General features: G+C 42.1%; 1 protein-coding gene across 1 annotated transcript; it reads right to left on the reverse strand.

Moving 5' to 3' along the window:
- Positions 1-1783: 1783 nt before the first annotated feature.
- On the reverse strand, positions 1784-33391 carry LOC149324162 (alpha-N-acetylneuraminate alpha-2,8-sialyltransferase ST8SIA3). The gene is made up of 4 exons (XM_089497255.1): positions 32749-33391; positions 22105-22227; positions 11584-12141; positions 1784-8322 (listed from the first exon to the last, which is right to left on the reverse strand). The coding sequence occupies exons 1-4, from the start codon at positions 32925-32927 to the stop codon at positions 8040-8042; spliced, it is 1143 nt and encodes a 380-aa protein (XP_089353381.1). The 5' UTR covers positions 32928-33391; the 3' UTR covers positions 1784-8039.
- Between the last annotated feature and the right edge of the window lie 38698 nt (positions 33392-72089).

The following is a 72089-nucleotide window of genomic DNA, read 5'->3' on the forward strand; positions in this document are numbered from 1 at the left end:
TTTCAGATTAGGTTGTTAGATTTCAGGCAAGGTTGCTAGATAAACATTTTTCTTGTTGGGTGTAGTTCATATATTTTTAGACACCTGCCCCTGAATCTTATTAATCAACTATTTGTATAATGCTGTTATGTTTTTGGAGCTTCTTTGCATTCTGTTTGGTTTTATTTTCCTTTTCTTATTTTAATAGCTTGAGTCCTAAACATATCTACTGAAAACAATGTGCCTTTGAACAATTATTATTCAGTCCTTACTGAATGTTTTTCTTTCCCCCCTTTTATTGAAATTTTCTGAATAATAATAATAATAATTTATAACCCGCCTCTCCCTGTATTGGATCAAGCCGGGTAACAGCATATAAAAGAGAAAACATAGTAATATCTATTTATTTATGTTTTCATCCGTCCTGCCTCCCACAAATGACTAAGAGAAGTTTATCATCTCATTTACTCAGTAAATCAACAATCATTTTCAGAGATATGGAATATATCATTAGTCACATTTTCCATATCTTCACACCCTGTTTTTCCATTTATGTTCTCAATCACAATTCTCCATTTATTTCTCCATGATCCTTTATTACTTTTTTCCCTATGCTTTAACCTTCTTTCCCGAAGGAAATAAAATAATATATATTCTTTTTATACTTTGACAAATAAATTTTGTTCCATTTTGATTTCTTTTCCCACCCTAAAGCAATAACTGCATGGGTAGCTTTTAAAATTGGTCTTATCACATATCTTTCATTCCTATTCAAGTCCATTCCCCCTAAAATAAGTTATACGGTTTTATTTAGTTAATTGTACCTCTATTACTGTTTATCTGAGTCTTAATTTCTGATCAAAACTCCTGAACAAATAGGCATTCCCATCACGTGTATATAAATACCATTCATTCCACACCCACAGCTTTTAGATTAACGTTTGCCATTTATAATTGCCATTTGATGACGTGTTCTATATCATCTATCAATCATTTCTTGTTCTTTTAAATTTATATTTTTATATTTAACAATTTTTTGCAGCCACATTTTAAATCCCCCCACCTATCTGTAAACCTTTTCCCCAATTTATTGTCAGTCCATCTGTCATTCTATATTGTCCTAACTTGTCCTTATAATTTTTCCCTATTCCTGTTCTCTGCAAAACAGCTGATTGGCATAATTGCAGTGGTCTAAATCCAATTTAACACAAGTGGGGAAAAAAATCTTTGCTAGTGGTTGTGCAAAGCAGTTGAACAATACCATGCACAACTGACTGCAAGAATGAGACACACAAGACATTATACAAGAAATCAAAACCTATTGGCTCTTGTTCTTATGTTAGTTATGGAAATGCATAACTGCTAGTGCAACACAATGGCTTAATAAGACACAGGCTAATTTCTTTTTCTGTTGGCCCTCCATAGCCACAGATTCTGTATCCTTAGATTCAACCATTCATGGTTTGAATTTTTTAAAAAAAAAAATCCAAAAAGCAAAATTTAATTTTGCCATTTTATATAAGAGACATAATTTTACTATGCTATTGTATATAATGGATACTTGAGCATCCACAGATTTTGTTATCCATGGGAGGTCCTGGAACTAAATACCAGAGAAAATATTATAGACTACAACTCTCAGTCATTCGCTGTGCTGGTTAGAGGATTACAGGAGGTATCACCCAAAAAGTAGCTTTTCCAAGCACTGATAAATAAAAAACTGGTTTTTGGTTTTTTTTTTTTTTTTTTAGGGAATGGCACATGAACACCTCCAGCTATTGCAATGCCAACTGCTGGACTGGAATCTTTGTTCTGATTTTGTTGAAATAAAGAAGTGCAAAAGAAGAGGAAAAGGAAGAGAAAGAGGAATAAAGGCAAATAAAAGGCCCTGGGAGAAGACAGGTTTCCAGTGCACAATAAAATATTTTATTTAAAAACAATGCATTCAATATCATGTTTTGGCACATGAGTCAATGTGGCAGGCACATCCACACCCAGCAATAACATTGTTTAAAGATTCAAAAGGAATCATTGTAAATTCCCCTCCCTGCCCCCCACCCTTACAAGATTCAAACACTACAATAACTATGCCAAATTCCTCTACAAGAAAGAAATAAAGTAGAGAAAGGAAAAAAGAAAACAACTTGGCGTACAATCCAGCCAAACCGAAAACCCCTTAACTTGCCTTGATTTCAGTAGATGAAAAGAAAGCAGGTTTCAAACTGAAAGCTCTGGGAGTACTAACAGTATTTAATTTTGGCTGGATTGCATCCTGTGATTAACAAATCAGACAAAATATTTACATGTACATTGTCTAGATCACATTCCAGTCTCAGAGCTGTGACCCTGTTTCCTACATCTTTAAATTCAGAATATCCTGGGGCTGAACCAAGGTTTAAAAAAGCTAGGGGCAAGATCCATTAGGAATTTCTCCTCTCTAAGTTCCGCCAAAAGGGAAGGAACTCTGTTCATGGTGATGGAGCTTGCTAGTTGATTGGTCCCACTGTCTGAAATCACTATTGACTTCACTAGGATGGCCTCCAGCTTTCCATGCCACAGCTTTGGAAACGTTGTGCAGCTTTCCATACCATTCACCTGAGATTATATCCTGACTCTTAAATGTACATTTGCTATTTGAAAAATAAATACTTTCTAATATGGCTATTTAGGAATTAATGGTTGATATGGATAATGGTTTATCTTTTTTCTCTCTCCAAAAGTTGGTATCTGTATGAAAACAATACTGTCTTGGCATTGAGCAGCCAGATCCTTAGTTCCATCACTTCAGAGTTACATAAAGGATGCTGTTCTCTGTTTGCAACCTCCATTCACATCACCTTTTCCTTCTCTTATTGTTTTTTAGATGGTGCATGTGCATAGGAAAGTGAGAGCAAGTGTTTTAAGCATGTTCTGTTAAGTCTGCACAACAGTAATGTGTTGGGACCTTGAAGGAACCTGACCACCCACCTGATGATGTAGTCCCAATTGGAGCAGGCATCTCAAATTTTCCAACCTCTCCTGCAAGGTTGGCATATCTGTGGCATTATAGGTGCTGTTGACTCTGATTCCCATCACTCCCAGCCATTGTCCCTTCTGGCTGAGCTGACAAAACCTGGGCTTCAGCCATATCTCGAGAACCACTGGCCCTCCACCTTTCATCTAAAGCAGTGGTTCTCTGCCTTTGGCCTTCTAGATGTTTTGGTAGTCTGCTCCCAGAATTCCAGACTTCAGACAGTGTGTTGCTTGTGTTGCTTCAGAGATTTGAAGTGGAAAATGTCTGGAAAGCCAAAGGGTGAGAGCCATTGATCTGGTGGGCCATGGTGCATGGCTGTCAGGTGAGAGTTGAATTTACTTTAGTTTGTCAAAAGTTGTGCAAGTCTGCTTTACCAGAAGTCTGCTTCAAATGAAGGAATACCAAGTAGAGCAAACCAACATAAAGCCCAGCTAAATCATATTAATTTTGTTAGGAATTTCTTTTTAAAAAATCCTCTGTTCTCTAATGGGATAGAAGCAGGGGTAACTGGTGGCTTCCATGTCAGAGGTGTGGTGAATCAACTCTAGGGTTTATTCTAGACTTTAAAGGCATTAATCAAGGTCCTGCACTCACCTTGGGTTCTACACTGGGAGAAAGATAGCATATAAATGCAAACAAACAAACAAATCCTCCCTTCCTGAAATAGGCTCAGTACCTTGGATAGCACCTACACCCACAGTAGATTTGCCAAACTTCTGACTTGAAAGGCACTAGGCATTCTTGGGGTTGCAGATATTTTGCTTTGTTTGGTTTTATGTATTTTATCATGCGAATGGCCTTTGGCTTAAGCATTAATAAAGACTGATTGATTGATTGATTGATTGATTGATATTTTGCTTTGTTTGATTAGGATCCTGAAGGTCACCAACTGCAACCCAAGGGAGGAGGACAGACATGCACTTAGGTCTACATGGAGTTGTTAATCCCAACTGGAGCTGACAGATATAATCAATTGTAGAATGATAAGTCAACACTTATGTAAGTCCCATTGATTCAACAGAGTAATATTAACTATCAACTATTAATATCAACTAGAATTTTTTTTTGTCGTGTGCCTTCAAGTCATTTCCAACCTATGGTGACCCTAAGGCATACATATCATAGGGTTTTTTTTTGGCAAGATTTGTTCAGAGGAGATTTTCCATTGTCTTCCCCTGAGGCTGAGTGTGTGTGACTTTGCCGGAAGGTCTTGGAATTAATAGAGTGCTCCTGAATACCTATTAAATCCCAGAAATTTGTTTTCACTACCGAAACAAAGATTGCAGGCTCTTTACACATTTTCTCCTGGTTCCTCCCTAAACTTATCATTTCATTAATTGGGGGCGGAAGCTTGTTCTTATTGTTAATTGGGGGTGTCTGCCTTGAAAACCACCCAGAGATATACCAGAAGATCACCACCAACCTTCTATCTGACTTTGTCTGCTTTATACTTATGGACTAAGACCTAAATCCAATTCTGACTTCCATCTACAGCATAGTTACTGAATCAATGGAACCTACATAAAAGTTGGCTTATCAGGTTCCCACTGATTTGACAGGTATACTGCTTTTGGGACTATCTGTTGGATTTAAAGATTCTTGACAAATTATACCAACCAGAGCAAATAGAAATGGAGTTGTCTTCTTTCAGGTAACAGTGCTAAATCAGATTAACATTCAAATGTGGAAATACTGTGGGTCTGAGGTACCAGTCCAACAACCAGACCCTCTTCCTCACGTGCAGTTTTGATAGTTTCTGTTGTGGCATGTTTCCTGGTGCCTAGTCAAATCAAAAGGACAGCACATGCTGGAGAGGACAACATAGATCACTGCCGTTCTTATTTTGGGGATCTGCCATTCTGTGCCATGCATATTTTTATGATGCTTCTGTGAGTCTTTTGGGTGAAGATGGAGGCATATTACAGATATGGAAGATGGGATATGCACATTGGTTATATAAATTTGGCTGCATACTTCCTTTCACCACCAGCAGTTCAAAGTTTTATCAATTAAGTTCAGTGAATGCAAGATAGATCTTCATGCATGATGCTGCGAAGAATAGCAAAGATGTCAAGACCCCAGGCTAAAGATCTATTATATACTAAGCTGCACACAGAGTAATTTTTTCTTCACATAGAAAATGTCCTTCCCTTTTAATTTCAATGAAGGAATCCCAAATGGATAAGTGGAGACTGGTTCCTTTCACTGAAGTGAATGGGGCATGGCAAATTCTCCCAATGGGAAAGCACTGCACACACATAAGAGCACTTGTGCCAAGAACAGGTAGCTAGTTTGGAGCAATGGCATCCAGAGGTCCCTGGGTGAGCAGATCAATCCTCATGCACTAGGATGGGACATTTTAGCCCCCCCCCCAAAGTCACGTCTTGTTGCAGAATGCACACAAAAATAAACCAATGGTGTAGAAATTCTGCAGCATTGTCACCTGCACTGTTGTAAACAATATCCCCAAATTTCATCCATGTGCCCCATGCAGTTCTTTTTGAAAAAGCCAAGAAATGAAGCCAGGGGAAAAATTCCCAACAATCTATTCCGTTTTGCCACTTTTTGTCCCAGGCAATTCTTTTTTTTTGGGGGGGGGGTAGGGGGTGTCATTTTCTTTGCAAACCATGATGCAGTAAAATAGAACTGATATGTTCCAGTTGTCAGTAGGTTGACTGGATTCAAGGGAAAACATTTTTTTTTACAATGAAGAGGCAACATTGGAATTCTCATTGGGAATATTAAACCCTAATCCCAACCAAGGCCCTTGCCCTCATGCTAACCCTCAATGCATTGGAATTTTGAAGACCACAAAATATCCCACAACTTAGTTTCTGTTTTTTAAAAAACACCCTGATAGATAACGGTTAACGTTATTTTGATGACCAGCTCATTGAAGCCTTGTGGCATACGATATTCCTACTGTTATTTATCTCTTGAATCTGTTCATTTGTTCCAAGCTATTCAAAAAGCTTTGTCTATCCTAGCCCTGTTTATTCATTTGAAAACTAATGTTGCTTGGGTGTTTTGTACCATTCTAGGGTCTATGATACTCAAGCATTTAAGCTATTGTTAACAGCCTCTCTTGGGCTCTACAGTAGAGTTGCTTTGGACAAACACAATGGCAGTCCTAAAACTGATTTTGGGGAGGAAAACAGAAGCTAAGAGGTTTTGCACTCTTTTCTGTTTTGCCTAACAATTGCTCAAACCCAGTTCTTCAGCTAAAAGCAGGCCTTTAAACAGCACGTTGCAACATAAGAGCTTTGCTCTTGGGTATGTGACATCTGTATCAAAACTAAGAGTACTGATACTTTTTTAAAAAGATGGTGATTTACATTGGCTGATATTAGATCACTTTCTGTGTCTATAGAGAGCAGTGGTGCAATGGAGCCTAGGGTCACAGGGATGAAGTGGCAGTGATGCTTTGATTAGCAGAAACAATGATGCCACATAATTGGACTTCCCAGTTTTCTCTGAGCTCTGCGACAGTCCATGGTAAATTGATTTTCCCAGCAGAAATACATTCTTGCAAACTATCGCTGTTGTAAAGCACTGAATTTGGAGGTGATAGTCTTGAATGGGCAGTTACAGCCCACTAGTTGCACAGAGGACCTGCTCCTGGTGGAAGTGAAAAATCCTAGTCCTGGTTTGTCTAGGATCCTGGATAAGCTACCTGCATTTCTTTATTCCCTTTGTGGGAAACTCTTTTGATGAGTGCCTGCAATTTCAAAATTTATCACCACTCCAGTATTAGAGAGGAAGCCTTGATCAGGGAGGTGTAGACCAGTAACATCCATTTGTCTATTGGGCACACTTTCTGTCTAATCTACTGACAGCAAGGAAACAGACCCTTGGCTGTGGGATCCATGAGAATTGGGACCAATTCCCACAAGCATCAGACAGCATATCCAAGAGTGAAGGATGATGGGAGTTGTGGTGCATGTCTCACAACTCTAGCTTAGTAGCTTGGGCCCAATAGGGTAGCTACCTTCTCCTCTTTCTCCAGTGCACTCTGTTGGGATTATAACAGCCTAGGCCATCTAACAGTATCAAGCCTGGAGCAAGCAGGTACAACAGATGGAGGAAAGCGCCTGAATATTTCAATGCTAAGTCAACACTTAAGTTAACCTCACTGACTCAATGGGTCTACTTTTTGGGACTAACAGTAGGGTTCAAACCAATGGTTCTGAGGCTTAGTCTGGCCACCACTGGTCTGTGTACAGAACTGTTCACAAAAGAGTGGCAATCAGCAGAGCTTGGGCATGCTAGTTCAGGGATTCTGGGAGTTGTTGTCCAGACATTACTTTCCCATGCTCTCATTGACAGATAAATATTTCCAACCTTGGACAGGGTGAAGAGAGGAATGTATTGAGGAAGAAATAAAGGTGAGATGGGGGCAAATAAATGTTGTGGATATCTCATGTTCATTTTTTCCCATAGAAGCCTGCATACACAGAAAATATATTTCAGTCTCCATTGAGTTTGACTTGGGAAGGATCTGGCAGCCACTTATATAGAAAAATTTCCCTTGACCTTAGTAGGGCTAATACTAGTGACAAGCCATCTTTCTGTAGAACATCAGGAACAGTTTCCAAACTGACTGTGGAAGAACGACTCAATGGCAGCAGCACAAATTTGCCGAGAAAGCAAGCAAGTCTGAATAAGCAAGCACAGGAATTCTAACGGTGGGTATTTTGAGACATCCAGCAGAATGTGAAATTCCAGTTGACTATGAAAATACTTTCAAGAGAACATTCTTGGCAGCAGACCTAGAAAAGCTAAAAACCTCTGCCATAAACAGTTTTAACTTTCTTACTACATGAATAACAGAACTACTCCTGCACAGCTAAATATGCTGCAACCACCCTCCTATGCCTAGGAAAGCAAACAGTAAGAGTGGTTTCAACTCTGAGTTAAAAGAATCCCCTTTCTTAATACGTTTTCCTCTTAGAATTCTGTTCTGAAAAACAGTTCATTCATTTTGGGCACTTTTTTTAGAAAAGAAAAACAGCAACAACAATCATTTGGCACTTCAGGGATTCAACTCTTAGGCACAGTGGGACAGAGTCAGCTTTGCTAGACCTTCGCTATGCATTCGAAACAGCTGCTGGAATTCAGCAGGGAGCTGATGGGACTCTTGCCACTTGGTGGTAAACTTTGTTCCTTTCTTGTCAAAGTAATGGTACGGAAGGTCTTCTCTGTTGTTTGGATTAAACCCAAAGGGCCAAAAGCCATACAGGTGGATTTCGTCACATATTGCCGATGCTAGAGTATACATGAGGATACCTGTGCTGAGTCGTTTGGGGGCCAGGTGCTTGTTCTTCCAGTACCTGTGAAGTAATAAAAATGCAGGATGTGGGAAACAGGTCATATATTCATGGAAATATTTAGGCGATGAATAAATAATAATTATAATAATCCTGGGGCCCTTCCCATCTGAGTTAACTGAATGGCCATGCATAGTACAGCCTTTTTTGGACTGGCTTCAACTATATAGATGTATACCTTTCCCAGGGATGTAGATTTTTCTCTTGTTCTTCTATTTTTTTCTACTTTGTTTTAATTGGTTTTAAGTTATTGATTTAATTATTTTAAAGTGTTGAGTTGAGAGGTGATAAACAAAAGGCCTGAATAATGAGTAAGGAAGTAAATAAATAAATTCCTGGTCAAGGCAGTACTCTTTTGGTAGGGATCTTGGCTTCACTTGGTATTTGAATGTGATCTAAACTTAAAGTTTGGTTGCTATTAAGTAGCTTGTTGGACTATGGTATTTTTCATTTGCACATTTGTTTCTGTTTACATTATGAATTTGCTATTAATATCCAGAGCTTGCACACATTTCTTTCTTTCTTTCTTTCTTTCTTTCTTTCTTTCTTTCTTTCCTTTCCTTTCCTTTCCTTTCCTTTCCTTTCCTTTCCTTTTCTTTTCTTTTCTTTTTTTGTGGACAGGATTGCAAAGGAACACATCCAAGCTCTGACAATAATGTTAGTGACTGCTTTTTTTCCTTTTATACAAATGAAAAGGTATAATATAAAAGTTTAAACACGTAATTATCCCACCTTTTCTTTAGCAGACTGAAAGGCTAGTGATTTCCTATTCAGAAAGGGCTTTAATCCAATTTACGGGCTGATGAGGCATCTAAATATTTCTCCCTCTTATTTCTAATTAAGACTTCTGCATTCATTTTTGGCTCTCATTTTTTCTTCCGTAATGATTTAAAAATGCCAGCCAGCCAGTCTGTCTATCTATCTACCCACAACAGAAAGGGAGAATCGTTTTTCCCCCTGTTGAGGGATGCATTTCACCAGGGCTGCACATCTGAGGTAGGCAGGGCCAGAACCTTCTTTTTTCCTCCATCTTGCCTGGTGGGCTGCCAGAGGAGGGACAGAGAACTGAACTCATGACTTGCAGAGGTTTTCTTGAATGTAAGTTGTATTGCCCACCACAATGTACAAAGTACCTAATCTTGGATCTGACCTATAAGACCCATAATGCCATGGTGGGAAAATGTGTGGCTCTCAGAGAGACTGCAGTGAGAGAGACAGTTGTTAGACTGCAGTGTTCATGAGCTCTAGCTATCACAACTAGAAGATGATGAGAACTGCAATACATGTCTCTGATGTCTGGTTTAGTAATTTGGGCTCAAGGACTGATATCAGTGATTTTCAAGGCTTGTGCCACCTCTGGGAAAGGGACATAGCTCAGTAACACAACACATATTTTTGAACAGAGAAGCTACCAGTTTCAATATCTTACGTTGCCAGTGGGTAGCTGGTAATGTGAAAGATATTGGTCTGGTACCTGGAAAGACACCTCTAGATCATAGTGGGTCAGATAAAGAGTAGGCAACCGCAGTTCCAAATTTCACCTCCATGCCCCCATGGAAAACCCAATTTAGTGCACCAAAAATCCAACCAAGAAGTGACTGGATAACTCTATTTCCAGAATTTTCAGGTGAAGAGTGGTAGACTGAATAATTTAGGACTAGTAATAGGTCCTTTAGGGGTCATTTTTTGGGGGCAACCAATTGGATTTTCTTTTTTTGGGGGGGGGAGGAACTAGAGGGTTAGTCAGTGACAGTTTGGTAGGCTGCAAATGAAGTTTGGTAAAAAACCAAACACTTGTTCAGCTGAACATGGACCTCAATCCCTGAGCAAACCTACCTGCTCTCTCATGCATTGAACCATACCAAAGCAAAAGAAGAGTTGAAATGTAGTGCAGTATAAATGCTAGATTAGTACTTTGTACTGCACTGTGGTACTTGTGCCACACCTGCCATCAGGGTTGATTATTCTGAGCTACCAAACAATTAGTTTAGGTTAAGCACCAACTATAGGAGCAATTCAGTAGTGGAAGAAACTGTCTACGGGAATGGTAGAATCCCTTTCTTTGATGGTCTTCAGTATAAAGCTAGGCCACAGTAAAAATACAGAATATCCTGGTTCTCTGAGTACTTCTGATAGCCCTGGTGAGAAGAGCTTCTTACCCAAATCATATTCTACCTAGCCTTGTGGTCTGTGTTCCCTAGCTTTACTTCCAGTTGTGAAAGTTCTTTCCCCCACTTTTGTAGAACAGCAATATTTCAGTTGTAAGGGACATGCTGTTCATGGAGAGGGTCTCAAGTTCAAATTCTGGGATATCTAGGTCGGACCCAAACTCTACCAGACATTTTGGACTGTTGTTAGTAGTCAACAATACTCAGTTGGATAGACCAGTGCTCTGACTTGATAGAATGCTGATGTGTCCTTTTCACCCACTTTCCAATACTTCAGCTCCCAGACTTCTTTCTTTCAGCTTGATCTAGTTTCACTCTTGCTTCACCTGTTTTTTTGTCCAGTTATTCTTAGCACCATGATCTATTTTCATAGCACCTGGTTCTAGTTTTCCATTAATTATCCACCCTTCTCCTCTTTCTCCTTACACTAGTTCTCATCCTGCTTCCCTGAACTACTCACTTTATGGAATGTATGTGTGCCCAGGGGTCTATATTATGTCTTTTGTAAGGTTTAAACATAAAAATCCTATCTTAATATGAACTTTTCTATATAAAATTATTCATATGTTCATTGTTTTTGGTAAGCCAGTCTGAGTTAAGGAAGAAAAACACCTAAATATTGAATACTAAAAGTTCATTGGTAAATCCAACAACCTATCCTCTCTTAAAATTGTTATTATTTTTGGTTACTACTCACTCTTAGAACCCTTTCATGATGCACAATTATAGCTCTATGATCCCACTTTTACTACTATAGCTTACTTGCTAATTAGCTTACTTGCTGTTCACCGCTATGATCTTTGGAATAGCGGTATATAAATAAAACAAATTATTATTATTAAATTATTAATTATTATAGCAATATTTTATGGTTTCCTGGGGTTTGCACTTTAGGAATGGGTCCTTAGAATTCCCAGTCAGAGAACTCTAGTACCTCACCAAAGTACAAAGAATTCAGTATCTCATAGGATGCAGCTGTGATAGTTAAAGTGAAATTCTAGTGCTAGAATTGTGTAGTGTGAAAGGGCCTTTTAACAACAAATAACACACACAAGCAATACCATCAAGGTGAATTGAATGCAAGAACAAGATGCACCTGTTAACATGTTGCATGATATTTCCTGGCCAAGCCAACTGGACTTTTAACTGCCCTCGATGTTCAATAAAGAAGTCAACCAATGTTCTTGTAATGGTTGCTGACGTATGGAAGAAAAATGCTGGGATCCAGAGAATGGCTCCATCCAGTTTCTTTAAGCTTAGAAAAAAGTTATTACGATCTTGAATGGTCAAAAGGTTGTTGTAGTACTTCTCTAGAATGCTGGGATTGAAGGTGGTAATGTTGGTTTTCCTCCCAACGTCTTTGTGGAATGCTTCCGTTGGGGCAAAATTACAGCGGAAAACAAAATCATATTTATCTATTTCCTGGCCACATTGACTGCCCACCAGGATTCCGCTATTTCCAACAACAGCACAAATATTATAGTGCTTGTTCTGGATTGGTGAAACATCTGGGAGCAACAACCGGAAACTATTGCTAATGGAAAAAACATACTTGTGGCTGGAATAATCATAATGCATCAGCTGTCCAATCCGAACCATATTCTTTGTCAAAGAAAAGTTTTTGATCACATCAACATGCTGAAGTATTTCTCGCCTAAAAATAAAGCAAAGATGTTTCATTAAAATGGCTGCTCTGACTTCTTATACTGAATTGTTATCTTTGTTTTAGGAAGATCTGAAGCAGGGGACTAATTTCCTAAAAAGAAATGTAGACCTCAATCTTCCCAGTAATCCATCTCCCTTCATGTGTTGAAATAAGTGTGGAGTCATGGTTAAAATATTTAATTTTAGCTTGGGAGATCCATGTTCTAGACTCTACTGAGACATGAAAGATATTGGTCCAACCACACATTCTCTCTGTCTGACCTACACTGCAGTTGTTATGAGGGTAACATATGGAGGAGGGAATCCATGCATGCTGCTTTGTGCTCATAGGAGAAAAGGCAGTATATAAAAGGTACAAAAGCAATAAAACAAAACACCAAGAAATTAAGCAAGAGAGAACAAATCAAGATAGTACATATTTTCCATGTGTTTCCACTCCACTCCATTGTATTCCCTCCTTATGCATGGCAGAGCAGCAAGACTTTGCCTTTCCATCCAGACTTCCAGTCTGACTTGCTTCTATATTATTTGAATTGCTGGGCAGGCACTTAAATTCATGTGTGAAAAATTGCACTCAGTTCTCCCATGTTCCAAAACTGGGATCTGCCATATGCTTTAAGGCTATATTAGCTTTGTCTTTCTAATGAGTGTTTGATATAAAACAACAACAACAACAACAACAATAATAGAAAGGAGAGAGAGGGAGAAAGAGCTGGGACTGGATCTTTGTCCTTTCTTTTCCAAAGGAGAGTGCAGCTCTAAGTACATGCAATAAAGACCATGACATGGAAATGGGCCACTATTTGTTGAAAGATGCAGCAACTTCTGCACCTGTTCTTGCTATTCTCTTGTCCACTAGGGATAAAATGGCTTTGGCTGCATCAACACTGCTGAAATAATCCAGTTTGACACCAGTTTAACTGCCATGGCTCAATGCTATAGAATCCTGGGAACTGTAGTTTATTGTGGCACTAAAGCTCTCTAACAGTGATGGCTAAATGTCTCATAAAGCTACAGTTCCCAGAATTCCATAGCACTGAGTCATAGCAATTAAAGTGCTGTCAAACTGAATTATTTCTGCAGTGTGGACAGCCTCTTAGACACAGAAAGATTAGGAACTTGACCTTTATTTACCTGTTTGCTTGCTTCATCTGTCTGCTACCTCTCCCAAAGTATTATGGGCAGATTACATCATCTGGTTCAGCCAAGATTACTCTGATCACTGCCCTTTGTTATACAAAAAGAACTAACCTATGGCGGCCACTCTCTTTTTGTTTCTGGCCTCTGCCATGCACTCTCTTTCTTCATAGAGGAATACATAGTGGAGCATGTCTGCCTACTGTCTTTGTACTTTTAAAATAGTTCAGGCTGTTCTATCTAAAGAATGGATTTTTAAAAATAAATATTCTCCCTTTTGAGGATCCTAAAACCTATTTTCTGCCTCCGTTTGGTTCTTACAAACTCATCCTCCCAAGATGGGAATTTCCACTGATGCTGGAGAAGAGGCTCCAAGAGTTTCCAGTATGAATCTGTCTGCTCCCCACCAGTGGCATCATTAAGGTTGGTGTCATCCAGTACGGTAACTCATAGTGTTACCCCCCACCCATTGACCTCCTCTCGTACCCCACCATACAGAATCCTTCGTAATTTTTTTTGTACTAGTGTTACTCATAAATTGTAATTTCTGCATATCACTACATGTCATGGTAATAGTTGTGACATAAAATAACTAGCAAAATTAAAATTATGCCTTTAAATTACAATATCGTATGCACAGAATAAATGTGTTGACATATGCATATTTCATGTGGTTAAAGTGAAAATTTGGTAAAATGTGATGATTTTAAAGAAACTTAAAATTTAAAAAAAATAAATTTTGAAATTTTGAAATTTGATTGTTTTTAACAAAACCTGGGGCCTCTCCTTTCTCCTCCCACTGAGTCTTATCCCATTCACACCATCTCTTCAGCATTTTAAAGAGATACGGGTAAATGCCACAGCCTGTTTCTGCCAAAATGCAGGTGTTTGAGGAGCAGTGGTGTCACCCCCCCCTTAGGGTTTCACTTGGTGTGGTCCGCACCCCACACCACCCTAGTGATGCCACTACATCCAATCCATTGAACACTCCCTATGATAAAAATTGCCCACCTGAACATGCTGCTTGCCCTGAGAAGAAAATGTTTCTTTTTCCTTCTAGCATCCCAGATAGCGATTTGGTCATATGTGGAAATTTCATAATGGGCAGAAAAGTTAACATCCCCTCGCTGCTTTTAGCCTTGGGGAAAAAAACCCCTGTGGTTCTCTCATTGTCTCTCCTCCAGTGGCATCCTTATCTCTAATATATAACATGCTTAATCAACCAAGTGCATTAAGCTAAGCAGTATATAATATCCTTAACAATATGAGTGTGTCTTAGCTTATAAACCTATTAACCACAGTAAAGAATATAAACTATTGATTTTATATTACTTACCAGCCACATGATGTCCACTTAAAACATCAGACCACATCTACCATCCAGATGTAACCTAAAACATCTCTTGTCATCACTGAATAAGATGCAGTACTGGCTTATTTATCTATCAGCAGCATCCTGAAAAACCATACTCCTGCCAATATATGGCCCTCCATTATTGTAGATATGCATGATTTAGTGTGGAGTCTAATTTCTCTCTTTTCCTTTCTCTTGAATTATTTCAGTGACATTTCCCCTTTTATTTATCCAAACCTTTCCCCTCCCAAAGGCTCTAATTAGTGGATTAATTATTGTCTTGCACATGGCCATAGCAGAATTGGGACAGGATCCTTTTAGTGACATATGCATGCTACAGTCAGATATATATCTTTTTTTGAATGTGGTACAAGAAGTGATGTGGTGGCTTAGTGGTTAAGATGCCAGTTCTTACAATCAGAAGATCGGAAGGTTGGTAGTTCAAGGCCCAAGTGCTGCATGATGGGGTGAGCTCCCATCACTAGTCTCAGCTTCTGCCAAACTAGCAGTTCAAAAGCATGCAAATGTAAGTAGATAAATAGGTACCACTTAGGTGGGAAGGTAACAGTGTCCAGTGCAGTCATGCTGGCCACATGACCACCAAACTAGTCCTCAGACAGCGCTGGCTCTTAGGCTTGGTAATGGAGATGATATGAGCATCTATGGAACCACACTTGCACAACCATGAAGTAAGTATGTCCATTGCATGGTATAGAAGAGGGCCTTCTCGGTTGTTGAAACCATTATGGATCTTCCCACTGTGTCATGGCTCTGGGGCAGGAGTGGGGCACAAAACATAGATGATATTTTTGATGATACTTTCATTGCATTACTGATTTTAGCATTAGGACGTTAAAGTAGATTGGATGCATTGCTTTTTTAAAAAATGGGTTTGCATTTTTAGTATAGCTGGAAATGTTTATGACATTTGTGTGTGTTTAATAGACCTAGGCTCACTGAAATCAAAAGGCTTCATTCCTGAGTTTTGAGGATTTTGGTGGGACCACTCCTAAGCATAACTATGTTTGGACTCAGTTAATTATCTGTTAGCTGTCTTGGACACTGTATCACCCAGTTGGGCTAAACATTCAATAGAGATACAAATGGATATATCATCTGCTTCAGATAATTCCTTTGCAAAATGGAGATGGAAAAGGAGAAGAAGATAAACAGTTGAAACCTATAACCAGAGGTAGTGGTCTGGATCTAGGAAGGTAACTTCTAAAGCCATCTCAATGCCCTGAATCTTATTGGATCACGGGGATTTACCTAAGTCTTGACTTACCAACTGAAACAATTGTTTATTCTAGTTGGGACTCCTAACTGGATTTAAGTTCATATCTCTAGAATTTTTCTGATTAATGTTATAGAGACTGTCTTTCATTATCTTGTAGAACAGGGCTGGGACATTTCTGAGGGTCTGAAGGCCACTTACGGTATCCTATGGACCCTTCTGTGGGATGGAGGATTGGAAGAAGTCAAAAGGGCTTGGGGATGAATGGGAGATCATGCAAGCCATGAGCCATCATTTGCCCACTCTGTCTTAGAATGTAATTATCACTGTTATTTTAAGCTTATTATTTTAAGAAATGTATTTCTTTCTTCTGCGAGAAGAAAGTAAGAATGGGAGAGACTTTTTCCTGAGTAATAGTGAAACCATGTAATTGAGACTCTGGTCAATGATGCTTATTTGTCAAACTCTACTAGATGCAACCTGAATATTATGCAGTATATCATTACTGTTCAAAGTAAATTAAACAGTGAAGGTATCATATATTGAACCTTTCACAGGAAAGGAAGAGCTTTGTAAAAAAAAAAAAAAGTTACATGCTATGTCCTTACAACATCAACGCAGAACTCTCAAGTGAACCTTAAATGACATTTATGAAAATAAGGTTTAAATTTTGAAGGGAATGCTTCCAGTACAGGTTGAGTCTCCCTTATCCCAAATTTCAAAATCCAAAAACATTCCAAAAATCTCTTCCCCCCCCCCCCCCCCCGGGTAGCTGAGAAAGTGACAACTTTGCTTTCTGATAGTTTAATGTATACTAACTTAGTTTCATGCACAAAGTATTAAAAATACATAACAATAAATAATAATATTTTTTTTATTTTATATCCCACCTACTCCGACTAGGACTGAGTATACAGTATAAGGCCTCATTCACACTACATAGTAAACAGGTTTTCAAATAGGTGTAAATCAGTTTAAAGGGTCCTTGTTCTCACTTGACCTGAATTTCTGATGCAGTTTCCTGGGGGGGGGGGGGGGCACAGCATTAAACCCAGTTAAACATTTTCTTCTGGATCCACGGCATTCCCCACATCTTTTAAAATGAATTGATTCAGCATAAGTGTGAATGCGCTGTCGACTGGATTCTCTTCCCTGTGGCATTGTCACTCCTGTGACGCAACTCCATTTTGATTTGATCCTATTGATGAATGTCAACATGAAGTGGAGTAAACTGAAATGGGCTGATTCAATTGTGGTTTGAATAGTGTAAACATCTATTCAGCGCCAAATCACTTCATTGATTCAACTCAAAAATTGTAGTGTGAATGAGGCCTAAAATTACCTTTGGGCTAGTTATGTAAGATGTATATGAAATATAATTATTTTTATTTTTATTTATTTCATTTCTATGCCACCTTTCTCCCAGAAAGGGACACCAGAAAGGTAGTTCAGAAATAAAACCATTTAAAAACTTTACAATAAAAATTAAAACCAGCTAGCTAAAATATGAAATTACATAAACATATAAAAGCTATAAACATAACTAAAACACTTCCCCTGCAAATAAAAGCCTTTCTGAAAGGATTATACAATAAAGCCTGCTTGAATAAAAACTTCTTTGCCTGCCAGTGGCATGGGAAGCTACTGAATACACACTACTGCTCACTTTTAACAGAGTTCAAGTTTATGGATGCATAGTTGGGCATATGATGAGTAACAACGTCTATGTTTGTCCTCGCTGAAAACGTGGACATTGTGCATTGGACAAAAATGGCTAACTGCTTCTCTAGGAGATGTTAGACATGGATAAGACGACAACAGGATTCCAGCTGAGAGGCTGTACTTCTGAGCAGATGTGAATAGGATTGTGGTCAAAATTCCAAAACCTACTTTTGGGGGAAAGGTGAGCAATACATACAGACTAATGCCACATCCCAAGTTCTGGTACGCATTGTAATTTTGTTTATAGTTTTGTAATAATAATTTTATAATTATTTTTTCTAGTGATCAGATCAAAGCTCCAGTGACCCATTTACATTCCTTAACAGATACTCCAAGTGAGATTTCCCCCCCTTTTCTGACAGTTATTTGTGCTGGAGTTGTCAGTATTACAGGACATAGAAAACTGCATGAAGGCTCCATGGAAACTAGTTAGTGCTGTGACTCTCAGATAAGTAGACACTATATAACCATATTGAAAGTGAGTAGACTCTTGCCTGTTCAATGACATTTCATATTGCACTGTTTTCTGTCTTACCAAGTTACACCAAAATGGAATCTGAGCTGATGACATGCTTAACCCAAATGCTGTTGTGTTTCCTTTTGTCATTCCAATTTTAAAAACCATGTAGTCCACCATCTGCCCTTTTCTTTCTACAAGCTATAAATAAACTATAATCAAACTATAATGGAATCATCAGTGAACAACCCCGCTCTTTGATTCCATGTTGCTGTAGTTTATTCCACTATTGGCTCTCCCACACTGCAGAATTAATGCAGTTTGATATTGCTTTAACTGTTATAGGTTCAATCCTATGGAATCCTGAGATTTATAGTTTGCTGTGGATTCAGAGCTCTCTGATAGACAAGGTTCAATGTCTCACAAAACTACAAAGCCCAGAATTCCATACCATTCAGCCATGGCAGTTAACACAGGGTCAAACTGCATTAATTCTGAAGTGTAGATGCAGCCATAGTTTGTTTTACTCTGAAGTCAAGACACTAAGAAGAAATCTCTTGGACAACTAAGTTATTGGTTGAATGGAGTGTGAAATTTCAGGTTATTCTGCCTCTGTAACCTGGGACTATTTTAGCAATGGTAAGCAGATCAGCTATGCATATATCCTGCAGTCCTGCCTCCTCCTTTACCCTAACTATGTATATCTACAGCTATCTGAACCATGAATAAGTTTAACTGAATTTCATTTTAGCCAAGGTCAGTTTTGACTACTGGTTAAACTGGAAACTTTGGCGCTTTACAGACCGCCCAAAAGGGCAGTCTGACACCGCCCTTGTTTGCTGCGCAAAGGAGCCGCAGTGGACAAAACGCGCGGCTCCTCCATGCAGCAAAAAAAAGCTGCAAAAAGCGGCTTCTTCTTGAGGCGCTGTTGTGACATCACAAGGTGCCAATGGTGCCCTTGTGGCATCACAAGGGTGCCGAGACGTACGGACGCTAGGCATCCGTCATGTCAAAATGGCAGCACCCATCTGTATAGGGTGCCGCCATTTTGATGCCCTCATTACGTGTGAGGGGCAAGGTGCGTCAGGAAGCGCTGCCCCTTGCGCGTAATGACGGCGCCCAATAGGGCCCATCTGGAACCCGCCATAGTTAGCCTAATTATGGTTAGTCTCTGCCAACACAGACTTTAACTGTGGTTAGTGGGACAAGGAAATTATCCTAAAGAACTAGAATAATAGAATCATAGAGTTGGAAGAGACCACAACCCCATTCTGCCATGCAGAAATCTCAATCAAAGCATCCCCGACAAATGGCCATCCAGCTTCTGTTTAAAGACCTCTAGGGAAGGAGACTCCACCACTCTCCGAGGGAGTGTCTTCCACTGTTGAACAGCCCTTACTGTCAGGAAGTTCTTCCTAATGTTGAGGTGGAATCTCTTTTCCTGGAGCTTGTATCCATTGCTCCAGGTCCTAGTCTCTGGAGCAGCAGAAAACAATCTTGCTCCCTCCTCAATGTTACATTCCTTCAAGTATTTAAACAGGGCTATAATATCACCTCTTAACCTTCAGTTCTCCAGGCTAAACATCCCAGCTCCCTAAGGCATTCCTCATAGGGCATGGTTTCCAGATCCTTCCCCATTTTAGTCACCATCCATTGGACACTCTCCAGTTTCTCAATGTCCTTTTTGAATTGTGGTGCCCAGAACTGGACACAATATTCCAGGTGAGTCCTGACCAAAGCAGAATAGAGTGCCACTATTACTTCTCTTGATCTAGACACTATACTTCTATTGATGCAGCCAAAAACCGCATTGGCCTTGTTAGCTGCCACATCACACTGTTGACTCATGTTCAACTTGTGGTCTACTTGGACTCCCAGATCCCTTTCACATGTAGTTTCATTCAGCCAGATGTCCCCCATCCTATATCTGTGCATTTCATTTTTCTGCCCTAAGTGCAGTACCTTACATTTCTTCATGCTGAATTTCATTTTGTTAGCTTTGGCCCAGCTTTCTAGTTTAGAAAGAGACTAGAAACTAGAGAGACTGCAGGGAGGAAGCAAGAGATTTTGTATCTATTTTACTTATTATAGCCATTTACTTATATAATGAGCCCGCATGTATAAAGGTTTCAGTGCTACACTAGGATTCTGAGAGGCCAGGTTTCAAATCCATGTTCAGCCATGAAAGGCCACTGGGTGACCTTGGTCAAACCATACTCCTTCAGCCTTAGAAGAAAACAATAGACAACCAGCTCTAAATGAATCTTGCCAAGAAAGCCCTATGTTAATATCTCCATGACTCAGAGCCAGCTTGAAAGTGCGTAACAACAACAACATTTTATATCACTCATATTTTCTGGGCATTTTACGAGAAAAATACATTAAAGTGTAAATATGAACAAAACATAACACATTGATCTTGTAGCTGTCTCCCAAACACTTAACAAAGGATAAATTGGCTTTATGATAGCTTGTTCACCTAGCCTAATATACTTCTTGTTCTTTATAAAGCAGTACAGTTGTATAATCCTGGTCTGTGCCTTAGCCAGAATAGGTAGCTGTCAGACAAATGTGTCTGTTGGCATTAATAATGAGACTCATTGCAAATGATCTGGGAACAAAACAAGAGAAACAGAAGGGGGAGAATCACAGATTTTTCATCCAGTACCTAGGGTGAAGGTGCATCCTCTTGGCAGAAAGAGGATGGACAAGGTAAAGCATGGGTATATGGTAAACCCAAATTCTGATGGCACTTCTATCAAGCAAAAGGCTCTATCTATTTGAGGATTCTGAAGTCTTCTCCACCATTAGGAAGATCCAGAGAAAACTAAAGGGGATAATAATCTCATACATACAGTTCTTCACCCTTCTAAACAGCTAAGAAAAAGAATGGCTAAATGATAACTCATAGAGATGGAGGAGGGCTTGTAACCTAGTTTCTTCCAACTAATTGGGCTCTAGATACAGTATGTTGTGCTACAACGTCCAGAATACCATTCTGTTTTATTTAATTTGTTTTTGGTGATGTATAAATGCAACGTATCTGGAGGGTACTGAGTTGGTGAAGCTTGTCTCAAGCCACCTAATTCAAACCTCTTCTTGATGTAGGGAATCTAGAGCAACAGCATCCCTAATCCCCACAAGGCCCATAAAAGGAGTTTGCAGTGAGATCCCTCCAGACCATCTTAACTGACAACAGAAATAACATCTGAGACAAAATATGGACCTGTAGCTGTAACATCATCACTTTCCTTTCCGTCTATGATTTTTAACACCTTTGCCTGATGAAGAAACCAATCAAGCTTCAAAAGCTTGCATGATCTATTTTGTGCATTTTGATTGGCCAAAAAAAGGAGTCACTGTTTTGTGGATTTTGTATTTTGTTGTATTTTGCTGCCAACACAGCTACCCCTGGACAAGTGTCCCTAACTGTTCAGCTTCTGCTTAAACACCTAGCCTGTGGCAGCTGGTGGCTTTCATATTAGTGGGATGATGAATCTGCTCTAGGTTTTACTCTGAACTTTAAAGAAGCTACCCAAATAGTTGTGCCTATTTGGGGCTGAGTATACAACACTGGGTAGCTCCTGTGAAATTCAGATTAAAACCTGGAGAGCTGTCAGAAAGAAGAACTTTGGAAAGTATAACTAAGAACCAAAGAATTATGAGTGCTAGAGGTCATAAAAATGAGAAAGAGTGAAATAAATGGACTTGAAAGAAGGCTTATGAATATGTAGTAATTCTCCCTGCCCCTCAAAATACAAGAGCTCTAGTTTAGTGTTCTGATATAAACTTTCTATCATACCCCAATGGCTTGAATGGCTTGAGAGGCAATTAAACACTTTAACACATTAAACACGGAGCCCATCTCTGAATTTTGGTAATTTATTCCTAGTTGAATTCTAAAGTTGCTGGATAGTCTTTAATACTCCCAAGAACACACATTGAATGTTGCCAAATAATTAGCCAAAGGATTAATAACAATGGGAGTCCTCACTTAAGAACTATGCACTTAGCTCTGCTGTTTGGGTTTGCCTCCCATGTTCCTCACCTTTGCTGCAAGAATGCTGTTCTGTTGAAGGTCCATTTAGGAGCTTTATCCTGCAAATCATGATTCAAGGAGTTTGTATTGGGTACAAATGAAGGATCAAGGAACTTCAGTGCAAACTGAGACCTGAAAAAGATTACACATTCACACCATCAGTAATAGTTAACACAAAATTAACTATTCTACTACCAAAGTTTGATAAAATTACTTTTTCACCCAGCCAACAGGGCAACGCTATGTTGGCTGGGTAGATTCTGGGAGTTGTAATAAAAAATGAAACACTTCCAAGCAATGGCTTTTATAGCTTAGAATGAAGCAGAGACCAATAGTTGGGTTAATCATTGCTGTCAAATAGAAAAAGAAGTACTGTGGCACCTTACAGAATCTAAATGTGTTTACATGGATGCATCCCACTGCTTTTCACTTCAGATGAATAGCCCTGTTGGAGACAGTTTCAGCAGAATCTTTATGACATTTCCTTCGCCTACCCTTTCAACCTGTTTCTCATTCTACTGCCTACTCTGTTCCCTTCCTCATATATTTATGATTCTAAGTTCCCTGTTCCTTACGTCTGTTATTTTGATCATATATATACATACTAACAGCAATTTCAGTTGTTTGACATTGGGTCCATGGGTAGCTCAAATGGCACCATTTATGCACAAAATGGTGTCTTGAGATTTACAGAAGTACAGCCATCCATGAACAACCACAGTACAACATCTTCTCCCACTGGTAATCTACTCAGCCAGTTCTTGGCAGAAGTGTAATTGGAATCACAACATTCCTTAGTGAATCTTTGTATTGATTAGTTCAATCTCTCCCAAACCTCTAGTACGAGCTAAAAGCTCCATAATCCCCAGATAGGATAAGGGGATGATGGGAGTTTTGCACAGCTTTAAGGGTGTATTAATCTTTTGTACAATAAGTGTTGAACAGAAGTGACTAGAAGTAGATTCATGCCTCTGAATACTCATGCCATCCATCCATCCATCCATCCATCCATCCATCCCTTTATTTATATTCCACTTTTTTCCCAGACTGGCCTCAAAGTATTACACAAGACAGAACATTAGAATAAAAAACATTTAGTTAAAAGCACACAAAATCAGAGATTAAAACAGTATTGAACTAACAACATAATTAAAAACATTAAAAATACAACTTTAAAACCAATATGAAAAACAGTACAGCACCATAAAAAGCCCTTCTGTTGTTAACGATCAGCTCTCAAAAACTTGCTAGAATAGGAAGGTTTTCATTTGCCATAAAAAAAAAAAAAAAAAAAAAAAACAGCAAAGAAGGAGCCATCCTAGTCGTTTCCACTTACCTATAAAGCGGGTCATGATCTGATGAATTTAGGGTGCATTGTTTCCACAGAAGCCCGAATTAAATCTCCCTTACCCCTCATTCGTTCCCACTGCGTTTCGAATCAGAATCGAATTAAAATGTTTAAACCGGATTATCAGCCTATAATTTGGTTTAAAATAATAGTAGTTTATAATGCGGGTTATTTTTGAAAGCAGGGTACAATTTTCTGTATCCGAATGGGAACGAAAGGGTGTCTGATTCGGGAACCTGGAGATGGGAGGAGCAGCACTCAAGGGGCTGGCCTGGGGGTGTCACCCTCTTTGTTCTCTTTCTGCATTGCCAGCACCATGTCCTTCCATTTGCATAACAGATTTTCCCCCGGTGGATTGCAACCTCCCCTCTGCTCCTCATTCATAGACGGATGTGTGAGGAGAGCCATTGAACACAATTTTAAACTATTTTTTTCTTTTTTCACCTCTGCCTAAGCAGCAGATGGGCTTTGTAGTACATGCCTGCTTGATCGCCCCCCAGACATCCCAGGGAGCAATGGGGGAGGCAAAGCGATTTTGGGAAAAGGAGGCTCCTTCCAGAGGAACTATGGGATGGGCTTTGCAGGACATCCCTGCTTGATCGCCCTCCAGACAGCCCAGGGAGCAATGGGGGACGCAAAGCGATTTTGGGAAAAGGAGGCTCCTTCCAGAGGAACTATGGGATGGGCAATGGGGGACGCAAAGCGATTTTCGGAAAGGGAGGCTACTTCCAGAGGAACTATGGGATGGGCTTTGCAGGCCATCCCTGCTTGATCGCCCCACAGACAGCCCAGGGAGCAATGAGGGAGGCAAAGCGATTTTGGGGAATGGAGAGCCTGGACGCCCAGGGATCTGAGGGGGGGGGGGGATCGAGCCTTATCTTCTCTCTTCTCCAAAGATTCTCTCCCCAATAATGAAGCCTGCTGCCTTCTCCTCCTTGATCCGATTTGCCAAGCCTCCTTCTAGTCTGGGGAGACACAACAGAAGAGCCTTGGATGCAGCTGATTTTCATTGGCTGCCCCCCCCCAATACCCCAAGATTTGTGACGTCTGAAGCCTACGCGCTTGATTGACAGCTTGTGGACACAAATGGGAATGGGGAGCAAGTTAATCCACTTTAAAATAAAGCGATTTAAAATAAATGGGAACGAAAACAGGGTCTAAATGAATCGAGGTAATTTGCCCCTTTTGGTAATGGAAACGATGGAAAAAATTCGAATTATTCCCGGAACATAATCCGAATCAGAATCGCGACAATATAATCCATTTTATCTGCCAAGTGGGAACACCCTCTAGTCTCCATAGGGAGAAAATTACAAATTCTGGGAACAGCCACAGAAAAGGCCCTCTCTCTCCTTCCCACCAAATCTATGAATGACTCTTCTGAAGATCTTAGAGTTCTACCAGGCATCATACCAAGTATGATAACCACTGAATTCACTTCCCACTAAGTGTAGAGGTGAAGTGTGAGATTTCCACATGAAGCATCCTGTCTTACCAGGTGCATAATAGATCATAGAAGATCATAGAGTTGGAAGAGACCACAGGGGCCATTGAGTCCAACTCCCTGCCATGCAGGAACACAGAATCAAAGTACCCCTGACAGATGATCATCCAGTCTCTGTTTACAAACAGCCAAAGAAGGAGATTCCATGACATTCTAAGGCAGCATATTGTACTGTGATCTACTAAGGCGCGGTACAGACTGTCAAAAAACGGCGGCCTGCCGGCACCCGTTTTTCCACTGGAGGGAAACCACAGCTGCCAAACTGCATAGCTTCCCTCCAGCAGAAAAAGAACCCATGAAAAGCAGGTTCTTTTTACGCCACAAGGGTGGCATAACAAGTGTGCCACTGGCGCACTCATTATGTAAGCGCCGCATGGTGCTATGTGGATGCTGCACAGTGCTTACATAACAATGGCAGTGCCCATGTATACAGGGTGCCACCATTATTATACCCTCATCACATGCTAGAGTTGCAGGGCGTGTGGGCACTCCGCCCTGAGGCAACCCCAGCACGTGACGAGGGAGTAACAGAGGGCCCGTGTGTACCGGGCCTATGACTCCTAGATCCAATGTGAAGTCGAAGGCTTTCATGGCAGGCATCCATAGTTTTTTGTGGGTTTTTCAGGCTATGTGGTCATGTTCTAGAAGAGTTCATGTTCTGATGACAGATGCTGGTGAAACATCACTCTTCTAGAACATGGCCACATAGCCTGAAAAACCCACAAAAAACTCCTAGATATCTTTTACATGAACTGTTGTCTAGTCAGTGTCTCCCATCCTATATATCTGCATTTCATTTTTTTTTCTGCCCAGGTGTAGGATCTTACATTTCTCCCTGTTGAAATTCATTTTTTAAGCTTTATGCCAGCCCTCTAATCCATCAAGGTCATTTTGAATTTTAATTCTGTCCTTTGGGGAATTAGCAACCCTGCCCAGTTTGGCATCATCTAAAACTTTACTCAGCATGCTTCCTATTCTTTCATTGTACGTCCAAAGCACACTGCAGAAATAATCCAGTTTTAGACCACTTTAACTGCCTTGGCAAAGTGCAAGGGAATCCTGGGAATAGTAGTTTATTGTGGCACCAGAGCTCTCTGATGAGAAGGCTAAATGTCTTACAAAATTACAGTTCCCAAAATTCCCTAGCATTGAGCCAGGGCAGTTAAAGTGGTCTCAAACTGGATTATTTCTGCAGTGTGTTTTGGACTGAAGTCATTGATAAAGATGTTGAATAACACAGGACCCAGTACAGGTCCAGGATGAAGAGGAGCCATAGGTGAGCACACTTTGGGTTCGGTCAGTCAACCAATTACAAATCCACCTAACAGCAGCACTGTCTAAGCCACATTTTACCAGCTTCGTTGCAAGACAATCATGGGGAAGCCTTACAGAAATCAAGATATACTACATCCACAGCATTCCCTTCTTCTACCAAGCCTGTGACTCTATCAAAAAAAGAGATAAGATTAATCTGGTATGACTTGTTTTTGAGAAACCCATGTTGACTCTTAGAGATGGCAGCATTGTTTTCTAAGTAATTACAAACCATCTGTTTAATGATCTATTCCATAATCTTTCTGGGTATTGATGCCAGGCTGACTGGGCAATAATTATTTGGGTCTCCCTTCCCCCCTTTTTGAAGATGGGGACAACATTTTTCCTCTTCCAATCTGTGGGGATTTCTCCTGTTCTCCATAAATTCTCAAAGAAATCATGAGGTAGTGTATCCACTTAGTGTATCTATGGTGGGATACAGACTGCCCCAAAAGGGTGGTCTGCCGGCGCCTTGTTTTGCTGCATTTTTTAAAAGATGCTCCATTTCACTAAATTGATATTTCTGCTTTCCCCCCCCGTTAAATCTCAATATGATTTCTAAAATTTCTAAAATGATTTCTAAAATCTTACAGGCTGGACTCTGGCAGGCCTGTATGGGGAAGACATTTTACAACCAAGTGAGCAATAGTGAAAATAGTGACACTTAGAGATAATAACTGCATCTACCACGATCTCTTTGTCCAGTCTATTTTATATTTCCTATGAAACATGCTGTTGCCATTTTACTAACAGTAAATTGTTTAGACTACTTGATACATGTGCTTTTCTGAGTCTTCAAAACTTAAGTAGAGCAGTGGAAGACAGGGAGTGTTGTAGATGTCTCATCTACAGGGCCCCCATGGGTTGAGGATGAATTGAGGGCAGTATCAACAGCAATCAATCATCACAACTTGGCTAGAACCCTCTTGAAGGACATATACAAGTGGGGCCCCCATTATGTCTGCATATGTACTTTGGGACACTTGCTGCGGAAAGAGGTATCCCATACCTCCTTGTTCATTAGATAAGACAGTGATGTTGGGAAAAGTGGAAGGCACTAGGAGAAGAGGAAGCCTACATTGCAGATGGATTTATTCTATCAAGGAAGCCATGGCCTCATATTTCCATGACCTGAACAGACCTGTTATTGACCAGGGCTTTTAGAGGTATATTGTTGATAGGGTTGTCGTAGGTTAGAGCACAAATAACCCCTTCTGCAAAGCCTCTCATCCTGGATTGTCAACAGCAGCCAGGGATGTTTCAGGCCTAGTTCCATGCCCTTGATCATCGATTGGTTGAGTATTTGGCTGTGCTCATGAATCCAGAGAAGAAAGAACAGCTTTATGCTGGGGCACAGGTTACTTTCTCTTCCCTAAGTAAAACATACCCGTGTGCACCCCTGCAGCAAATGAGTGGCTAATGGGATACAGCTGCATTCACATACGCCCAACTGCTGTTGCACACCCAGGGAGTAGGAGAGAAAGAGGATCCTTTGCCTCCCACCGATGGCAAATCTGTGGAGGTTTTTACATTGCCAGAATGCTTACTGGATCTCATCCCCAATATGATACCTATGCATTTCACACCTTTAAACGTGCTTGTACAAACTGTAACTATATAGCATCCTTTGGTCTCTGTTTTTCCACAGCAGTTTGATTGCTATTTTTAATGATTAGTCTGGAACAATTAAGAGCTGAGTCTCTCAACTAATGTGACAAGTAAATTCCACTTTTAAACCCCAACAACCTGGTGGTGCAGTGGTTAAATGACTGTACTGCAGCCACTCACTCAGAAACCACAAGGCTGCGAGTTCAATACCAACCAGGTCTCTGACTCTGTTTAGGCTTGCATCCTTCTGAGGAACAAATTACGTTGTTTCTGAGTAGGATCTGAACCTATGGATTCTATTTAAAAGAAAGGGATTTTTAGCTAAATATTAGAAAGAACATCCTGACCATCTTGAGCTGTTAAATGTTAGAAGAAACTGCCTTATTAGATTTCTTTAAATGAAGTTAAGAGTCCATCTACTAGGGATGTGAAGTCCTTTGAGATATTTTGAGCTCTAGGATGTTGTGCTAAATGCAGTTGTTAATCCCAACCAAGATAGACCCATTCAGTGAATGAGATTTTTAAAGCCAATATATATGGATGTTCTATTGGATCTACTCTAGTTGGGAATAACAATAGAATTAATCTCTGCATGATTCTGTCAACATGTATGAGTTGTCTTCCTGGAATTACAAGAAACATATGAAAATCTGATATATGAGGAGTACATATTGCTTAGAATATTTTAGCCATTTTTATTACGCTGGCTATTTGCTGCAATAAATGTAATGTAATGCCATTTTATAAGTAATAATGAAATTACAACATAACAGCATTTTAGGCATGCTTATAAATAATAAAAAACCAATGTTATGAACTACTCTATATGTTAATATGGCAACACAGAGAAAACAATATGTAAAGTATGTTTCAGGTGGTATTCGCTTGTAAACTAGGTGAGCATATGGGCCTTCCCTACATTGTCAAGACCACTGCACCATAGAGCCCACTGAGCATTCTTTATTGTGACTGGCAAAGTCTCTGTGCATAACTGGCTGAAAACGAATGAAATATTTCACTCTTTGAAATGTTTTGATGCACCTGAATTTCATTATGAATACATTAAAACAGCCTGCTCCTCACAGCTCTAATAATGATCCAGGCAAAGAGACAGAGTTAGAAACCCCTCAGATGTTGTTGTTGTTGGTTGCCTTCAAGTTGTTTCTGACTTATGGCATCCCTAAGGCAACGTGATCATGGGGTTTTCTTGTCAAGATTTGTTGAGAGTGGATTTGCCTTGTCTTCCTCTGAGGCTGAGAGTATATGACTTGCTCAAGGCCACCCGGTGGGTTTCATGGTGGAAATCGAATCCTGATCTCCAGAGTGGTAGTCCAACATTCAAACCACTACACCATGCTGGCTCACCAAGAGAAAAAACAAACAAACCTCAAATCTGTGTGAGACACATGGCCCCAAACCATCCAACACTCAAACTACTAGGCCAGCCCAGATATATTGGATCCCAAGTACCACCATGCAAAGGGTGCTGGGAATTGCAGTCCAAGGCATCCAAAATGCTGGGACACACACACACACATGTATGTGTTTAAAAGCAGGGCCTTTCAGGCTGCCTCTGCACTGCAGGAAATAACCCAGTTTGACACCACTTTCACTGTTCAGGCTTAATGCTAGGGAATTCTGGGAACTGTAGCTTTTATTTTATTTTATATTCTTTATTCACAATAATTCCAGCATATGAAACCATGTAAAACTACTAAAACCCCCATATCATAACCATACATCCTACAACAAAGCAGTTCCATATAAAATACCCAGTCTTATCATACAGTCTTTAAACATACATTAAACATATATTGTTTTACCTAAACATAGGCTTATTGTCATAGGAAGTTAGAGGAGGTAGAATAATGAAACAATTTGAGTGGAAGGTTAGATTTAAGGGCAGTATAAATCTGAAAAAAATGTTATTACAATGGTTGTACAGTTGGCCCTCCTCATTTGTGTTTTTGATTATATGCAGTTTGATTAATATGCTCTCTCTAGGAATCTCTAGGACCTCCAGAGCAGTTCTCCTAGACGTTGACCACAAAGTTGTGCTGGATAACCTAGAAGTTCCTAGAGAAAACACTTCTCTAGGCATTTGTAGGTCCTCCAGCATGATTCTGTGATCAACTTCTGGCAGATGTTGACCACAGAGTTGCACTGGAGGACCTGGCAATTCCTAGAGAGGTGTTCTGTTACGTAAACAGAATAGTATTTTTTTTATTTGTGGTTTTTCCACATTCATGGGGGTCCTTTACCCCTAACTTCAGTGAATGAGACGGGATCACTGTATTATGGGAACTGTAGTTTTGTGAGACATTTAGCCTTCCCTGTCCAAGAGCTCTGGTGCCACAACAAACTACAATCCCCCTAGCACTGAGCCAGGGCAGTTAAAGCAGCCTCAAAGTGGATGCTTTCAGCAGTGTGTTTGGGACCCTAGTTAAGTCAGGAGAGATCTTTCCATTTGGGAAACAGGTTTCTAAATTCTCTGAAGATGCTAGCCAGAGAGGCTGAAAAACCCACAATAAACTAGGTTTCTAAATCTTACCCTTTATGAACACCTCACTTAGGAACCTGCTACATATAGGTACAATTTTTAAATGAATTTTTAAAAGAAACCCACAGTCTGACACATTGAGAACAGTCAGAATATAGGCCCACTCCAATACACTAAATAATGGCATAGCTTTATGCACCTGCCTTTATCTCAATAGAGCTATATGGTAGAGAGGATTCACAAAGGCCCTTTTCTATTGAACAATGTTCTATTTGAAGGGAATGCAGAATCAGCACCAGGGACAGCGTCTGCCTCCCTCCAGCCTCAGTCCTTCCATCTTCAGCACCACCGTTTTGCTGGACAGCTCTTCTTCCCTCTCCAGTGTAGGCAAGGGGGGCAGTTTTCCACATACACTTGTTCTCCCACATTAGCTGGGATTAGGGTCACAGGACCCCCTTGAATGTGGAAAAACGCTATTTACCGGAGAGAACACCGCTCTAGGAATCTCTAGGTCCTCCAGTGCAACTCTGTGCTCAGCGTATACCAGACACTTAACTGAGTTGGAGGCGCTACAAAGGCCTAGTGAAGTGTTCTCTCTAGGTATCTCTAGGTCCTTCAGTGCGATTTTGGGTTAAAAAGATGACCACAGAGTTGTGCCGGAGGACCTAGATATTCCTGGAGAGAACATAGGAATAAAATCTGTGAATAATCAAAGCCACAAAGCCAAGGCTGCAAACGTGGAGGAAGGAGTGTACCTTGACCCACAAGAAGCTTGACCAACAAGGAGGGGAGGCTTGATTTTACAAGAGAATCCAATGCAATACCTATATTATATTATATTATATTATATTATATTATATTATATTAAGGAGTTGCATTGGATCCTCTTGTAAAATCAAGCCTCCCCTCCTTGTTGGTCTACTTCTCTGGACTACTTCCTCCTTCCTCTTGGTTGTAACATCCCACATCCCTTCCCACACACACCCTCTCCACTTTTTGAACTGAAGCCTGGCACAAGGGGCAGGTTTCTCTTTCTGGCATTAAACTGGGAGGAGGGAACCCCTAAGAAACCTGCCTATAATCTTAGTATGGGGGAGACCTGTGTAATTTCCCAACCCAAGATTGAAAGCAAAAAACCCACAGCAACACCCATCATCCTGTCAAAAAGACTCTACCTCCTGTCCCTGCCATCTCACCCACGGATGGAAGAGACTGGGAGGAAGAGAAAGGGAGAGGAGGAAGGAAGGCTTGTGGCTGTTGTGTGCCTTCCAGCCTAAGGCAACCCTTAGCAAGATTTGTTGAAAGGTTGGTGCTTTTTTTGGCCTTTGCTTCCCTCTGAGGCTGAGAGAGTGTGACTTGCCCATTGGGGGCTTCATGGCTGGGATTGGAACCCTGCTTTCCAGAGTCATAGTCCAGTGGGCATCCCAGTCCACTGGGTGCCTTTAAGTTATTTCTGATTTATGCTGATTTTTTTTGGAGCAAGAATTCTTCAGAGGGGGTGGTTGCCAAGGCCATCCTCTGGAGGCTGAGAGAGTGTGCCTTGCCCAAGGCTCCCCAGTAGGCTTCCATGGTCGAGTTTCAAGGCTCAAAAGCACTATTTGCTGGAGCTCTGCCATGGCTTCCCCTTTGGCCATTGCTGGAGCAAGGCGAGGGCGCCTGCGCCATCCGCTTCGTCAAGAGAGACACGACACGCCCGGGCAAAGCGCCACCATGATCCCCTTTATCGTCCCCACCATCCTCCCTTCCCCAGCATCCCAGGCTTCCTCTTCCTAGCTTACCCTCCGGCCTCTTTGGCTCTGGCCAGGGGTGCAAACACCCAAAACCTCCATGATCTGATGGCTTGACACACAAAGCATTTTTTTTTAAAAAAACGATGATGGTGATGATGATGATGGGGGTAGCACAAAGGCCAAAAGACAGACCTGGGGTGGGTGGGGAGGAGGACTAGGTATCCCAGATGATGATGATGATGATGATGATGATGATGATGATGATGATGATGATGGGGGTGGCACAAAAGCAAAGAGACAGGCCTGAGGGTGGTTGGGGAGGAGGACTAGGTATCACAGATTGTGGATTTAGTAATGACACCCCCTCCACTCTCTCTCTCTCTCTCTCTCTCTCTCTCTCTCTCTCTTTTTTTTTTTTGCTTGAGTCTCTTACATTGGAGCTGTTGATGGTAACCAAAGATGATGAGGACATTTCCCCCCATCTGCCACCGCCTTTCCTCCTAACCCTGTGCATCCTTCATCTCGATCCCCAGCCAGCAAAAGGGGTGGGTGGGGTGGGGTGAGAAATGAATGAATGAATGAATAATATTTAATAAATCCTCCTCCTCCTCCTCTTCCTCATCCTCCCGGCAATCATGGAAGCACTTACCTGAACCCCGCGTGGAACATGTACATCCTGGGCACCCCGGTGTTGGCATACTTGGGGGTGGTGAAGATGTTGTCCTTTTTCAAGGACACGTAGCTGATGAAGGATAAGATCAGGAGCGCCACGCTGAGCATCACCAGACCCAGGACGCTGACCACCCGGACCATCTTGCAGCTTCTCATGCCGGGTGGGGGGAGGGAGAGAGAAAGTGTGGGTGGATCGGTTGTGTATGTGTGTTCGTATGTGGGGGGGGGGAATGTGGGGAAGGGGTAGGAGCAAATAAAAATAAAAAACCACCCCACCCCACACACACCACCTGATTGTGAGCTGGGAGAGCTACATTGGAGTTCACCCACAGCCAGAAAGCAGGGAGGGCAAGGATGGCGTGTGTGTGTCTGCTTGTGTGTGTGGCAGTGTGGTGGAAGAGGGGGAAGGGGGGAAAACGCACATATGCATCTCTCTCTCCCTCTCTGCTAAAGGATTAATTCAAAGCACACACACGCAAGGAAGCCAAGAGTTAGGGAAAATCTCACATGCATGTGTGTGTGTGTGTGTGTGTGTGTGGTAGGAGCTGCAATGTTGAAATGGCAGCAGATGGGGGTGGGTGCAAATCAAGAAATAAATAGGTGGAACCTGCCGGAAATTAAAAAAAAAGGCTGCCAGATCCTGCTTCCTGTATGCAAGGAACGCCAGATCTCAGCATTGCCTGAAGGGAGGTCCCATTGAAAAGCATTAGGGCAGATCGCAGAGACTGGGCATCCCAGTATCCTCAGGGAGTTCTCCTTGGCACCGAATCCTGAGCCTGATTCGGAGGGGAGGGTGCTCAATTCTCTGCCCAAATGCCACCCACTCAACAGGAAGCACATGCAAGAGATCCCCCCCCCCCCCTCCATTAAAACACACTGCTGTCCTAAAAGATGGCCTGAGGGTTTGGATATGGGCACAAATTCCACCTGGGGGAGATAGTGGGAGGGCACGGGCAGCCCCCTAATTCTGTGCCCCACTCCCAGGGACACAGGATGGAGCCTGGCCAGACTCCAGCAAGTCCATGCCTTACCACAGTAAGACAGAAGCTTTTAAGGTTTCTGTTCAAAACAAAACAAGACAGCAAGAACCTTCTCAGAATGCTGGCAGGGGAATTGGAAGCAGTGCATCACTTAAAGGTGTGTGTGTGTGTGTAATGGACCAGGTTCCAGCCTGTGTAGAGGCCTGCCTCTTTCACCTGGAATGAAACCCTTTTTCAATATAAAATGATGATAATAAAATAAATAAATAAATAAATAAATACACTCCGTACATGCTCAGAAGCATTTTCATTGCAGAATATTATTAGCCTAGATCTATTCCTTTTAAGAAGAGGTGTAGTCAAATAAGGTAGGAGGGGCTAGTGCCAAATGGGCATGGTTACAGGAGGGGTATAGGTCCAAATACGGTGGTACCTATTAGAAGCATTAAAGCCAGGTATTCTAAACAAATCCCAGCAGAATTAAGAATCTGACTTTTGGATGTTTGTTGTTGTTGTCAACTGCCCTTGACTCATGGTGACCCAGTGAGTGAGACATCTCCAAGCCTACCCCCATCTGCTTAGGTCTTGTAGATTGAAGCCTGTGACCTCCCTGATTGACTCTATCCATAAGGCTTTTGGTCTTCTTTTCTTTCTTCAGCTCCCTCCCTTTCCTAGCATAATTGTCTTTTCTAATGAGTCTTGCCTTCTTATGATGTGGCCAAAGTACAACAGCCTCAGTTTGGTCATCTTGGCTTCCAGGCTTGATCTGCTCAAGAACCCATTTGTTTGTCTTTTTGGCTGTTCATGGTTCCTGGGTGTTCTCAGCAGTCTTCACCAGCTTGTAGTAGTAGTAGTAGTAGTTATTTTTAGATGCCCTTGAGTCAACCTTGATTCATGGTGACCCTGTGGATCATGTCCCTCATTGAGCAGGAAATTTGGTGTGTGTGTGTGTGTGTGTGTGTGGAAAGTGTGTGTGTAATGAGATAACATCTACAATTTTTAAGTAGCTCTGGTTATTGAGCAAATATAAAGTCTGGGTATGAAATCTATGAAAATAAGTTCTGAGGAACATGTCTACCATATCTACTTCCAAGTTCCATCAGTGGGTTGTAAGATAAAGAATTTCTACCTGAAACTGAAACATTAAATTCTTTCCTTGAGTCCCTTCACTCCCTCAAACCGCTATTCAGTTTTACTGCTGCTAGTAAACTATATAACCTCTCTCTCTTTGCATGTCCATAATGATGATGATGATGATGATAATTTATACCCCGCTTCTCCATTAAGATCGAGGCGGTTAACAACATTAAAACATTAACATTCAATAAAATACATTGCCACAGAAACCCACCCACCCACCATAACCAATAAATCATTATTAAAAACAATACCTAAACAATTGGACATACAGAAAACTGGCTAAGGTGAAGGTTTGTCACACATTTATTTATGACAGTCTTCACCAACTTGATTGGCAGCCTCCAGACCAGCCTTCCTCAATTTTACACCCTCCAGATATGTTGCACCACAACTCCCATCATTTCAAGTCAGCATATTGTTCATTATTATTATTAACCTTTATTTATAAAGCGCTGTAAATTTACACAGCTCTGTACATACAATCTTTTAATTAGGCAGTTCCCTGCCCTCAGGCTTACAATCTAAAAAGACACGACACAAAAGAGAAGGGAGTGGTGGAGGGGAAGGGGATGAGGTCCAGCAGTTCTTCTCTACCTCCAAGGCCTGGACCAAGGCAGATGGAATGGAGGGAGGGCTTGGCTTCTTAATGGATGGGTAAACTTCTTCCAGGGAGGCCTGTTGGAGTTAGCCTGCCTCTCTAGTAGGATAATATATATAAAATACATAGCAATACAGGAAATGATTCAATAAAACAGGCAACAAAAGAACATCAAATAGCAAGTGACAGTTATGCAATGCCTGGGAACGCTTCTATGAACAGGATGGTCTTCAATTCCATTTTGAAGCTGGTTAATTCCGTTTTGAAGCTGATGGCTTTTGCTTGCAGGAGAAGAAGGTTCCAGGAGTGAGGGGCAGCGAGTGAAAAGGGGCGAATCCGAGATGGGGCAAAGGAAATCCTGGGCTGGGACAGCAGACCTTGACTACCAGAACGGAGGGCCCTAGTGGGAAGGTGAGGAGAAATAAGGTCTGATAAGTAAGGAGGGGCCAGCCCATGGAGGGCTTTAAACGTCAGCAGCAGGAGCTTGTACTGAATGCGGAAAGGGAGGGGGAGCCAGAGAAGGGATGCCAACACAGGAGAGATGTGGTCAGAGCGGTGGGTGGATGTGATAATGCATGCAGCTGAATGCTGGACAGAGATTAAAGGATGGAGGTGAGAAAGAGGAAGCCCAGCCAGGAGGATGTTATAATAATCCAGTCGTGAGACCACTAGGGCATGGACCAGGATCTTGGCAGTAGAGGTGGAGAGATATGGTCGGATTTTGGCAATATTGTATAAGAAGAATCTACAGGCCTTGGCTGTGGTCTGGATCTGAGGGATACACGACAGAGAAGAATCAAAGATAAAACCAAGACTGCGGGCTTGCTGGACGGGTTGAATAGAAATGTTGTCCACAGAGACAGAAAAGGAGTGTTGAAGGGTGGACTTAGGAGGAAAGACAAGAAGCTCCGTCTTGGAAATGTTGAGCTTCGAACGCCGATGGCGCATCCAATGTGAGTCAGCCGTGAGACAAGAAGAAACTTGCTGTTCAAGTCTTGGAGAAAGGTCAGGGGTGGAAAGATACAACTGGGTGTCATTGGCATACAGATGGTAGGAAAAACCAAAAGAGCTAATGAGTTTACCTAAGGACAGTGTGTATAGAGAAAACAGAAGGGGACCCAGAACAGAGCCCTGGGGAACTCCAACAGATAAGGGAACAGAGGATGAAGTCTGACCATCTGTGACCACTGCAAAAGATCTGCCTGACAAATAAGATCTAAACCAGTCAAGAACAGTCTGAGAACCCAAGGTCAGAGAGTATATCAACTAGAAGACAGTGATCAACGGTATCAAAGGGTGCAGACAAATCAAGAAGGATGAGAACAGAGTAAAGGCCATTAGCCTTGGCCTGTAAAAGGTCATTCGAGATCTTAGTGAGAGCTGTCTCTGTAGAATGCCTTGAGCGGAAACCAGACTGAAACTGATCAAGGATGGAGTTGGCTTCAAGAAACTCAAGACAGCGAGAATAAACAACCCGTTCCAAAACTTTAGAAAGAAAGAAGAAGAGAAATTGGACGATAGCTAGACAAAGAGGAGGTGTCAAGAGAAGTTTTTTTCAGAATTGGGGAAATGAGAGCATGTTTGAAGTCCGACGGGAAGGAGTCTGTAGAGAGAGAGAGATTGAAGATATGGAGAAGCGAGGGCAGAAAAGAAGGAGCTATAGAAATTAGAAGACGAGTAGGAATTGGATCAAGAGGACAGGTTGCAGGTTTGCAAGAGTTCAGAATGATAGGAACTGTGGTGCCACACACCTGTGGAAGAATGGAAGGAGACAAAGTCCCATGCACTGTGTGATGGTCCAAAATTTTCAAAACGCCCAAGGCCTGCCTTCTAATACTTAGAAAGTCCACGTTGACTGAGAATGCATACTGCAACTCCAGAAATTTCTGATATTTGCCCCTGAAGAAGGCCAGCTGGTGATAAGGCAAAAGAAGTAGTTTTATTTTTTTAAAATATTTTTTTTGGACCATCACATAATGTGTGGGATTTGTCTCCTTCCATTCTTCTACTGTGAATACCTGCTTCCTAGTTTTTTGTTCTGTTTTTGCCACACACCTGGAGGACATCAAATTGAGACAGCCTGATTTAGGTGGGTTACAGACCTCCAAAAAGTGGCGGTCTGGCTCCGCCTCCACTTGCAGCGTCCGGGAGCCGCAGCCTTTAAACCGCGTGGCTCCTGGACGCTGCAGAGAAGGAGCGCGGAAATCGCGCTCCTTCTCAGGCCCTGGAAGAGACGCCGCGAGGCGCTAGTCACACGCTCACTGCATCATTTCCGGGGCGCGACGTGCGGACACAGCGCGTCCGCTACGTCAAGATGGTGGCGGCCGTGTGGAACGGCCGCTGCCATTTTGTGCGTATGGAGCGCGTACAAGGGTTAGGGGGGTGCGGAAGCACCGCCCCTTCCTAACCCTAGTACGCGCTCATCACGTACTATATGGCAGTTTGTAACCCACTTTAGTGAACTTTTTATTCTGCCTTTCTTCCGTCATGGAATTCAATACAACTTTTGTGATCACCCAACATGACAAAGGCTGCACCCACATTGCAGAAATAATCCTGTTTGACCCCATGTTAACTGTCATAGTTCAATGCTATAGAATTCTGGGACATGTAGTTTGTTGTGGCTCCAGAGCTGTCTGACAGTGAAGGCTAAATGTCTCAGAAAACTACAGTTCCCAGAATTCCATACCATTGAGCCATGCAGTTAAAGTGGTGTCAAACTGGATTATTTCTGCAGCGTGGATGCAGCCTTGGATGATCGTTGAATTTATTCAGACCCAAATGTGTGTTGGTTTAGACCCAAGTACACTTAGTTGCATCATGTGTTATTGGACCATATCCTGTCTCTTCTCTCCCTCTGACCAACTGGGTATAACAGGGATGCTTCTCAACCTAGTGTTTTCCAGGATGTATAATACCCATATTTCTCAATATCTCACTGTATGTGAGCAGTCAGTGCACTCTGTGAGGATTTGGGAGAGGGCCTTCTCAGCCCAACTGTAGCAACTCTTTCCTTGGTGGCCTGACTGGCACCAAATTTGGTGTGATTTAGGCACCATTTAAAACATGGCTATTTATCAAAGCCTTTGCACCTTGCTGATTTATTTCAAAAGCAGTTTTTAAACAGTGTGAATCTTTTAATTTCTTTACGTACCTAATATATTTTTAGTATATTTCAAGCATTTTAAAAATTGTTTTAACCTCTTAGTATTGATTTTACCTGTATACTAACTAGATGTCTTTTGATATATAGGGCAAGGGAGAAATGTTTTCATTAAATATGGGTATAACAATGGCACACTTTCATCTGTGCTAACACTGACAGAGATTTTTTTAAAATTGTAGGGATTAAAAAAAAAACTAAGGAGAAAAGTTATCACCATGTTTATGAAACAAGGCCTGAGTTAGATCATGAACTTCTGCTTTTGCTGCTACCTTTGTGCAGTTTTAAAGTCAAAGTCACAGTCTCAAGTTGCAGAATTCAAAGCCTTGGCCGGTGGATTTCATTAGCTTGCCCAGATATTTTTGCTAAGGTATTGAGACTTTCAGAAAGGATGAAAAGGGATCTATGGAAAAGTCTTGCAAGTTGTGATCCAATTCCTAGAGGTTCTTTCCCTACAAATAATAACCTCCCAATCTGCTCTCTGCTCCTTTTTTTTCTACTCGCACCTGTGTGTGTTTGTGTGTTTGTGTGTTTGTGTATAAAGATAAATAAAATACTCAAATTGCAACAAATCACTTGAAATTCTTCTCTTCCGCACTCTTTTGACCATTTCTCCAAGCCTCTTTCTCTTGTCCCTGTCCTTCCAGAATCTTTGCAACTCCAAATTTGTTTAACTTCAGTTTCTGCAATTTGCTTGAACTGAAATCCAGCCCATTAGGTTCAGCACAGGCCCTACAATCACATCTTTAGATCTAACTTTTCCCTGGTTTGAGTATTTTATTCATTTCACAATCTGTTTCATGTGCTTACTGTTTGTTATCTATGAGCTAATTGATTCCCCATTAAAGCTCCACCATAATATTTGCTATTTCCCAAAGCAATTATTGCCTATACTTTGACTCTTGTGTGTTCAATAAAATTCCCCTAAGAAATAATTCTGTGTGAGAGAGTTACTGGGACTGATTTATCTAGAGACACTACTGCCACAGTTCAACACAAGTATTCTTAGAATTTGTGTGACTTCATACATGTACTTGGAGAGCAGCCTTTAAAAAGGGATCTAGTAAAATACTGGAGTTCTTAGTTTTCTATGGAGCAACAATCCATTCTCCGCAAGGAAAGACGCCCATCTTTAAAATCTGGGCTGACATTCTTCATCAACAGATGTAACTATTATGAAGGAGCTCCATAAACATATCAGAGGACTAGCTTGCTGTCCCACCACAATCATGCTAATTTAAGAATGGGAACATACCACTTTGACATAGGACTGAAACAGATGGCCAAGAAAGGATAGCTTGAAGCCTCCTCTTTGATCACTGGATTGGGGCCATGGCAACCACATGCCATGACTCAGATCCAGCTTTTTGTCAGCCCAAAAAGAAGTGGTAGAAAGATGCTCCTTTTTGAGCCAGCAAGAAGGTGGTTCTTGTGCTGCTGCGGCAGCTTTGTAACACTCCTGTGGCATGTGGTGTATAAATGCTGTGGCACCGGAGCACTGCAAAGCTGCCCACCGTGTGGTTGGGCAGGTGGCTTTACGGCAGCTTCCTGTCATCTTAAGGGCATGCATCATCTAAATGGCATGCCCCAAGTTGCTGGGAAGCCATCACAAAGGGTCCCTTAATTTCTTATCATACTTTGGCAATCCATGATCACATGATCTATTTTCCACAAATGCATGTTGGCAATTGTGATCATTGCTTCACCCCACTCCCAAAGCATTGTGCTGTTGCCAACTGTTCCCCAAATCCAGCTGCTTTGTGAAAATATACTCAGCAGCTGGCACTGGGAAAATGTTGGCAACTACAACTGCAGCAAAAGGAAGGGGAGAAGAGGTGAAGAGCAGGATCACACCCACCCCATCCACACCACATGACTGCTAGAGAAGAGCAACTCCAGCAGAAGGGACCCATCCCAAAAAGGCAGTAATGAAATAACAGTGAGATTAAGAGCCTATTGACAGGTTTTGCCTATCAATGGCGGTATCTAGGCCGGCGCTATGTGCCGGCCTGAATATGTGCTAGGGTTGCCTTGGGGCATCCTTTACAGACGCCCCGCAACCCTAGCATGTAACCGTGGCGTCAAAATGGCAGTGCCCTGTCTACATGGATGCCACCATTATGACATCACGGCTGCACCACAGCCAAATGGCGCGGTGCAGGCATGACGTGCGCGCACCACTGCAGGGCGCTTGTGGCACCCTTTCAGCAGCACCAAAAGGAGCTCCGAAACAGAGCTCCTTTCGCCACACGTATCGCTGGCGTGGCCTTTAAACAGCTGCACCAGTGATACGGGAGAGAAAGGGGCCGAGTAGGCCCCTTTCTCTCTCTCCCTGACACTGTCGGGGTGTCCTTGGGGCATGAAGCCCCAAGGACACCCCTTTCTAGGCTGTGGGAAAACGGCATTTTTCCGCTTACCCGAGGCCTGGAAAAGTGGCAGATTGGGACCTCCGGAGCTGCCGCTGTGGCCACTGAGACCCCGATCTGATGGGGAAAGGGGCAGGTGCAGGCCGCCCCGAAGGGGCAGTCTGTACCCCACCAATGAAAAGATGTTCTACAGTAATGAAGGGAATGCAAGGGAGTACCAGGACAGATATGTAAGCCTGAGGGCAGGGAACTGTCTGATTAAAAATAATTGTAAGCCGCCCTGAGAGCCATTAGGGCTGAAGGGCGGGATATAAATACCTAAATAATAAATAAATAAATAAATATGCCATTGTGTTTTAAGTACTGAACAAAGATGCTTTTATCTTGTTAAAAATTCTGCTTTATAGCCTTGTGTGATAAAGTCCTAAATCTGATGATGCCACTCCCCTCAGTTGTTTTCAGCTAGGTAGTGCCCATTTAATCTAGATAAAGTCAACTGACTTGCACTCACTTTGGACGCAAGTTGTTTCAATGACTTGACTTGAACTCTCCTTGGCAATACAAGATTCTCTGACCCAACTTGACTTGAGACTTCTATATTTTTAGCAACTGTCTTGGTGACATCATTCACTTTGAACAGCAGGCAAGAAGCACACCCAGAGTGCAGGACACATTTCTCAGAGGAGAACAACAAATGACTTAGGCAATTGGGCTTAAGGCAGAAGAATCCTTCAAAAGCTTTACAAATGCTTTAGAAGGCTCCTCTATTGTATGGTGGGGACAGTCTGCTGAGCAGACCTCAATCCTACCTCAAGCCCATTTCTAAACATGTTTTCTGTTCCTCTCCGAGACACACACCTTGCTTCCTTTCCCCCTCTTGTTTAAGCTGGCTCCAAGACTTGAGATTCGTCTTGGGACTCGACTTTCAAATGTCTTGCAAGGACATGTGACTCAAGACTTGAAGGTAGAGACTTGAGACTTGACTTAAGACTTGGAATAAAAGACTTGAAGACATAATGATCTGCTCCATATGCGCAGGTCCTCTGGGGGACATTTACTTCAATTGAACAGATCAAGACTGGCAAGTGTCACCCAGAGAATATTTTTGTCTGTTGGCTGTAGACTGTGGAATGACCTGCCAGGAGAGATTCAACAGCTAAATATACTGTCTGAATTTAAAAGTGTTAAAGACCCATCTCTTCCAGCAGGCAAACCCAGTTGATTTTAAACTATGGAATTTTAAATTGTTATATTTTTAATTTTATTTCTGGATGATTTTAATGTATAATCGTCATTTTAATCCTATGTTTATGTGTTTTAACCTGTGTTTAAATGGTTTCATTTATATATTGTATTTTGATCTGTGTTGTAACCTGCATCAAGCCAAGGATGAAGGCTGCATTCTTTGCAGTAGTTGCTGGAAAAGTTTGTTAAAGCTGAAGTTGTTGACTCTTATATGGACTCCTACATATAACAGTACAGTTTTATTATCTTGATATATTGTTTATAGTTATTGATGTGTATTACTGTTTGTTATGCCCTATGGCTGAGATAATAAAGTTTGTCAATTGATTTATTGATAGGGCCTGCTTTGATTTTTATATATATGAAAAGAAACCCTCCACTCCTTTCTTCATGAATTGGAACAACACCATCTGCTTTACAACAAGAACCACAATAATGATTCAACTGCCTCTGAAAAAGGACTTTTTCCCTCCTGGCACTTTCATACATGGACAGTTGTTGGAGTTCAAGTGAAAGTTATGAATGAATCCAATGTGGCTTATCACAAGTCAAGTAGAAAACATGAAAAGACTTGACATTGTATTTGTGGTTCTGCCAAAGTGGCTTTAATTGATCCAGCCCTTGTTGGCTGCCTGGTCTACAGTGCGTCCTGCAACGCAAAGGCCCACATCTGCCCAGGCTTTCCCCTCAAACTGACGACCCAACGAGAAAATGAGGGAGAGAAAACATGGATGGTGCATGTTTCATCTCATGTTCAAATAATACAGCAAGGAAGAAGAATGTGGGTCTAGCTGAGGTATTAGCAAAACTGTTCATTCCAGTGCTTTCTGGAAGGCTGGCAATCACATTGCTCTCATGTGCCCTTCCTTGACAATCTGTAAACCAGCTTCCCAGACGAGATTCGCTGTAAGTGGCTTCTGATGTTAGATGCATTGTCTCCTTGTAGAGCCACTGAGAGCAGGACATTGCCAAAATGTTCAAATATGCTGCAATGGTTTGAACATTAGAGGACAACCTTCTCAAGGACATATGACAACAGACACAAGTTTGGGTTACTTCCACGCTAGGCGTGAAGGTTGCCCTGCTTTCCTCATATACATTTTCTAGCAGTCCACCGGACACTGTAGGTCAGTGGTTCTCAAACTTTTTACCCTTGTGAGCCCCTTTACATCTACATGTAGGACAATGTAGTATATGAATGTAGTATATGAGTAAGAGTATTTTGTTTGCTTACTCTGCATTTTTGATTGGCACTTTCCTGGATATTCTTTTTTTTTACAGTTTATAATGAAATAACATCACTCAAATTAGAACAGTTTTATTTAAATAAAATTCAGTACTTAACACAAGTGTAAATTTCACACATACTGTTTCACACAGTCCCACTCAGCTGCTTCTCCTCTGACTCTGAAGGGGCCCAGGCAAAGCCAGGGGATGATGGTGGCCTCAGGCAAGAGGTTCTGTTGGCCCCTTCCTCTGCTGGGGGCCATTGCAACTGCTGGCTTTTCTTTGGCTGTCATGTACCTAGGGCACAATGGACTGAGCAGGCATGCTGTGCTTCTTCTCTTTCCAGTTCACTACCATGCAATAGGAAGGAAAATAAAAGGTAGCATCTACATTTTGTGATACTTGGAGCAGATTCATTGAATGGGACAAGTGGAATAGACTACATTGGTAGTTTTTAAGGACTTGTTGGGCCATCTGTCAGGAATTCTTTAGCTGTGGATGCTTATATTGCAGGGGGTTGGACTAGAAGGCCCTTAGGGGAGCGGGTTCCTTTCAACTTACATTTGCAGTTTACACAATTAAAAAAAATAACATGTTAGTCCTACCAAGAGTGGAACCATTAAAATGAACTGGACTTTGATTTTTGCTTCTTGAGTGTAAGACTTTTGAGCTGATAACCAGTTTTCTACATATAGGAATTTTAAAAAAATAAACAGAAGTGTATGTAATTATTGAACCCTACACCTGTGGTTTCAAGTGCAACAGTTTAGGAATAATGTTTTATACTGTTTCACAGACTGTCATATAAATTAGACCACAACTGTATGCAATAGTTTTAAGGATGTGCATCAACACCCCCCCAACTCTTAACTGAGCTATTTAGATAAATCATATTTGTGAAGTGGTCCACCAAAGCAACTGTTTCAATCTAGGTGAATGTCCTGTGCATCGGAACATTTTCCAGAAGGAAACAAAAGGCAATTTTTTTTTTTTGGTGTTTGCTTCACATTCTTTAGAGATAGCAGGATGTCAGCAGCCCCCAAGAGAGGGGGAAGTAAATGAATCATTGCTAGAAACTGAAGGATATCATCCGTACTGAATGGCGAAAAGGACTCCCGAATAGTATCTTCATTGATTTTTCTATAATTGACACAGAAGCCTGGTTTGCCTTAGGGCTTCTAAACTAAAGATGTGGTGAGGCCCATGTACAGGAAGCTCCTTTTTGCTACAACCAGTGCAAAATTGCACCTCAATTAGTTGCCTCCCCCCCAAAAATTGAAGTCATGCTCCCAACAACTGTCTGGGTTGATAAGCCTGCCATTTCCATGGTTCATTGAAGAAAATTAAGCAGCCTTTGTGACATAGTAGTGCTGAACAATTCACAGTGAACAGAGAACTTGGCATACCTGCATCAGATGATATAAATTTGGGGCGAACTTATTCCCACAAATGCAGAAGCAGTGATGGCTACTGTAGTGTTGCAGACATCACTGGGTTTATGGAATTAAAAAAGATCAGTATATTCACCTACATTTAGCAGTGGGCCCTTAATATCTGCTGCAGTTTGGTTCCAGATCTCCCCATGGATACCAGAATCTGTGGATGCTCAAGTCCCATTAAATACAATGTCACAGGTTTGCTTTTGGTATGCTTGCAGCGCATAACAATTTATCAGTCTCTTCAATGTAGCATTTTATTCACTGGGACAACAGAAATGGCCACTGGGCATTCCCCATTGCAGAATGGGACAATAAGCAGGCACACTGGTAAACACACAATCAGTTGTATAATGCTGGCATTCAGCAGAAGTGTGATATCATGCAACCATTGCATCTTTGTTTCCAGAGGATGATGTAGTTCCAAGCCCAAGAGTTCATTTGATGCCCAACATGGAAAAACATTGCTTGTACAGCAGAAGCTTTAGTGGTGGTAATTGCTGCAGCAGATGGTATGCATCAAAGAAACATTCCAGTCTTTTGCTGATAAGGCCTAGCATAGACAATGGTAGAACTGTACCCCTAAATAGCAAATTCAAACCCAATCATCCTCAGCCAGTGTTCAAATTCTCCATTGCTGAAATTATGTGGGACTCCTGGATTGAGATGCACCCAGTCCAGGGGGAGGCCAATGGGTGGGTTATATTTTGCAGAAGCAAACTAAGGAGCAGAGGAGAATTCACTCCGCCGGTCTGTTCCCAGCCTTCATATCTTTTCATAACCTCTAACTGCCCAGCTCAAGCAAAATGTAGTAATCAAGATGCAAATGCAAGTTGACTCTTAAATGCCCTGGACAGTTATTAATATTTGTCCATGGTGTGAATATGGCCAATAAGAACTCAAAAATATCATCTGCTTGGTGTAAATATATACCACACAATATAAGATCTTGGCCTTTGTGCCTAATGTTGTCTTCTCTTGTCATAAATTGTTCTGACATTCCTGCAAACCAAGGGTTGGACCATATGTATTTTGGAGCACCCATCGACCCTATAATTCTATTGGCTTTAAAACGGAATGCTCAACAATCTTTAATTGCTAATATCTGATGCTGCCAGACCTATTTTTGTTGTTGTTTAGACTAAATCCTGTAAGGAAAATGTTCGGCCCTTCTAAGCTGAGTAGATACTAGCCAGAAAAAGAGAAGAGTATTTTCCCACAGAAATAGTTCCCATTATAAGTGATGAGACGCCATCATATTTATTTATTTATTTTAATAATTTGTTTGTGTTATTTGTTTATTGACTTAATAATAAAGCTGGAGTCATTTCTGCTACTGTTCAGGACATGCATTTGAAAGAACAGCATGCAGAGATGGAATAAATGGTCAGTTTCACTTTCTCCAGCACTGAACATTTTTTAAAAACTTTTTTTTGTAATATACTTTTTAATCATTCCAACACTTTAAGAAGCACACAATCAGACACACAAACAATATTTCTGAACTGAACTTCTTAACACCTCAGTTTTTTTCTCTTTTCTTAGGCAGATATGTTCAAAATTTGGTAATTGGACTGAAATGACCAAAACCTACAACATCTGCCCTGATCAGATTTAAAAAACAGAGCTATTCCCAGCATATACAAGGTTGTGTTGTTCTATCTATCAGCCTTTTAGCTGTTAAAGATGAAAAGTCATCTCATAAAAAAGTGGTTGAAACTCTGATTCAGAACTGGCATAGTTCTGAAGCCCAAATTTTAAGAGCTAAGCACTCAAGGCCCCAGGGTCTAGATGGACAAATCTGTCAATCTGTAGTTCCTTGCACATTCAAATTTTTATACTCCAGTTCGTGCCATTGTAGATATATAAAATGTTACAATTAGCAAATTCTGATTTTTAAAAAATAAAAATGCATTGAAATGAAATTCTCATTCTTTATTAGCAGAAAGAGAAATCTCTCTTTTACCAATTTTGAGGTCAAAAATACATTTCACACAACTGCAAGGGAGGCTTCAATTTGTTTTAATGACCATAAGGACAGAAGGCAGGCTAGCCACATGGTGGCTTAATTAAATAGTATTAAAGAGTTTAAGATTATGCAAGCTTCCCCCACACACTCTCTCACATACAGATACAGGCATTTCTTTCGCTCCTTCTTTCCAAATTTGCATATTTATTTTAATATTTCTTGCCAAAGAAAATCCTATGAAATCCATGGTTTAAAATGTTGACAGGCAACTTGAAGACACGTACACATACACATGCTTTGATCATACCAACCAATTTGTGTAAACAGGAACATATGTTATGCAAGACAATATATTGGCAATATGGAAGCTGTCTACTCTTTAGCCATTTTGTTGTTGTGGTATTCTTTCATGCCGTTTCCGACTTATGACAAATATAAGGTGAACTTATCATGGTGCTTTCTTGGCAAGTTTCTTCAGAGTGGATTGTCATCCTCTGAAGCTCAGCGAGTGTGACCCAAGAAAGTGTAACCGAAGATCACCCAGTAGGTTTACATGGCCAAAACCAGTATTTGAATCCTTGTCTCCAGAGTCATAGTCCAATGCTTGAACCACTACACCACACTGGCTCTCATAGCTCTTGATTGAAGTTTTTTTTAAGAGTAGATTAAAAAAAAGCCTTCAGTCACCCTGACTGTGGATTCAAAAAGTCAGCTAACAAGTGTTAAGTATTAGTTAACCTCCACTTGGTGATCCTGATACACACTCCACACTTTCCAGAACATAAAGAGCTGCAACGATAATTTGTTGTAGTGACTGTAAGGGCAGGAGGGGAAGCTAAGGAAGTCCCATGTAGAAGATGACTAACTGATGCTGTTGTACTTTGAACATATCATGGAACAACACGACTCATTAGAAAAAACTTGTTAAACTAATGCTTGGTAAAGTGGGAACTACAGGAATGTAGGGAAACCACAGGTGGATTGATTCATTCAAGGAAGTCACAGCTCTAAGTCTCCAAAGCCTGAGCAGGACAGATGATGATCTTGGAGGTCTCTGATTTATAGGATCACCATAAGTTAAAGTTGACTCAATGGCAAATAACAACAACAAACTTGTGGCTCTCTCACTTTAGTTAGGCGATTTAATTCAGAAATCTTTATGGCACATCATACCAATAATCCATCTAAGATCAGGAATTAGTATACCAACAAAGCGCATCCTCTTGCCTCAATTATCTATAGTTCAGGCACAATGATGATATTCCTGCCAATATTCAACAACTGATAGAGATAAATTCTTTTTTCTTTTTCTTTTTTAGATATCATGCAAAGAAGTCTGTTTCGCTAAGAGCCCAGCTCATACACTATGATTCTTAGGAGTACACCTAGGACACAACACCTAAGATAGGGATACAATGGTTCACAACCTGCATGAGGAGAGAGACCGTAAAGTTCCACCCAGACAGAACTCCACTCAACCACCTTTCTCCCTTCCCAGTGTGAGGACTTCCATTTCTCCCACCTCTGTCACTAAATGTGAAGGTTTCCACTTATCTCCTCTTTTGTCACGAATCTGAAGACCTCCTGTCCCACCACTATCTGGGGACCTTTCAGATGCCCTCATGGCTCCTGAGTGAGACTTTATTCATCTTATCTCCCCACCAGACACACCATCCTGTATTAACTGCTGACACCACAGACACTGTGCCTGAACTCAGGCTTGCCAGTATGTAGTGTTCCTGGAGGCTCAAGTGTATAATACAAAATTATGATTTATTAAGCAGAAATTTAACATAATGCCACAGTTTATTTATTTAATACTATCCTGGACTGCAGCCAGCACACACAAACAACACCAATAAGGATGGCTCAGCTAGATAATTAGCAAGCAACTGGGAACAGTCCACAAACCTGCAAGGAGTGATAGTTAAGGAGCAAGCCAAAAGCCAGAGCTGAAGTAAGGAAAACAGAGGTCAGAGTAGTCAGTCCAGTCCAGGGTCAGGGCAGCCAGAAGTAGCAAGAGTCCAGCCCGTTCCAAGGTCAAGTGTCAAGGCAACAAGGAGTCAAGATACAGGGAGCCAGTGCAGGCAGCAATCACACCAAAGGATCATGCAATAAACTCTGACATTGAATTGGTGTCTCTCTGCTTCTTAAGTAGGAGATTCTTTCCTCAGTGCCAGCTGAGGCTTGTTTGCCGATTGTCTCTCAGCAATCCTCCTGGACCTGCATCTGCCAGCACTCTCAGCCCTGCGTTGTTTAAAGGAGGGAACCCCCAGGCCTGGTTCCTCCCCAGAGTCACCACTAGGCTGCTGTGCCACCAGAGGAATCCCATCAGCACTAGGACCTGGCTGAGCCTCCTCCTCTGGGGCTGGGAGATCAGGGCTGGATTCTGGCAGAGCAGGATTAGCACCTGGTGTAGCCTCAATTACCTCTTGCACTGGAGCAGGATTAGCCCCTGGTGTAGCCTCAATTACCGCTTGCTCTGGAGGAGCCCCATCCTCCTCCTCATCCTCCGAGACCTGCTCTTGGCTGGCCATGACAAATACAGCTAAATCAGATCTCTCCATCTCTCTCACATTCATCTCCCAGCTAACTCTGCCCTGATGCTAACTAATCTCTGTCTCTGTCGCTGAATTACTCTCCTAACCATTCAAACTAATAAACCCAGGCAACTAATTCCTAATCTGGTTATTAGTACTATTAATAATATTATTAAGCATTTATTATTTTAGTATATTATAATGTTGTTTTTTATTGTTTTGTTCTTGATTATATATGCCTGATGTTCTGCTGTTTGTTGAAAAGGGCATTATAAATTATTATTATGGCCTGTTACAGACTGCCAAAATAAAGCTGCTTCGGGTCTCTTTGGAGGTATGCTATTTAAATGATGCATGCATCCTAAGAATCCGGAAGCTGCACCAAAGCTGCACTCCAGTGCTTAGGAATGAAGTGTGGCTTTGGCGCAACCTCCAGACTCTTAGGACCCATGCATCATTTAAATAACATACCTCCAAAGAGACCCGAAGCAGCTTTATTTTGGCTGTCTGTAACAGGCCTGTGTATTTGGTAATGTTTGTTCAACCAAACACGTAATGGCAATGGCATTTTCTGGGTAAGTTTTCAGGGGGTGGGGTCAATGTATGGTTAATTCCTTGCTTTACTCTGTGTAACTGTATGACTGTGTGTATGTGCTTTCAGGTTATGACAGCCCCATAAATTTCTTACTCAGAGGTGGTTTTGCTAATTCCTTTCTCTGAAATATAGCCAACAGCACCTGGTATTCATCGGTGGTCTCTCATCCAAGTAGCAATAGCAAGTACATTTTTATATCGCTTATCAGTGCACTTAAGCACTCCCTAAGCAGTTTCCAAAGTGTAAGCTAATTGCCCTCAACAATCTGTGTACTCATTTTAGCGACCTCGAAAGGATGCAAGCCTGAGTCGAGTTTGAGCCCTTTCGCTGGTATTGAACTCGCAACCTTATGGTTGTGAGTGAGTGGTTGCAGTACAGGCATTTAACCACTGTGCCACCAGAGCGCCACCAGGGCTCTAAAGTACTAACCAGGGCTGATCCTGCTTAGCTTCCAAGATCAGACAGGCTTTGGTACCTTAGCAAAATAATCTCTGAGTATTTCTTGCCTTAGAAAACCATATGAAATTCATGGGATCAGCATAAATTGATAAGTGACTTGAAGGCACATTCACACATTCTCACAGTGACCCAGCCCCTCCAAAAAACACGTACATTAGCGTATGTCAATTACATGATGCCAGCCAATGCAGTGTGACTGTGGCAAATGCATATTTGCAAACACACATATTATACAGGTATATTAGGCAGGCTGTATCTAGTGTATTATTGACTCTGTAGCAAACACCAATCGGCTACCCTAACAACACTGTTTTATTTATTGTATAGTACCTTGAGAGCACTGTAATTTTCGGTTTGTTCAGAGAACTAGCTGCATTTTGTATCTTCTCCAAACAATCTTTATTCATCTATTATAGACACAGGGATGCGGGTAGACAATGACAGACAAAGAAAATGACTTTTGCAGGCATTTTATTTTATTCTGTGTAATGTTCCTGCCCATCACAGAGAGAAAAAAAATCCAAACTTTACAGGGAATTCAGATGTGTTGTTTGAAACCCACTTGAAGCTCATTGCTCTCCAAAACAAGGTGAACTAATGGGGAAAAAAATGCAAAAGCCAATCTGGACCAGAGAAAAAGAAAAGAAAAATTCAGATATGACTTTGCTCTGCTCTTCATTAAACTTGGTGAGGCAGACAATATTTGGGCCACCTGGGGCCTTTCTCGGTGCAAAAGATCTGATATGACCTGTGCAGTCACCGAGATGCCTCTGCAATTTATTTTAATGAAAAAACGGAGCTCCGGGAAGCCATTTCACAATGTGATCCACACCAGGAAAGTCAGCCTGAGTTTAAGAATTTACACCAGAGGGGAAGAGCATAAGTTCTGGGAGCAATTGCCACCTTCATGAATAACTGGGTTTCTTCACAAGTTAGGATTAGAAATATATCCGTCATTGAAACGAGACATGGGGGAGGTCAGGTGAGTACCGTCTGAATCAAATGTGGGCAGTTTCATCACTTCTAAATTTTCTGATCCAACAGTTGCTGCAGCCATTCTGAAGCCCGCTGTTTGTTAAACTTTGTGTGTTTGAAGGGCTGTCATACTGAGGAGGGAGCTGACTTGTTTTCTGCTGCTCCAGAGACTAGGACCCAGAGCAATGGATGCAAGCTACAGGAAAAGAGATTCCATCTCAACATTAGGAATAACTTCCTGACAGTAAGGGCTGTTTGACAGTGGAACATACTCCCTCGGAATGTAGTGGAGTATCCCTCCTTGGAGGTCTTTAAGCAGAGGCTGGATGGCCATCTGTCGGGGATGCTTTGACTGAGAGTTCCTGCATGGCAGGGGGTTGGACTGGATGGTCCTTGCGGTCTCTTCCAACTCTATGATTCTCTGATTCTATGTTTGTGCTTAATGCCCACAATCTAATTTTAAGGGCTTCATAGACTCATTGGCGGGATACACACCGCCATATAGTACGTATTGTATACGTACTAGGGTTAGGAAGGGGCGGTGCTTCCGCACCCCCTAACCCTAGTACGTATACAATACGTACAAGATGGCGGCGCCCCTTCCACATGGGCGCCGCCATCTTTACGTACTGGACGCATAGCGTCCAGACGTGTCGCGGCGCCTATGACATCGCGAATGCGCCAGCGGCGCCTCGCAACGTCATCAGTGCGCCGCAAAAAGAAGCTCCGAAATGGAGCTTCTTTTTTGCTCCGCGCGGGAGCCGCGCGGTTTGGCTACTGCAGCTCCCGCACGGAGCAAATGGCGCCGGCGGGGGAACGCCGCAAAGCGGCAGTTTGTATCCCGCCATAGACTCATAGAACTAGAATAAACCATCCAATCCAGCCTTCTGCTCAATGCAGTAACTCCAGTTAGAATACGGTGGTTCCCAATCTTTGGTTCTCCAGAAGTTTTGGACTTCAGCTCCCATAATTCCTGACTGTTGGCAAGGTTAACTGGGACTTCTGGGATCTGAAGTCCAAAAAAAATGGAAAACCAAAGGTTGAGAACATCCTCAGCCGGTAGGAGCCCAACTTCTTTTTTGAAAAGGAGATAAGGAGACCCTTATCTCCTAGGCAATTGGCTCCATTGCCTATCTGCTCTTATCATCAAAAATTTCCTTCTAACATTCATCCAACAAATACTAATTTAGGAGCCAACATGGTGTAATGGTTTGAATTCTGGATAAGGATCCTGGAGATCAGAGTTCAATTCTACACTGAGCCAAGGAAATCCACTGGTTGACTTTGGACAAATCACACTCTCTCGATGTCAGAGGAAGGCAATGGCAAACCTTCTATGAATAATCTTGCCAAGTAAACTCTTATAATAGGGTTGCCATAAGTTGGAGTTTTATGATAGAGTTGCTATAAATTGGATTGGCAGTTTAGGGAGGGGCATTTAGAATTCTCAGCCTGAGAGCTCTTAGGCCTCACTGAACTACAAACCCCAGAATGCAATAGTAGGCAGGGAGGGCAGTAGGAATGGCATAGCAGCATTATAAGAGTGTAGTACGGTAATCTCAAAGGCACCAAAGAAGAATAAATATTGGTGTGCAAAATGATCCTAATGCAGATTTCTGGTACTGGAGTCTCTGAAGATCCCAAAGACTTGCAAGGTTTATGCCAGCAAGAGTGAAAAGTGGGAGGAGCAGTAGGATTTTATTTTATGTTTCTAGTTTACCAGCTCCAGGGCTAACGGGGAAGCATCTCATGTGGCTTCTGAGAATAACAGTGTCTCCTGGCATGCACAGAAAACATACCCAGTCTGTTCCCTTTTGCCTCTTGTGACACTGAAGCCCTGATATCAAATAAGTGAGATCTGTAGAGATTTTCACAGGGGCTGGCAGGTGGCATTCCAGACTAAATACCTGCTTCTGAGAGTGTGAGTGGCCATCAGCCACGTTCTGATTTCCATCTCTATTTTGTGTCTTCTTTCATTTATGCTCTTGTAACTATTAGGTTTGATTATTGCAGTGCACGGTGCATGGGGTTAGCTTTGAAGATAGTTCAGAAAATGAATTTAGTACAGAGTGCAGAAGCCAGACTGATTATAGGAAACTGACGGTCTGACTACATAATCCCTATTCTGGCCAGGCTGCATTGGCTGCCAAAAAGTGTTTTCAGGCTCAATCTAAAGTGCTGGTTTTAACTGATAAAGCCTTACATAGCTCGCCATCTCAATATTGCTGGAATGCCTCTTTATGCATCAACTTGCCATCAACATGAGACCAATATCCTCTGAATGCCTTCGTCTGAATGCCTCCTCCAAGACAGACTAAGAGAGTGGTGACAAGAGAGAAAGAGTTTCTGGTTGTGGTTCCACACCTATGGAATGCACTTTCCAATGATATTTGCCTGGTCCCATCATGTTGTGCATTTAAAATAAGCTGTGATTTAAAACCACATTAAAATCAGTTGCAGTGTGTAGTTTAAATTTTAAGACTATGACTCTGGAGACCAGGATTCGATTTCCAGCTTGTCAGTGAAACCCACTGGGTGACCGTGGGCAAGTCACACACTCTCAGCCTCAGGGGAAGGCAATGGCAAGCCTCTGAACAAATCTTGCCAAGAAAACTCCATGATATGCTTAGGGTTGCCATAAGTCACAAATGACTTGAAGGTACACAACAACAACAACAACAACAAGCAACATGAAACCACAATTCCACACATATGAAAAAAATAGGCACAATCAGTTGTCCTAAGGATTTAAATATAAGTACCTACATTTTAAAAACTTTTTGAGGGAATGTAGTTTTATATTTCATATTTATTTTAATTTTTTGTTTTAAGTTTTGTATATTTGAATGATAAGATGCTTTTAGTTTTTCTTTCTGTTTATAAACATCCTCCAGCCTAAAAGGAGAAACAACTCCTTCTCTTCCTCTGGTCTCCCCAAAGCATCCCGTGGCCACAGTATTTTTGGATGGAGATGGGATCATCCCCATCAAGAGTAGAGAGGAGTTTCTACCACCAGTGAGAGGACTGCATCTTAAAATATGCCTTAAGTCCCAAGAGGCACTCAGGTCTCTGTCAAGTCTTCTGTCCAGGAGCAAACTTCTGATGATCCAACTTTAAGACTGCTGCTGTTTTTTTTTCTTATGATGCTTTATCTTTAAATTGGACTTGAGCTGGACAGCGATTCAGATGGAGGACACCTTCAAAGAGAGGACTGTCTTCTGCGAAGTAGAATACATAACCACTGTAAATATAATTCTCCATGACGGTGTAAAATGACCTCAGTAACCTTGTAGTAAAGCACCACAAGTGTCTCTTTACCTGAACTGCAGAAATGCAACTCAAAGGGAGGTCTTTACCTGCCCAAAGCAAGACTGAACAGCTGGTCAGAACAAAGGATCTCTGACATGTACCAATATGGGGCAAGGTTTTAGATCATCAGAAGAGTGGAGTGGCACAGATCTTTCTGTGGAGAAGAAAACAAGGGCCCCTACATAAAAGAAGCCAACCACCCTTTCACTTTGAAGCTGACCAGAATGTAAAAATAAAATAAAATCCATTGAGTCGAGCGTGCACTTAAGAAAAAGTTCTTGCATTTTGACTTATTCATTAAAAAAAGGCAGTCTTTTTAACTCGAGAGGAAAGTTGTGCTTTGAAGATTTGCACCTTCCAAAGTGAACCCTTTTAGGATGAGATTTCCCTTTGATGCCTGTGATAGAGCCTCAAAGGAGTGATGCTTAAAATAGGGTTGTGTAGTTTCTCTTCACACGTTTTTCTTTGGAAAAAAAATCTTTCAAAAACAGATGCCTGCCACTCTTTGCTGGAGTGTGAAGCCCTATGAATTCATTATCAAAAGCAGTTTTATTAATCCTTTGACATCCAATGTTATGACTACTAGAAGTGCTACTTTTGTACACTCAGCAAACAAGTCTTCCCCTGGGAAATGTGCAATAAAGAGCTAGCTTGTACTCAAATAATTGTTTTCTCTTAAGAATCTTTAAGTTCTTTGGTCTTACAAAGGCTGGAGGCTTGGACACTAAATGTGCAATTGTGACTACAATGCTATGCCTGCCTACACAGAGGCAGAGCTAGAGTGGGGGGGGGGATCCTTTTTTGAACTACAACTCCCAGAAACCCTCACCCATCATGGCTACCTGCTGTGAGACTCAAGAACTTTGGGAGTTGTAGTCCAAAGGGGGGGGGAGAAATAGCCAAAAGCCTGGTCTGGAGGTTATAAAAACTGGGTTTACTCCCTAGTATTTGTGTTTGCTTATTAAAAGAACAACCTGTTTTTTCTCAAGATATATGTGTATGTGCCTTCAAGTCACCTGTCAATTTATGGTACCCATGAATTTTACAGGGCTTTTAAAGGCAAGGAAAAGTCAGAAGTGGTTTTGCCAGTTCCTCCATACATAAGCCTAAATTCTTTTGGTTAGTTTCAACTGGAGGGGATCACATGGAACCAACTGTCAAATGGTTAGTCAACACATACTGACCCTCCAGCCGTCCATATTGACCCTCCATCTGCCAAGGAGAGTTTCAATTAATCTTCTGTCATCCTACTTTTTCAGCTCCTTTTAAAATCCACCAGCTTCTTTCTCCTCCTTCAATTTCCTCTCTTTTTGCCCTCAGTAGTACATGCTCTGGTAACTTCTCGACTGGACTTCTGCAACGCGCTCTACATGAGGCTACCCTTTTACCTAACTCAGAAATTTCAGTTAATCTAAAACATGGCAGCCAGATTGGTCGTTGGAAAATCAATAGGCAACCATATAACTCTGGTTTTGAAATCTTTACATTGGCTGCCAATTAGTTTCCGGGCACAGTACAAGGTGTTGGTATTCACCTTTAAAGCCCTACATGACTTAGGTCCAGCTTACTTAAAGAAACATCTCCTTCAATACAATCCACCCTGCACACTCAGGTCCTCTGGGACAAATTTACTACAGACTAAGAAGACTAGACTTGCTGTGGTTAACCAGAGGACCTTCTCATTGGCCGCTTCTAAACTTTGGAATGACCTACCGCAGGAGATCTGTCACATAACATCTCTTGAGGCCTTTAAAAAAGCCATCAAGACGGATCTCTTCTGGCGGGCATTCCCAGACTAATACATGGGCCCTCACCACTGCCCCATAACTATGCCTTCTTTGACTCTCCCTTAAACCACCTCATTGCAATGGGGATTAAATTTTACTGTAATTTTTATTGTGATTTTAATAAGTGATTTTTATGCTGTTGTATTTTAAATTGTGGATTAGGGATTGTGTTATGATTTTACTATGTTTTATTTTGATTGTAACCCGCCCTGATCCTCCAGGGAAAAGTGAAAACTTCAGGGTAAAGGTACTTTTACTGCCATATATCGCCAACAAGATTTCCAATGTAAGGAAGCTGATCTGAGAAATTTACTCATGTATAACACCAGCATAATCATGTTTGTATACAGATTTTCACAAGAACTTAAAAACAAAACAAAACAACACACACACCCCAACACTCTTTCACTGAAACTGCGCTGAAATGAACATCAGGCCAAAAAAGTGAGAAAATGAGTGGAAATGAAGTGTAATTTATCAATGCATAATCCCTACTTTTATCATCTCCCTTTACAAGGCAAACTGTAAGTAAAGAGTAATATGTTTATTATTATTATTATTATTATTATTATTATTATTATTATTTGTTGTTATTTGACATCAAGTCAACTTTAGTTCTTTTGGTGACCCTATGAATGAGAGACTTCCAAAATCCCTGGTCATCAACAACCCTGTCCAAGGGATAAAGCATACCAGCAAAAAATGCAGGCTTCAGGGTGATATGGGAGTGTGGCGTATGCATGCTGGATACCTCAATACTGTCTGCAAGCTGGTGTCACACCACCCCACTGACCACACAACGGGCGGCATCATGGGGTTTCTGCATTGTGCCATTTACACACGCTGTGCTGCAGAAATAGGGGAAAGACACCGCCACAGCGGAAAGGGAGTGGCATTTTGCTGCTTCTTTTTGGTCTGGAAAAATGCCAGATCAGGGCCGCAGCATGCAGTTACTGCAGCCCCGATTTGGTGATCAAAGTAGCGGTGTCAAGCCTCCACTTCAGGGCCATCTGTTTGGCCCCAATTCTCGCAAACTCAGGGCTCTGGTTTCTTTGACTAAATCAATCTACCTGTAATGCACTCATCTTCTTTCCCTATTGCCTTGCTCTTTACTGAGCATTTACATCTCATCTAGTGAGTCATGTCAGCTTACAATATATCCAAAGTACAGCCTCAGTTTTAATCATTTATGTTTCCAGGGAGAAGTCAGACCTGATTTGCTCTAGGATCCAGCCATACCTTGATTACAAATTTAATCATATCTTGATTAAAAATTGCCAAGGCCTCACCAGAGTGGTTGGATTTGACCAAATAATTGTTCCACATCCTTTATTTAAGTAAACAATGACTGTAATTATAAAACAAAGCAAAGCCTACCTTCTTAGTGAAAGCTTTCCTATGTAACTGTAACAGTTCCCTTGTTGTGCTTATTTTGGCTTCTCTAATGGTTATAAGAGCTTAATAATTTAATGCCACAAAACAACAGCCCAATTAAGGGCAATCCTGTAGCAGGTTCAGTGTTTTCAGCTCAGTAAATTCCAGTATGAAATGCAGTTTAAGGTGCAGAAAAATATTTTGGAAAGCAATAATAAACTGGTTATAAATTATAACATGACTTGTATACAGTTTTTTTTAAATCAGATATCTAATCACAACAAAGGTGAATTTAATTGCTCATGCAGATAATGTATTGGGAAAAACAAGTATCCATTTCAAAATTATGCTAATATATAAACAAATGCTTCAAAAGTATAATACAATGGATGGAACTGGGGGGGGGGGAGAACCATATGCTTACAGTATCTGTAAGAGAAATCTGCTAAAATGGGAAGCCAAATGACACAAGGAAGCACAAAAGGATTCCAGTATGGTTAAATATCAGAATCAAGGTACCCATAAGAGGAAATAGAGATAAAAAAAGAGAGCAAATTGTCTCAGAACCAGTGCAAAGACAACAAGGAACACATTGCTGAAACTATAAAAAAAAACCCATAAAAAGAAGGCAGAAGCAGGAAACCATATAGGGAGGCAATGAGACTGAAAAAGCACCACATAAAAACGAATACAGAGGAAAAGAAGAAAATGGTAAGGAGCTAAAGGAAGTGCTGATGCCAGTCTACAGTGCAGAAAATTCTTGGAAGATATCTGCATTTGAATTCATAGTTTCTTGCAGTACAGCTGAAGAGCTATCAAAGCAGAAAAACAAGGGTAACTCCAGACACTGAAAAAAAGGAAGGTGATAAACTTTACAAGACCTGAGCTGCTAAGAAGCTGGAGAGAGTGTCCCTTGGGGCTCCATTTGGTTGCAAGTTTGTTTTTGCAACCACAGACCCCTCCAGGCTCCCTTGACAGCCCTTTTGGCTAAAAGAAGAGGGTAAATTACTCTTCTGGAAGCAAGCAATTCACCTTTGAAATAATTTGCAGCCCCTTAACATCAAGAAATGACTGTTGGGCTTTCTTTCTGTCTCTCTCATTCTTTTTCTCCCTGTGCATGGACACAAACATGAACACATGCTTGCACACGTGTGTTGGCATTCCTGGCTGCCAATGCATCTTCGAGGGTGCCCCATGAGAAAATCCAGGTTCTCTGCAGGTTATCAGTTACTTTGATGACTTAGTTTAAATTTGATGTTTACTATAAATAAGGTAAACTGTACAAGAGCAGAGCTGCTGAGACACCAGGCAGCTTCTTTTAAGAATTCAGTTTACTGAAGGTAAGCTTCATCCCAGACAATCTAAAAGACCATATCTCCTTATATGAGCTGGTCTGAGTTCTATGGTCTTCAGTCACATATGTTAAGGATAAAGAAAGAAGCATTCTCAGTGGTTGTTCCAGGTTGTGTAACTCCCTGCCACAGGAGGTCTGGTTAGACCAGACCTCCTATGGAAGGGATTCCACTTAAACATTAGGAAGAATTTTCTGAGAGTAAGAGCTGTTTGACAGTGGAACACACATCCTTGGAGGGTGGTGGAGTCTCCTTCTTTGGAGGTTTTTAAACAGATAATAAATAATAAATAAAAGCTTTATTTTTATACCGCCCTTCTATCAATCAGGGTGGTGTACAACATAACAGCAAACACAAAATACAATACAATAATGATAAAAATACATTAAAAATTACATTAAAATACCTTTCTAGCCAGTTCACCATTGCCGTCAGGGGGGGGGGGGACTAACTAGGACTTATTTCGGGGAATGCTTGCTTAAACAGGAAGGTTTTTAGTTCCTTCCTGAACTGTGCCAGGGAGGTGGCCAAGCGGAGCTCTATGGGCAGCGTGTTCCAGAGGGTCGGGGCCAAGATGGCGAATGTCCTCCTCGCAGTGGAGGATAGTCTTGCCCCTGGGACCCTCAGTAGCTGCTGCCCAGATGTTCTGAGTGTGCAGGGCGGATTCTATGGGGAGAGGCGGTCCTCAAGGTATCCTGGGCCCAAGCCATGTAGGGCTTTATAGGTTATAACCAACACCTTGTATTGCGCCCGGAAGCGAATGGGCAGCCAATGCAGATCTTTAAGTACAGGTGTTATATGACTGGCCCTGGGTATACCAGTGACCAGTCTGGCTGCCATGTTCTGTACCAATTGTAGCTTCCGGGTTTGGTACAAGGGTTGCCCCATGTCGAGCGCATTGCAGAAATCCAGTCGAGAGGTTACCAGTGCATGTACCACCGTTTCAAGGTCCCTCTGGCCCAGGTAGGGACGCAGTTGGCGGATCAGCCGAAGCTGATAACAGGTGCTCCTGACCATCGCATCCACCTGAGATGTGAGATGGAGTGACGAGTCAAGGAGCACCCCCAAACTGCGTACCGAGTCCTTTACGGGAAGCGTGATCCCGTTCAGGACAGGTGGAACCACCGCCATCCCTGGGCCAGGTGAACCTACCACGAGCACCTCCATTTTCTCTGGATTCAGACTGAGTCGGTTTTCCCTCATCCAGCCCATTACTGACTCCAGGCATGCCACGAGAGGAGAGACGCCATCCCCAGTCACTGCATCAGTCGGAGACATAGAGAAGACTATTTGGGTGTCATCAGCATACTGATAACCCCGCGCCCCATGTCTCCGGATGATCTCTCCCAGCGGTTTCATGTAAATGTTAAATAGCATGGGAGACAAAAGGGACCCCAGATGTAAGGGCCCTCTTATCGGAGCACACGTCTCCCAGCTGCACCATCTGGAACCTCCCAGAGAGGTAGGATCGGAACCACTGGAGCGCAGTGCCCCCGATTCCCACCTCTACCAGGCGCTCCAGAAGGATACCATGGTCTATGGTATCGAAAGCCGCTGAGATGTCCAAGAGCACCAACAGGGACACGCTTCCCCTGTCGATGCCCAGACGGAGATCATCGACCAAGGTGACCATGGCCGTCTCAACCCCGTAGCCCGCCCGAAAGCCAGTTTGAAATGGGTCTAGATAATCCGTTTCATCCAAGATCGATCGAAGCTGGATTGCAACCGCCCTCTCGATCACCTTCCCCAAAAATGGCAGTAGCGAGACTGGCCGATAATTATTATGCATCAGGGGGTCGAGGGAGGGCTTTTTTAACAGCGGTTTTATAGTGGCCAATTTCAAGCTGAATGGAAATTGCCCGTCCCTCAGAGATGTATTTATAATCCGGTGTAACATTGAAGTTACCACCGGTCCCCCCTGAGCCGCTAGCCATGAGGGACAGGGATCGAGGAAGCAGGTTGTCTTCCGAACGCTTCCAAGGATCTTGTCCACATCATCGGTACTAACCGACTCAAACTGATCCAGTTTAATGGAGTCCACGGAGGCTCTGGATACCTCTACCCTAGGTTCTGCCCTAATGCCGGCGTCAAGACCTTCGCTTATCCGAGAGGTTTTATCCGCGAAGAAGTTGTTAAATTGGTCACAGCAGGCCTTTGAAGGTTCAAGGATCTGGTTCGGGGCAGGAGGGAGCTGAGTTAGCTCCCTGACTACCCTGAACAACTCTGCTGGACGTGACTCCACGGACGCGACACGAGCACCATAGAACGAATTCTTAGCTGCTCGTATCGCCTCTCCGTAGTCCTCCAAAAGGCGGTCTAGGAGAGCCTTGTTGGATAAGCGTAGGTGTTTCCGCCAGCGGTGCTCTAGCCGTCGCAGGACCCACTTCCTCGCCCGGAGATCTTCCGTGTACCAGGGCTTACGTTTGGAAGCAGGCCTGAGAGGGCGCTTGGGAGCGGTGCTGTGTATAGCCCTAGAGAGACTGGTATTCCAAATACCAGTCAGGGCATCAACAGAGTCGCCGCCATTTCCAACCATGTTCCCCTCTAAGGCTTCCTGGAACCTTTTGGGTTCCATCAGCCTTCGAGGGTGGACCATCCTAATAGGTCCACCACCCCCGGGGGGGATCTAGGTAGAGGCCTTGATTTTTGCCTCCACGAGGAAGTGATCCGTCCATGACAGGGGGGAAATATTAGTTATTTCCGCCCACGGATTTTCCACATCCGTACAAAAAACCAAATCCAGTGTATTACCCGCAAAATGCGTAGGACCTGAAATCAGCTGGGACAGGCCCATGGCCGCCATGGTATCCATGAATTCCCGAGCCGCACCGGGTGGAACATAGTTGGCAGCGAAGGGGATGTTGAAGTCACCCAGGACTAGCAGCCTGGGTGTTTCCAACATCAGCTCCGCTACCAACTGTGTCAGCTCATTAAGGGAGTCCGTTAGCGCACGGGGTGGCCGATACACCAACAGAATCCCTAGACTGTCCCTAGCCTTCAGGGTCAGGTAAATACACTCAATAAAGGAAGTTTGACGGATGTGGTTCCTGGTGAGAGACAAGGTGTTCTCATGGACCAAGGCAACACCCCCCCCCCCGCCCACCTAACCTGGGCTGGTCCTTCACCGAAAACCCGGCAGGGAGGGCCTGCGCCCACACAGCATCTCCCTCAGGCCCAAGCCAGGTCTCGGTAATGCAAACCAGGTCGCAATTACTATCTTCCAACAGGTCGTGGATAATGTGGGTCTTGTTATTAACCGACCTGGCATTGCACAGGAGCAGCGACAGGATTTGTGGCACGGTTGGAATGACCCTCAGGTCCCTTTGGTTGGGGGGGGGACTGGAAGGAGAGATAGATATGACACATCGATCTCGCCTTCCTCTGTAACGCAAGTCCACCCTCCTACCGCCATACCTCCCCCTGCCCCACACTACCTCAATAGGAGCTCCGCTCATGCAGATGCTACCCTCTCCCTCCCCAGCCAAAGCATTCCCCACATCTATATCCTCCCCCTCCCCTTACCAAGCAACTAAAGGAGCAAAGGTATGACACAGCCGACATCCTCTGCTCCAAAGCTGGCATGGACACAACCCCCCTCCAGTCCCGTGCGCTGCTACAAAAATGCGCAGCTGTGCAGTTGCAGAGCTGCGGAGTCTCCAAACAGCAGTCCGTGGGCGGCCTCCCCGGGCCGGTGCGCAGATGTGCACCTCCGACGACCCGGGAAAGGCCGCCCGGCAGCAAATGCAGCTCTCGGTGGAGTCCAGTGGCGAAGGGAGGCGTGGCGGAGGAGGAGACCAGGCAAGCTGGCTATAAGCGTGCCGCTGCCCTGACATGCCCCTCTCTCCGCCTTCCCCCCAGATGTCCCAAATTTGGCTCACCAGAGCCGCCGCCGAGGTGCAAAACAAAGCGGAGTCTCCAAACAGCAGTCCGTGGGCGGCCTCCCCGGGCCGGTGCGCAAATGTGCACCTCCGACAACCCGGGAAAGGCCGCCCGGCAGCAAATGCAGCTCTCGGTGGAGTCCGGTGGCGAAGGGAGGCGTGGCGGAGGAGGAGACCAGGCAAGCTGGCTTTAAGCGTGCCACTGCCCCGACACGCCCCTCTCTCCGCCTTCCCCCCAGATGTCCCAAATTTGGCTCACCAGAGCCGCCGCCGAGGTGCAAAACAAAGCGGAGTCTCCAAACAGCAGTCCGTGGGCGGCCTCCCCGGGCCGGTGCGCAGATGCGCACCTCCGACAACCCGGGAAAGGCCGCCCGGCAGCAAATGCAGCTCTCGGTGGAGTCCAGTGGCGAAGGGAGGCGTGGCCATCTTTTGGGGGTGGTGGTGCTTTCTTTGTGTCTTCCTGCATGGCAGGGAGTTGGATTGGGTGACCCTTGAGGTCTCTTCCAACTCTATGATTCTATGAGTCTATGATTCTCTTAAGACCATCTTACTTAGACATTCCTTTGACTGAGTTTTAAACCATATAATAATAATAATAATAATAATAATAACAATAATAATATTTATTTATATCCTGCCTCTTCCGATTGAGGATCGAGGTGGGTAACAACTAAGAACATACAATATACTACAATAAAAACAACAAGCCTCACAAAACCCTGACCCAACCCTCCCTCCCAACTATAAAATTAAACAGTAAAAAAAGTTTATAAAGTACATAACAATACATCAAAGTTAAAAACAAATCACAAGTAAGAAAAATAATAAAAAGAGGGGGATTCAAGTGGTTCTGGACATTATCAATTGAGGAAGGCCTGCCAGAAGAGAAAGGTTATTGTCGCCTTTTTAAAAGCCTCAGGCAAGGATAATTGGTGAATCTCTTCCGTCAGGTCATTCCAAGTTTTTGGAGTGGTGATAGAGAAGGATCTCCAGGAAGTCACCGCCAGTCTGGTCTTTCTAGATTGTAAGATGTTTTTCCCAGAGGATCAGAGTGTACGGGAAGGATTGTATGGGAGGAGGCGTTCCTTCAAGTAGACTGGACCCAGGCCATGAAGGGCTTTGTAGGTGATAACCAACACCTTGTACAGTGCCCGGAAGCTAATAGGCAGCCAATGTAGTGATTTTAAAATAGGTGTAATATGGTCGAACTTGGATTTTCCAGCAACCAGTCTGGCTGCCATGTTTTGTATCAACTGGAGCTTCCGGACGTGGCACAAAGGTTGTCCCATGTAGAGCACGTTGCAGAAATCAAGGCGAGAGGTGATTAGAGCATGTATGACTGTTTCTAGGTCCCGCTGCTCCAGGTAGGGGTGCAACTGGTGTATCAGCCGAAGCTGATAACAGGTACTCTTGGCTGTCGCATCAATCTGAGAAGACAGTTGAAGCGACGAATCCAGGAGCACCCCGAAGCTGCGGACACAGTCTTTCAGGGGAAGTGTAACCCCATCTAGAACTGGTGAACTTATCTCCATACCCAGATTGGGGTTACCTATCACAAGTACCTCTGTTTTATTTGGATTCAGCTTAAGTCTATTTTCCCTCATCCAATCCACTACAGTACTGACTTCAGGCAGTCATTCAGGGGGGAGATGCCCTCCTTGGTCACTGAAGCAGCCCGAGACATGGAGAAATAAATTTGGGTGTCATCAGCGTACTGATAATACCCCGCCCCATGTCTCCGGATGATCTCATCCAGTGGCTTCATGTAAATGTTAAACAGTATGGGGGACAGAATGGCGCCCTAAGGGATGCCAGATGTCAGCTCTCTCATAGAGGAGCAGCTGTCCCCTAGCATCACCATCTGGAATCTGCCCAAAAGGTAGGAACATAGCCACTGCAAAGCAGAACCAGCGATTCCCAACTCTCTCAGGTGTTCCAGAAGGATACCATGGTCTATGGTATCAAAGGCTGCTGAGATGTCCAAGAGCACCAACAGGGCCACACTTCCCCATCGATGCACAGACGGAGATCATCAACCAAGGCGACCAGGGCAGTCTCCACTCCGTATCCTGACCTGAATCCAGTTTGAAATGGATCAAGATAATCAGTGTCAACCAAGACTGTGTGGAGCTGGTTTGCAACCACCCTCTCAATCACTTTACCCAGAAAGGGAAGAAGAGATACTGGCCGATAATTGTTTTTGTCCGGGGGATCAAGGGAAGGTTTCTTTAGAATATGGTGGAATAGTTGATAGTCATGTTGTGTGTTTTTATTCTGTATGTTTTTAATGCATTTTAAACTGTTTTAACTTTCTGCTTTTAACAGTATTGTTGTTTAATTGTTGTATTTAAAAACATTTATATGCAACATTTTAGCCAGCTTCTATTTTAAATTTTGTAAGCTGCCTTGGGTCCTGGGAAGTGTGTGTATGGGGAGGATAAAGGCAGAGTATTAAATGAATGGATGGATGGAGGGATGAATAAAATGAAGAGTCTTGCATCATCTTAAAAGCTCTTACTGGGCAAAAGCTTTCATGAATTGTTGCCCACTTCTTCAAATATCCACTTTGCTCAAATACTTTATATTTTATTAGACTTGACAAAGAACAGTTAAACAAATGATGATGATAATGAGGAAGAGGAGGAGTGGCATCCCTAATGTTGGTGTCACGGTGCCTGGTACTGTTGGGGATGGGGGATGGGGGCTGTCAGCCACCAAACTGCTTGCAGGTGGGCAAGCAAGCGAGGCACCGGGGAAGGCGGAAGGGGTGCATACATACATGCTCACCCCTCTTTCCCTGGTGCCTTAGCCACCTCAGACAAGATAGCCAAATCACCAGGGAATGTGGGAAAGTGCATATGTGTGTGTGCATGCGGTTCCTTACCTCTTCTTCCCCATTGTCTTGACTCGCTGGGCCCAGAGCGCCAGGGGAGTGGGGAAGGAGGGTGGGGCATGTGCTTATCCCTCTTTCTCTGCCACCTTGGCTCCCTTGAGAACCATGGGAGCAGAGATGTCACAGAACTGGCAGCAGCACTACACTCCCACTGCAATGGGAGAAGGGTCACCTGGTGCGAACTGCACCCCTCCCAAATGACACTACTAATAATAAGATGTTAACCAGGTTTGTCCACTTTTCTTTTCCTGCTCTCTTTAGGCCTGTATTTTGTGACTTCACTGTGCTACTTTTATATTTGTACTGCATGCCGCCTTGAGAGGGCTTCCTCTGAAAGACAGCTTATAAATAATGTAAGTAAGTGAGTAAGAAAATAAATAAAAATTAACTGTGCTGATATGTAGCATCTTAATGCATTAGCTATTCTCACACCTTTTTTGGAATTATTATTATTATTTTATTTTCTTATATTACGCCTTCCTCCCAATATACTCAAGGCAGTGATTATTTTTATTAGTTGTTAACACGTAACCTAACCTAACATTCAACACCAAATACACCAATACATATTCCACATATTTGTTGTTGTTTTTGTGCCTTCATTTCTGACTTATGGCAGCTCTAAGGAAAATCTATCATGGGGGGTTTCTTGGCAAGATTTGTTCAGAGGAGGTTTGCCATTGCCTTTCCCTGAATCCACATATAGATTTCACTTAAACAAGTGTAAAACAAGCACATATTTAACACAATTATGTTTTTACAGATATACATATACAAAAACACACCAACAAAAATTATTAACTAAAAAGACCTCCTGAATGACAGGATAACAGTTAGAGATATCCCATTCTTGTAAACCTTTCTAAAAACATAAAAAGAGACATTGCAAATCATTTATCCCATTTAAAAAAAAAAAAACTTTTCAATCTTTTAAGACATTCTTTTAGTACATATTCTTCCCTCCCATGAAGTATTCTCACATTTTGACAGGATGTGATTCAAATCTCTCTCTGGTTTAGAACTCTGGGTCTGCTTTCATGGGTTTTGCTTTGAACAGTGTTTAGATGAAATAAAAACCTCAAGGCATGATGTGGAGCAAATGAGAAGAGCGAAATCTGTCCTTTGGATGTTTCCAGTGCTGGCTGCTGGTATGTGGTAAAGGGAAGATAAGCAGCAGATACAATGTGTAGAAGTGACAGTATGTTTTGCACAGTCCTTGGTCAGGGCGAAGGGCAGACATTTCCTGGTTCGCCTATGACAGCACAACCCCCCTGAGCTCTGGTGCTGTCAAAGAGAGCCCTCCTGGGATGGAGTGAATGCAGAAGAAGGATTTTCTGATTCTTTTGTTCCAGAAAAATGAAAAGCCTAGACATGGATGTTAGGTGAATGGTCAAATGAAGCAGTATTTTTATATTATCATCAACTGTGTGTAGTTATAATGCCTTGTGGGGGTATTTTCTACTTTTTAGAATAAAACCTTTGAAAAAGTACAGCCAGACATGGGATGAAGCAAACAATATCATTTAGAAGAATAAAAAATAGGTTGCATTGTTTCTGTTGAAGAAGATATTGGAGGCTATTGAATAAGGGCTCACTAGCAAATTGCTATCTGTATAAGAATGTAGACTTCTAGGAGATTCTCCCTAGCATTGAACAGGAAAAAGAAAGGTGTGTCATTATCATGTAATACTCCTTTCTACAATCTCTGGAAGCTAACTGAATTATAATTACTTCCAGTATATTGTTGTATGCTGCTTCCAGATGTTATGCAGATCTGGGATTTGGGATTCGAAAAGAGTCTGATGGAAGAGAATTTTGAGTCTGGGTGGAATTATTATTATTATCATTATTAATATCCCACCCTTCCCCCGGGACTCAGAGCAGCTTACAAGATTAAAACAGTACAATTAAAAACTTAGAAAAGTGCTGCATTGAAACAGAATTAAATTATTACACTATTAAAACAAATTGCATATAAAAGAATAAAATATATTTTAAAAGATAGAAGTGTTTAAAATATAGTTAAAAGAATACATCATCCAGCCTATTCTTTAAAAATCTTCTGTTTCAAAATAGTCAAGAACACTTCTTTGTGCATTTTGCCTTTGTATGTTTTGTGGTGTACTTATTGCAAATTTCCTAGTCAGTCTTTAGGAAAGTGGAGAATTTATGTTATTAGTCTAGTAAATAACTTCACAAGAATGTTGACTAGACTGCTAACCCAAACATAAAAGCACAAAAATCTACAGAGGAAGACTAGAAAGAGAAACAGCTGAATTAGGATATATTCACAAACTCCAATCCATCAACAGTGGGTTGAACAAAGACAGTGGCTTCGTGGCACACTACACATATTATAATACTCTTAGCCAGTTTAACGTATCTCCTCTTTGGCATCCAGCCTGCACACACCTCATTCCATGAAGCTTGGTGAATGCTGTCCTCAATATCAAGTGCTAGGCCAGGCTTCTTCCTGACCAGATTGTTCTGCAAAACAATCTCTCTCTTTGCTATTTAGAGCAAGTGGGATTTAGATAGCATAGAATTTCCTGTATGTCAAACCCTGCAATCTTCCTTCATTTCAAACCTCCCATTTGCTCACTACAAGCATTGAATTACATGGCAATAAATACCTTTCGTAGCCCAGTAAACAAACCATGTGACTCGGGTCACTTTCTTTTAGGAAGCTACTTTTACACAAAGAGAGTTTCCTCTCTGTGCTAGGTCTCCATCTCCTCCCTCCCACAGCAGAAAGATGCTGAAACCTAAAGCTTTCTTCTTTTATCTGATCTATTCATTAGCTAGTTAGGATGGAGGCCCCCCATGCATATGCATATGCAAGCTATTAGTAAACCTTTCATTATTATTCATTATATTAGTTATAAATAATAATATTCATAATAAATAATAATAAACATATTATTCATTATAAATATTTTGTTTCCTGGATGAAATCTTAAGAAACTTGAACTGCCCAACAAGAACAACACAACATCTACAACATTCTTACATAAACAAAGCTAGGGTTACCAGCCAAAAAGGGAAATGTCAGTAAGGCTGGCCACATTCCCCAAAATTAGCCCTTCTAAGGCCTCATTCACACTACATTTTGAACTGGTTTACAAACCAGTTCAAAATGTAGTGGTTCACACTTGTGTTGGTTTTCCCTGATTTGAATTTCTTTTTTTTTTTTGGGGGGGGGGGAGGGGGGAGGCAGTGCAAATCCCCTTTAACCCAGTTCTTTTGAAACCAAGGCATTGCCATGTCTTTTCAAAAGAACCGTGCAACTTCATGGGAACACCCTGCTGATCCCATTTGGGGCATCCAGGAGGTACAGGCAATGGGCAGAGGGTAGGCAGAGGGATGGAATGTACCCGTTCCACAGCACTTTAAAAGTGCTGGATCCATTTTGGGGATAGTTATCAAGCCTTCACCTTGTCTTCTTTGGAAGATGAAGCAGACATACCACAGTCAGGTTCAGATACCTGATAGCTGGATCAGTCCTTCTCTAGCTCCACAGGATTCACAGTAGGAAGAGGAGTTGGATGAAAGACCTCCAAGAGCCTCGGAAAGGTTAAGGACTTTCTGTCCATCTGCAGTGAGGGTTTGTGCCAGATACCAAATCTTTCACTTTCACTGGATCCAGCACTTTTAAAGTTCAGATTAAATCCCAAAGCAGACCCTGGTCTGTCCCGCAGATGGACGGAACATGCTTTTGAAATACTGTCTGAGCTATGGATGTGGCTGAGCTGACTGGTTTTATAAGTTGGGAGCTTCCATCAGTCAAACTACTGGAAGGAAATTTCAGTTCACCCCTCAACCTGACCTTGTACTATGAGTACTTAATTTATGACCCTTGGACTATATACTGACTTGGCTATCTCAGCTGTATGACTCTGTTCTGATTTAGGGCTTCTGACCCTGGACTGTTTGACATCGAATACTTCTTGTTGCTATAGCTTCTGAGCTTTGGGCACTCTGAATTCTGGTTTGGCTGAGATCAAAAGGTTCATAACCCTGGATAGATCCTTTGCAGTTCAGATTGAAACACAGAGCAGATTAACCATCCCATTGGAAGCAACTAGCCATCACTAGAAAGAAGAAAAAGCCCTGGTTGAAGACATCTGTGAATCATTATGGGTGTCATCCAAACCCAAACAGGTCTGAGTGGATTCCAGTGTCATCACAAGGGGAGATCGGGGGGCTTCACTGAGTGACATCCCAGAAAGGGGGGGGGTGTAACACCTGGTCATGCTGTACTCCTGCTGAGGGGGTGAGAATGGGTGAGTATGCCCCTCCAGGCTTTGCCATGTGGCAGCTAACTCTTTAGGAGGAGGCGGCCACTGAGGCAAAGGAGAAGGGTGATCATTCTTCCAGGATTGCTGGGGCCGTGGCTCCCTCCTCAGGAGAAGGCCACTGCCACAGCGAAGGAGAAGGGCAAGCTCACCCTTCCAGGCATCACCATGTCGATGGCTCCCTTGTCAGCAAGAGGCTGCTTCTGCAGCAAAGAAAAAGGGTGAGTGCACTCTTTTGGCTACCATTGTCCCCTATTATTCCCCCTAACAGCCCCCCCACCAGGTGACACCCGGGGTGGGGACACCACTGGTGAGTTCCACTTCAAAACTGTCACTGCCCCATCTGACTGGATACAGGTTAAACAGATGATGTAATGGAATCATGTGTCAGAAAAATGCACAGCCAAGTTTTCTAATAAAAATTATTAAATAATTTCTACTAAAACTTTGAATTTATTTGAACATGATATTTAAATCACATGAAGCATGCCTTCTCTTCTCAGTCTTTGGATTTATTGCAATATATTATTTGAACCCATTTAAGTGCACTTTATTTTTCTTTCTAACTGAAATATTTCAGTTCAGATGCTTACAAGTATTTTTTTTAAATAGGCAAATGTACTAAATCAGTTCATGCTCTGTTTAAGGTGCTGTAAATATTTCCAGAAAATTTTCATATTCAAAATTATGCAACAAAGTTCATCAATTCTGAAGACCAACAGTGATTGGTGATACATCAGGGTTTAGACCAAACTTTAGAAGAGCTATACAAGGTTTTGGGGGGATAAACATCAGTATCATGGATAACTTCTTCAAAGTTTAATTTGAACCTTGGAATGGATTTATCACCTAACTGACATGGAAGCCATCAGCTGCTGGTGCTGAGCACACAGAGGTCCTTTAAGAGACAAGTCTCCACAACATAAACCTCTTTCAGTTCTGCATTTTAAGATCAAAGGAGAATAAAGATAAAGCTGCTCCGAGGAGAATCAAATTATAGGTATTTGCTTTATATTTTAATGCTTTTCTTAGTCGCCCTTTGAGAGTTACAGGAAAAGAAAGAGGCAAAGAAGGAGAAGCTTCTAAAATTGTATCACTGGGGGTCATGCAAACAGCTGAGTTCTCTGTTTTCACCCATGGGTGCTAATCAGATGTGTGAAGCATCCAAAGAGATGGAAGGAATAACTTTGTAGCTTCACTTTTGGCACCGCTTAGCTTAAGTGATAACTGCAAAAAAGACAAATGTGCAAAGTGGGATATTAGGATTGTTCTCCTTTTTCTTAAATCATCATGCCTCCATCACTATTCCAGCAAAAAGTAGCCCACCAGGCTCTCTCTTTTTCTTTTCTTCTAGAGCTATTGCTTCATGATATCCTCCCTTGATGATCCTAGGACCAACCATACTATTAGGCAATTGAAATACCTGTAACAGATAGCAGATTTTCTTTGTCTTAAAAGAGCATCAGATTGTTGTTCGTTTATATGTTTATTTAGTAATTTCTGTACAGATCCTACTCAAGATGATGAGATGTTTATAGGATTTTGTAGCTTCTCATGACTGGTGTTGGCTGTGATGCACCTTGGTTGACATGGGTAGGGATAGCAATAACAATAGCAGCTTCATTTATATACTGGTTTATATCACACTGAGCAGTCTCTAAGCGGTTTACAACTGTAAGCTAATCACTCCCATCAAGCTGGGTTCTCATTTTAGCGACCTTGGAAGGATGCAAGGCT

The sequence above is a fragment of the Sceloporus occidentalis genome, unplaced genomic scaffold (genome assembly GCF_023333645.1).
Source record: "Sceloporus occidentalis isolate IW3139 unplaced genomic scaffold, rSceOcc1.0.p SCAF_1, whole genome shotgun sequence".
NCBI lineage: Eukaryota > Metazoa > Chordata > Lepidosauria > Squamata > Phrynosomatidae > Sceloporus > Sceloporus occidentalis.

Coding starts and splice junctions, on each gene's coding strand:
- LOC149324162 (XM_089497255.1), bottom strand. CDS start 32,927: ATGAGAAGCTGCAAGATGGTCCGGGTGGTCAGCGTCCTGGGTCTGGTG. Junction 12,142..22,104: donor ACAGCATTCTTGCAGCAAAG/GTGAGGAACATG, acceptor CTTTATTTTTAG/GCGAGAAATACTTCAGCATG. Junction 8,323..11,583: donor ATCATGCAACATGTTAACAG/GTGCATCTTGTT, acceptor ATTACTTCACAG/GTACTGGAAGAACAAGCACC.